We start from the raw sequence: 55,680 nt of genomic DNA, 5'->3' as shown, positions 1-55,680 counted from the left end.
GGTAACTACCTCGTGAAGCTGGTTGAGAGAATGCCAAGAGTGCAAAACTGTCATCAAGGCAAAGAGTGGCTATGAATAATCTCAAATAAAATATATTTTGAGTTGTTAAATGCTTTTTGGTTACTACATAATTCCCTATGTGTTTCATAGAATCAAAACTCTGTAGTAAAATGAAACCCTGGGATGAGTAGTTGTGTCCAAACTTTTGACTGGTACTGGTAAATATACTTTTTAAGTCAAATGGATGTAGCAACTACAGACTGCCCCTTTAAGTCTATCAGAGGTGAGTTTTAGCTTGTGTCCATTAGGCCAATGGATTATTTTATCAACATGATTTCGATTGAGCAATAAAGGCCCCACTTTTATTCCATAGGCTGGGATTTGCACTATGCAGCTGTTGTCATCCATCAAACCCATTTGGCGTGTCGTCATAGTGGTCTCTGATTGGTGGTCATGATTTGGTGTTCATCCTAGTGGTCTGTGATTGGTGGTCATTTGGTGTGTCATAGTGGTCTGTGATTGGTGGTCATTTGGTGTGTCATCATAGTGGTCTCTGATTGGTGGTCAGACTCGCTCAGGTGGAACAAACTTAAACCTGCGCCTTTTGTCAATACTGAATTGAATATCATTGAGAAAACAGAGGTGTCAAATATTTTCACAAACATCCTTTCTGAATTTAAATGTAATCATCTAGCTTTTCTAAACTAATCTGTAATCTGATTACAATATTTTTGCTGGTAATGTAATGGATTACAGTTAATGTTTTTTGTAGTCCCGTACATGTAACAGATTACATGCAATCCGTTACTCCCCAATCCTGCCCCTTGAGCATGTTTGGGATGCTCTGGATCTACGTGTACGACAGCGTGTTCCAGTTCCTGCCAATATCCAGTAACTTCACACAGCCATTGAAGAGGAGTGATGGGCCATTGTCAGATGGCAGCCAACTGGTGAAGGGCATAAGGGGGGAAAAAGTGACATCCTCAAACTTCTTATAACAAACTGCTTGTGATACTCAAATTCTAACGACTGCTATTTAGGAAAAGTCAAGGATGGGGGACATGACATTGATAATGGCAGAGCAGCATTACATATTCTTAGATTTATCTGGAGTCATTACACATTCTTAGATTTATCTGGAATCATTACACATTCTTAGATTTATCTGGAGTCATTACACATTCTTAGATTTATCTGGAGTCATTACATATTCTTAGATTTATCTGGAGTCATTACACATTCTTAGATTTATCTGGAATCATTACACATTCTTAGATTTATCTGGAGTCATTACACATTCTTAGACTTATCTGGAGTCATTACACATTCTTAGATTTATCTGGAATCATTACACATTCTTAGATTTATCTGGAGTCATTACACATTCTTAGACTTATCTGGAGTCATTACACATTCTTAGATTTATCTGGAATCATTACACATTCTTAGATTTATCTGGAGTCATTACACATTCTTAGACTTATCTGGAGTCATTACACATTCTTAGATTTATCTGGAATCATTACACATTCTTAGATTTATCTGGAATCATTACACATTCTTAGATTTATCTGGAATCATTACACATTCTTAGATTTATCTGGAATCATTACACATTCTTAGATGTATCTGGAATCATTAGACATTCTTAGATTTATCTGGATTCCTTACATATTCTTAGATGTATCTGGAGTCATTACACATTCTTAGATTTATCTGGAATCATTACACATTCTTAGATTTATCTGGAATCATTACACATTCTTATATTTATCTGGAATCATTAGACATTCTTAGATTTATCTGGAATCATTACACATTCTTAGATTTATCTGGAATCATTGCACATTCATAGATTTATCTGGATTCCTTACATATTCTTAGATGTATCTGGATTCCTTACATATTCTTAGATGTATCTGGATTCCTTGCACATTCTTAGATTTCTTTGGTTCGCGTCTAGAGTTTAAATTATTTAAGCTGACTGCCCCGACTCGGGTTGCTGGAGAAAATATTTCTGATGGCATTTATACTTTTTTGAACTATACCAATATTCAATGGGTAAAAACAGGCCAAAATATAGAAAATGTGTTTTAAGCAAATAACTCCAAACCAATGTTGATGTTCAGACGATCCCAAATTAGGTTGCTTGAGAATGTGATTGCGTTTTTTTTACTTTAAATGAGCTACAAATGCATTTGAATGGCAACAATGGTGCCATAGACATTGGGGACATTTTGAAATGCACATCCATGCAACACCATTTTCTTCAGGAAATTTACTTTTCTATACTAAACAAAAATATAAACGCAACATGTAACAATTTCATTGATTTTTACTGAGTTACAGATCATATAATGAAATCAGTCAATTGATATAAATGCATTAGGCCCTAATCTATGGATTTCACATGACTGAGAATACAGATTATGCATCTGTTGGTCACAGATACTGTACCTTCAAAAAATATTTTGTCACTATATTTTTGTGCAATCAAATTGCCATCGATAAAATTTAATTGTGTTTGTTGTCCGTATTTTATGTCTGCCCATACTGTCAACTCATTGTCATCACGGGGCACTCTGTTCACAGAGTTTACCTCAGCAAACAGCTTGCCTACATGACTTCATACACGTGGTCTGCGGTTGTGAGGCCGGTTGGATGTACTGCCAAATTCTCAAACACCACGTTGGAGGCGGCTTATGGTAGAGAAAGGAACATTAAATTATCTGGCAACAGCTCTGGTGGACATTCCTTCAGTAAACATGCCAATTGCGCGCTCCCTCAAAACTTGAGACATCTGTCGCATTGTGTTGTGTGGCAAAACTGCACATTTTAGTGGCATTTTATTGTCCCCAGCACAAGCACTGTGTATTGATCATGCTATTTAATGAGCTTCTTGATATGCAACACCTGTCAGGTGGATAGATTATCTTGTCAAAGGAGCAATGCTCACTAACATTTGAGAGAAGCTTTTTTGTGTGCATGGAAAATGTATGCAATCTTTTATTTCAACTCATGAAACATGGGACCAACATTTTACATGTTGCGTTTATATTTTTGTTCAGTGTAGTTTGTACTAGGAATGGTCGGCTGGACCTCTACTCTGATAGCCATGAGGCTCATAGAACGTCACACAACCATTAATCACAGCCCGATTAATGGTGACGTACTGACGTACTGACGTACTGTATATATTGTACAACCTGTCGTTTTCCATTCCGTGCAAGGTGTAACTTTCCAGGAGACTGTATTTTCCCACTTTGCTTGATCTTGACCTTGTATAATTATGACAGGACAAGAGCTTATCTTGTCTATATTATAACTACCCTTGCCATCATCACATTCCTGACTTATCCAACATGATACATATAGGTTATAAAATATCTCTAAGGAAAATATATTATTTTAAGATTATGTTATATAATTGTATTAAATATAATTCACTAATTTGTTCACAGTCAAATAACATCATTATTGTCCTTACACAAACTATGGTTAGTATATACAAATATAAATTATTGAATACAGCATTTAATAATATTATTTTGAATGATTTATTTTGTAAAATGAGAATATTGTGTTTTATTGTAATGAATATCCGCACAGAGGAAAAGACGAAGCAAGAGGGTTTACTCCGCCCAAAATCTGTTCACGAAAATAAAACCCTGAAGTGAGGAATTTTTATATGGAAGTCAATAAGCACGTTTCTATCCACAATTTTTATGCAGTAAAGTCATACAATAAATTTTTAAAAATCACGACAGCTGTGATTAGAAACAGGACGTTCCGGTACAATTGTACGAATGCCGACAGATAATTTATTTTCTTTATGCAGATTTTAGAATGAAAAAAAGTCGCCAATTGGATGGAAACCCAGCTAATGAAAACGTTTCGAATTTGGTCAACAACAAATTGCTAATTTTCTTATTGGCTAGAATGGTCCCGCCTGATCTCGCCTGCCTTCCATCTCTGAGGACATTGTCCTCAGAGACATATTTATAAATATCGGTCACTCGTCTATCTTGCCAATATTATAGAAGGTCTTTGTCTTAGGTAAGAAACTAGGTGAAAAGTCATCTCTCGACGGACATAACGTCATGTGACAGAACCCGCAGCGCTGATTGGATGAAACATGTATTTTTTCTGGTAGGACGAACGTGACTTGTGTACTCAAGGATTTTACGACACGGACGTCTGTAGTGCAACAATAACTATGCTTTTCAACAAGGTAAAATACAGCTAATAAACAAATAACTGACATGCTTTAACAGTTCATTAAGATGTCTTTAAGCTTTGTGTAGTTCCTAGTTGACAGGTTTCTCGAGAAATCGAGATATTTTCATATTTGACAGTTGTCTTACTAGCCGAGAAAAGGCAGCTAGCATTAAGTTAGCTATCTAGCTATAACGTTAATTAATGCCTAACGTTAGTGTGAAAAGCATTGGTTCCCTTCTGCGCCACATGTACATGCTAGCTTTCTTATAGATTGTAGCTTTGCCGTTTGTTGTGAAAACGTGTTGTAAACTAGCTAGTAGACGTGACGCGTCTAACCCCATATTCAAACCTTTTCAATCAACCTCTTGGTGTTGTCAATTGTTGACGTTTAAAGTTCTGACATTCTTGTACACCTTCTAACTACTGTAGACCAGAAGTAAAGATCCCTCTAAAATCCACTAGAAATAGTAACATTTGACGTACCTATAGTACTATGCATGTATTCATTAGCTAGTGGGATGAGGTCTCTTTTTGTGTCCCAAATGGCACCCTATTACCTATGGGCCCAGTAGTGCACTACATGGGGAATAAGGTGCCATTTGGCACGTAATCACTGTGTCGCCTTGGCCCTTGCACAGCCATAAGGTTCTAGTAGTTGTTGATTTGTTCTATGCCCTCGCCCCATCTCTCCTCAAGGCTCTGAGAGGGGGCGTGCAGTCTGTCCTGCGGCTCCAGAGTACCAATGCTGCAGCCGTGGCCGCTACCAGCTCTCAGAATGCTCCGTCAACAGGGTTCTGCTTTGGTGAGTACTGGCCAGGGCTCTCTGCGAGCAGCTGCTGGGACAGGGCTCTCTGCGAGCAGCTGCTGGGACAGGGCTCTCTGCGAACAGCTGCTGGGACAGGGCTCTCTGCGAGCAGCTGCTGGGACAGGGCTCTCTGCGAGCAGCTGCTGGGACAGGGCTCTCTGCGAGCAGCTGCTGGGACAGGGCTCTCTGCGAGCAGCTGCTGGGACAGTGTCAATGCATACCTGTGTATTTATAGACTTCCTGTCTCTCTCTCCCTCCCTCTGTCTGACTATCAACAGAGATGACAGACCAACAGAAAGAGTTTCAGGAGCTAGCCAGGAAGTTTTCCCGGGAGGAGATTGTCCCTGTTGCAGCAGCCTACGACAGGAGTGGAGAAGTGAGTAGAAGACATCAATCTGGTGCTCTGGTCTTTCCCAGCCTGTTTGTATACCAAGCAGTGGCATGCTATCATTGGAACAGAGTAGCTGTCAGTCCAGCCAGCAGCTGCTTCGTATTGGACCACATACCCTAACCCTTTTTATCCCACAGTATCCTTTCCCCATCATCAAGAGAGCATGGGAGCTGGGCCTGATGAACTCTCACATTCCAGAGGACTGTGGTGGAATGGGTCTGGGCATATTTGACTCCTGCCTCATCACAGAAGAGCTGGCCTATGGTTGCACAGGAGTTCAGACTGCTATCGAAGCCAATTCTCTCGGTGTAAGTTCACATTGTCATTGAGCTGTAAAACTATAAAGAGTTGAAAAACCTAAGATTTGAATCAAGGTTGATTTTTTTTTTGTTTAGTTTTTACATGTATAATGGATACATGGCTAATTATGTCTTAAAATAATCCTGCTGTGAAATGGAGGCTCATAGTGGCTGTTAGCGTGAAATACAGTCATCTTGTAACCCTGGTTCATTCAGAGCTCTTCTTAGGCTGGTAAAGGTCAGACTTTCCCCCAAATTCTCAGTTTTTTTCTAGAAATCCTGGTTGGAGGATTCCTAGATTCCCTTATTCTGGAAAACCATTGGAATTGTGAGGATGAAAAACAAAGTGACTGTATTTTTGCAACCCAATACAGGCTTAAAGAGCTCTTCTGTTTCATTCCTCACAGCAAATGCCAGTGATCATAGCCGGTAATGATTTCCAGAAGAAGAAGTACCTGGGCAGAATGACAGAGGAGCCTCTCATGTGTGTAAGTGTTCATATGAAATACAAGAAGGAATTAGGGACTCTGTTTGAGTCATGGTTAAGCATTGCAACTGTACTACTGTTACAGTACCTCGATACAATCTCGTGATGTTAGCATTTTACCAATTTTGTCATTTAACTTCTCAAAAGTATAGCCATACAGTACTTCACTGTTGTCGCTTTGCCTTCCTCTGCCATTTGTCCAACCGTTAATGTTCATAAGGAAGACGTAGTGGTGGAGAGTCGACTCCCGTTTCTGAGTGTCAAGATTTGATTCCACTAGAAATTGACTCCTAAGATTCGGTATTTTTGGAACGGAGGAAACTGATTGATTGCGGTTTTTACGAGAACACAAACGCTCACATATTGTATAGCGAGAGAGGGGCGGGACACCGTATAGTAGGGCCAGGGTATCGCCATACTCGTCAGTATCGTGGCAAGGATACAAAACACGAAGCGGATTGAACTTCTTTATGAAAACAGCCTTGATGCAGCAGAAAAGAGATGTGGTAATTTTGCTTAATGTTTAAACAGCCATTTTTTAAAATTGGTTTTCAGTTAAAACGATTCTAAAAAATTCTCATAAAATTCCACATGAATTTACAATGCAGAATAATTCTCCGATTAGGAATGTATGATCGCTAGGGACAGGCAATGAAGTTCTATCTACCAAATGTTATTTCACGTACTGAATACAACAGTTACTTACAAGCCCTTAATTATTTACAACAATACAGTTTTTTAATTAGAGTTAAGAAAACAAACTAAAGTAAAAAGTTGCACGATATTTTCCAGAGACAGACTACAGCTACAGTAACATGGCAAAAGCTACTTTTCAGACTATTTTAAAAAGTGCCGCATCTCTAGACGTACCTTTTCAGACATATCTTCTCCGGTGTAAAATGTTGTATTTGTTCCCTGACAACAATAAACATCGCTGATTAGTGTGTTGTTTCTGGTATTGTAGCTGGATGTTTTATTTCCTCTAAACGTCTTGGTAAATATTCAACAAACTTTTTAAAGTATTTTTTTTATTTATTAGGAGAGAGTAGTCTGCCGCAGCTAGGTCCATATTATTTTTTTATTTATTAGGAGAGAGTAGTCTGCCGCAGCTAGGTCCATATTATTTGATTGACTGTTCCGGTTGCCTAGTGATGGACGCTAAGTCCTGCTTCAGAAGCTGTTCATCTCTCCAGAGAAGAGTTTCGTGTCTGCATTTTAAAAAAAGCCGTAGTGTAGCCTACACTAACAGACAAACATGCCGAGGCGCTTTCAAGGCGCCACATTCCATTATGTCTCAAAATATAGTATGATAAGAAAATGCTGTGTGTTGACTGACAGGCGTACGGTGTGACGGAGCCTGGCGCGGGCTCTGACGTGGCGGGCCTGAAGACGCGGGCGGAGAAGAAAGGAGACGAGTACGTTGTTAACGGTCAGAAGATGTGGATCACCAACGGAGGCAAAGCCAACTGGTGAGAGGAGAAACACACACACACCACCATTTTAAAGTGATTTGTCAATAAAGACCATCTTCCGCCATGCTGAACACATTAATGCCCCTTTGTGGAATGAAATGTTTTCTCTATAAAAAGATTAAGTTTGTCTTTTAGTTTATTCCCAAGGCAGCATGTGGTGTGATAAGACAGTCTTCTTAATTCTCACAGGTATTTCCTGCTGGCCCGTACTGATGCTGACCCTAAGTGTCCAACCAGCAAGGCTTTCACAGGTTTCATCGTTGACGCGGATTCACCTGGAATACTAGTCGGCAGGAAGGTAAGGATCTAGTGTCTCAATGACCGATCAGTTATATCACTCTGTCACCACCATTCCTCGATCAACAATTCTACATAGTAGTGACTGGATCTATTTTTTTGTTTTTGCGTAGACATGCCCAATTATTTAGCTAGCTAGAACTTATGAAATTACTTGTGTATGCTGCAAACTGTAGAGGATCTGAGATTGGTGTCTGGACATGTTACTATAGTAACCTATAATATTGATGTGTGTGTGTAGGAGTTGAACATGTTGTATTTTATTTAACTAGGCAAGTCGGTTAAGAACAAATTCTTATTTACAATGACGGCCTAGGAACAGTGGGTTAACTGCCTTGTTCAGGGGCAGAACGACAGATTTTTACCTTGGCAGCTCGGGGATTCGATCTAGCAACCTTTCGGTTACTAGTCCAACGCCCTAACCACTAGGCTACCTGCCGCCCCAATATTATAGGTTACTATAGTAACCTATAGTATTGCTGTGTGTCTCTGTGTGTAGGAGTTGAACATGGGTCAGCGGTGTTCAGACACCAGAGGAATCACCTTTGAGGACGTCCGGATACCCAAGGAGAACGTTCTGATTGGAGAAGGAGCTGGCTTCAAGATTGCCATGGGAGCCTTCGACAAGACCAGACCACCAGTGAGTCATGGTTTCCTAGACAACATAGCGGGCTACATGTTTGACACCACTGCCGTCAGGTTTGTAAAATTTCTTGTAACCATCCCAAAGTTTTCCAGAAATCCTGGCTAAAGGATTGCAGGGTTTCGTGCTTATTCCCGACCTGAGTCCACAATATTTTCCCCGCTAAAAACCTGGGAATGGTGGGAAAGTTACCAGAATTTTACAAACATACCTGCTATATTATGAGTTAGTGACAAGACATCCTCCTGTGCATCCAGGTGGCAGCAGGCGCTACAGGTCTGGCTCAGAGAGCTCTGGATGAAGCCACTGGCTACGCTCTGGAGAGGAAGACCTTCGGGAAACTCATCGCTGAGGTTCATCACTTTGTTCCACATTAGAAATACATGAAGCCACGTCAGTATTAGGGTATTAGAATGTTGCCTTGGTGATAGTTTAAGAGATTCAGCCTCAGCATGAACTCATTGACAATTTTGAAAGTGCTTTGTAGTCCAGGAGTATTCTTCATCTTAATCTGGGGAAACTGACCCTAGTGCTCTAAGGTTTGACCTTTGACCTCATACCATTGATAATGCTACTGCAGTCTCCATTGAAAGTTCCTTTTTTGTCAAGAGTAGACTTCGTCTTAGTCTGGGGAAACTGGCAACAGGGCCATGTTCACTTCATAGCCGACATGATCCTTTATCCTACATATCAGAGGTTTATTCTCCATGGCATATCTGTCTGAAAGTTCCGCAACGTTGCGTCCTACTGAACACATCTCAATACTCTGAGGTTTGACAACAACCCCCCCCCCCCCCCCTCCCCCCCCCACCCACAGCACCAGGCGGTGTCGTTCCTGTTAGCTGAGATGGCCATGAAGGTGGAGCTGGCCAGGATGGGCTGGCAGAGGTCAGCGTGGGAGGTTGACAACGGGAGGAGGAACACCTACTACGCCTCCATCGCTAAGGCATTCGCCGGAGACATCGCCAACCAGGTGGCCAGCGACGCCGTGCAGGTGTTTGGAGGAAACGGCTTCAACTCTGAATACCCCGTAGAGAAACTGATGAGGGATGCCAAGATCTACCAGGTGAGGGGGCAGTTCTACCTCATCAACTGTTTTTAAAATTCTGTTAGAGTACCGAACGACCAATCAGTAGCCTGAACCCTTATGCATACAACAATAGTGGTAATCTGACCAGGGTATGTATGTAAAAAGCATCTGAGTGCTAGAACTCGTTTTCCCTTTTTAGCTCATAAGGAGTAAGACTATATGGATGGAAGGGACCTGATCCTAGATCAGCACTCCCACTTTTTGAGACGCTTTGTGAATTAGAGACCTGGATGAACTTGGGGTCCTTAGCTGTACACTACTTCCTGGGTTGTGTTCAGAGGTACATTACCACGTGAATGAACTTAACCAATCGTTTTTGGTTTCCGTTAGAAAATGTTTAGCCACGTTGTGCCTCACTGAACACTTCCCTAGTCCAGTCAACTGGTTAGGGAAAAACTCCTGGCTTTTAATGAAATGAAAACTGATATAAATGGGGGGGGGGGGACTGATAAGACTTCATTGGATACATTTTATGTCTGCTTGTTTAATTCCAGATCTATGAAGGCACAGCCCAGATCCAGAGGCTAATCATCTCCCGTGAACACTTCGGCAGGTTCAAGAAATGAGCTCCCAACACCTGTCAAGTCACTAGTCCCGTCCTCTCTGAATGAACACCTGTCGTCTTCCTTCTCGGTTCTGTTCTTACTACTTGTTGGGGTTTTTTAATAGTCATGATCAAAACGTGTTGGGTGGGCAGCATGGCTGCGGCACCCCCTGAAAAAATATATGAATTTAAAATTGGATTATTCGGGTGGTGCTATTGTCCCAAACATGCTAAATCATATGTATGTCAACATATTTTGGGTGAATCAGATATGGCACACTATGCTTTTTATATAGTTCCCTACTTTTGACCAGAGCCTCTGGTCTAAAGTAGTGCACTGCATAGGGAATGGGGTGCAATTTCAGACGCTTTGACTGAAGTGTGGAATGTAGAACAGAATGTGGCCTTCTGTCATCACAACACACCACATGCCTTGTTGCCCTTTGGGTTCAACGTTCAACTGTAGCTGGAGTGTTATTAAATGGCTTTGTGTGAAGAAGATTGTAACTTGTGAAAATATAACCGATCAAATGAGTTGGAAACATAACCCATGTAAAACCTCAACTTTATCAGCACTTTGTTGAACTGTAATAAACTATGTATACTGATTAACTTGTATTGTAATTATTACTTTAGTCATTGTACATGAGAAGACTGTAATGAACACCACACACTGACGTCACGCAGATGCGCGTAATTCTTGGTGGCAGAAAGAAAGCCACCGTCATCTGCACACATTCAACATATCTTAGATTTACGTTTTTATGTCTTCTAAATAAAATCGCTTGAACAGTTCCAGGCAGTAAGATGTCTTTGGCGAGCGTTCGTTACAGCTATATATCGAGCGTTCGTTACAGCTATATATCGAGCGTTCGTTACAGCTATATATCGAGAGTTCGTTACAGCTATATATCGAGCGTTCGTTACAGCTATATATCGAGCGTTCGTTACAGCTATATATCGAGAGTTCGTTACAGCTATATATCGAGCGTTCGTTACAGCTATATATCGAGCGTTCGTTACAGCTATATATCGAGCGTTCGTTACAGCTATATATCGAGCGTTCGTTACAGCTATATATCGAGCGTTCGTTACAGCTATATATCGAGCGTTCGTTACAGCTATATATCGAGCGTTCGTTACAGCTATATATCGAGCGTTCGTTACAGCTATATATCGAGCGTTCGTTACAGCTATATATCGAGAGTTCGTTACAGCTATATATCGAGCGTTCGTTACAGCTATATATCGAGCGTTCGTTACAGCTATATATCGAGCGTTCGTTACAGCTATATATCGAGCGTTCGTTACAGCTATATATCGAGCGTTCGTTACAGCTATATATCGAGCGTTCGTTACAGCTATATATCGAGCGTTCGTTACAGCTATATATCGAGAGTTCGTTACAGCTATATATCGAGCGTTCGTTACAGCTATATATCGAGCGTTCGTTACAGCTATATATCGAGCGTTCGTTACAGCTATATATCGAGCGTTCGTTACAGCTATATATCGAGCGTTCGTTACAGCTATATATCGAGCGTTCGTTACAGCTATATATCGAGCGTTCGTTACAGCTATATATCGAGCGTTCGTTACAGCTATATATCGAGCGTTCGTTACAGCTATATATCGAGCGTTCGTTACAGCTATATATCGAGCGTTCGTTACAGCTATATATCGAGCGTTCGTTACAGCTATATATCGAGCGTTCGTTACAGCTATATATCGAGCGTTCGTTACAGCTATATATCGAGCGTTCGTTACAGCTATATATCGAGAGTTCGTTACAGCTATATATCGAGCGTTCGTTACAGCTATATATCGAGCGTTCGTTACAGCTATATATCGAGCGTTCGTTACAGCTATATATCGAGCGTTCGTTACAGCTATATATCGAGCGTTCGTTACAGCTATATATCGAGCGTTCGTTACAGCTATATATCGAGCGTTCGTTACAGCTATATATCGAGAGTTCGTTACAGCTATATATCGAGCGTTCGTTACAGCTATATATCGAGCGTTCGTTACAGCTATATATCGAGCGTTCGTTACAGCTATATATCGAGCGTTCGTTACAGCTATATATCGAGCGTTCGTTACAGCTATATATCGAGAGTTCGTTACAGCTATATATCGAGCGTTCGTTACAGCTATATATCGAGCGTTCGTTACAGCTATATATCGAGCGTTCGTTACAGCTATATATCGAGCGTTCGTTACAGCTATATATCGAGCGTTAGCTAGCATGCTAACTGCTGCATCCAAAATAGTTATTTTGCAAAGATCACAACCAAATATAATTAATTCTAGCTAACGCTCGATATATTGCTGTAACAAACGCTAGCCTTACTGCTTGGAAGTGTTACGTATAATGCAGTTGATTTGCGATGACAAACATATTAAGACGTTCATACGGAATTTAAAATCCAATTATAATCCAAAAGCATTGTGACATGCACTCATGAGCAACATGTAAATTGATTTTTTTGCTGGCGTTCTGCAAGAACTCCATCGTTTTGCCACCAAATTGTGCGGCAATGTCTGCAAACACAGAAATTAGTCTTAGAATAAATAGTTTATCTATTGGGATTTGGAAAATCCTGTTAATGTTTTTCACCACTTTATGTTCACCCAGCGTTAATCTATTTACTCAAAGAACAAGTTTGACAGCACAGCAAACGCCCCCTGGTTGTCACTAGCTTCCATTTATTTAACTAGGCAAGTCAGTTAAGAACAAATGATTATTTACAATGACCGCCTACCACAAGGCCTCCTGCGGGGCCTGGGATAAAAAAAATATATGTATATAGGACAAAACACACATCACAACAAGAGATACCGAAGACAACATAAGGCTGCAACACATGACAAAATGGTACCAACATTATTGGAAAAAGTCAACAGCACAAAGGTCAAGAAGGTAGACAACAATACACCACACAAAACAGCCACAACTGTCAGTAAGAATCTCCATGATTGAGTCTTTGAATGAAGAGATGGAGATAAAACTGTTCAGTTTGAGTGTTTGTTGCAGCTCGTTCCAGTCGCCAGCTGCAGCGAACTGAAAAGAGGAGCGACCCATGGATGTTAGCCACAAAACCCATTTATACAATTTATCTTAAAATTAGATTTTAAACTCAACTTTAATCACACTGCTAATCTTATGCCTGACTGTAAACTTTAAGACCAAAATATATATATGTTTTGTCGACAATTTTGAGTGTGGCTGTGGAAACGTTTTATGTCCCACCCTGTCTGTCGCGTTGATGACGTGTACTTTTCATGAGGTAAACATTCTGCGCCGCCAGATGATACGAAGATATCAAGGATGGTAACTTGAATCGCGATTAAAATGACTATTCTTCTTCTTGTACTTTTCCATAAATTGGACACAGCTGATTCAGTTTGTTTCGTATTATCTGCTTGTACTTATAGAGTGAGAAATATATTCCCTGTCGATTAAAAAAACAAGTCTTAGCAAAAATGATGGCTAACTGTAGCGAGTAACGTTACTGTCATTGTTTTCATCCAGAGCAGAGGAAATGGCCCGCTAGAAAATCAAGCTATGTTGTAGCAGCTGCTCATCTCTATCCAACGGCTCTTACTAGAGAAGAAAAAAAACAATGATCTTCTCAATCTGAATGTTGTATTCTGAGCAGCAGTCAATGTATAATTTGCCAAACTGGTAGTTGCTAGCTAGCTCCGTAGTCAGTTTACTAGGCTAGCTAGCAGTATCTGTCTTGCTCGTCTTGTATCTGACAATGAAATAACCGTTAGCTACATTTTTGTTATTGTAGGGGACCCAAGTAAAAGATGTAGTGATCAAGTCTGATGCCCCCAGTGCTCTACTGTTGGACAAGCATGCAGACTATATTGCTGCCTACGGCTCCAAGAAGGATGACTATGTAAGTATTGGATGTTATGCTGACATCATTTCCCTGACTCCCGTCTGTGGCAGGTGAACAAGGATGTCTTTGATTAGACCAGTCATGGAAAGCATTAAAAAACTAAAAAACCTGCACCTCTCCAAGACATGTTTGAGAAACTCTGCTCTAACTACGTGGAGGTAGTTAGCTATCTATGTTTCAATTGTTATTTGATATCCTGTGTCATCCCTCCCTCCCTCCCTCCCCCCCCCCCCCCCCCCTCTCCCCTCTCCTCCCCCCCCCCCCCTCCCCCCTCTCCTCCCCTCCCTCCTTCCCCTCCTCCCCTCCCCCCTCCCTCCCCTCCCCTCCCTCCCCCTCCCTCCCTCCCCTCCATCAGGAGAACACGTTGTCAGAGTACATGAGGATGAGTGGATGTAGCTAGCTAGCTGTGTCATCCCCTCCTCCCCTTCCCTCACTCCCCCTCCCTCCCTTCCTCCCCTCCCCTTTCATTTGTTGATTGGTTGCCTGTATCATCCCTCTCCTCTGCCAGAAGTGGATGTAGCTATCTACTAGTTAACTGGTTTCAGTAATTGATATCCTCTGTTTTCCCACCACAGGAGTACACCCTGTCAGAGTATCTGCGGATGTCAGGTATCTACTGGGGCCTGACGGTGATGGACTTGATGGGTCAGCTGACCAGGATGAACCAACAGGAGATCTCTGACTTCATCAAGTCCTGTCAGCACGACTGTGGAGGCGTCAGCGCCAGCATTGGACACGACCCACACGTCCTCTACACGCTCAGTGCTGTACAGGTATAATACAACACCACCCACACCTGTTCTACACACTCAGTGCTGTACAGGTATAATATAACACCACCCACACCTGTTCTACACACTCAGTGCTGTACAGGTATAATACAACACCACCCACACCTGTTCTACACACTCAGTGCTGTACAGGTATAATATAACACCACCCACACCTGTTCTACACTCAGTGCTGTACAGGTATAATATAACACCACCCACACCTGTTCTACACTCAGTGCTGTACAGGTATAATACAACACCACCCACACCTGTTCTACACACTCAGTGCTGTACAGGTATAATATAACACCACCCACACCTGTTCTACACTCAGTGCTGTACAGGTATAATATAACACCACCCACACCTGTTCTACACACTCAGTGCTGTACAGGTATAATACAACACCACCCACACCTGTTCTACACACTCAGTGCTGTACAGGTATAATATAACACCACCCACACCTGTTCTACACACTCAGTGCTGTACAGGTATAATACAACACCACCCACACCTGTTCTACACTCAGTGCTGTACAGGTATAATATAACACCACCCACACCTGTTCTACACTCAGTGCTGTACAGGTATAATATAACACCACCCACACCTGTTCTACACTCAGTGCTGTACAGGTATAATATAACACCACCCACACCTGTTCTACACTCAGTGCTGTACAGGTATAATATAACACCACCCACACCTGTTCTACACTCAGTGCTGTACAGGTATAATACAACACCACCCACACCTGTTCTACACTCAGTGCTGTACAGGTATAATACAACACCACCCACACCTGTTCTACACTCAGTGCTGTACAGGTATAATACAACACCACCCACACCTGTTCTACACTCAGTGCTGTACAGGTATAATATAACACCACCCACACCTGTTCTACACTCAGTGCTGTACAGGTATAATATAACACCACCCACACCTGTTCTACACTCAGTGCTGTACAGGTATAATACAACACCACCCACACCTGTTCTACACTCAGTGCTGTACAGGTATAATATAACACCACCCACACCTGTTCTACACACTCAGTGCTGTACAGGTATAATACAACACCACCCACACCTGTTCTACACACTCAGTGCTGTACAGGTATAATACAACACCACCCACACCTGTTCTACACACTCAGTGCTGTACAGGTATAATATAACACCACCCACACCTGTTCTACACTCAGTGCTGTACAGGTATAATACAACACCACCCACACCTGTTCTACACTCAGTGCTGTACAGGTATAATACAACACCACCCACACCTGTTCTACACTCAGTGCTGTACAGGTATAATACAACACCACCCACACCTGTTCTACACTCAGTGCTGTACAGGTATAATATAACACCACCCACACCTGTTCTACACACTCAGTGCTGTACAGGTATAATATAACACCACCCACACCTGTTCTACACTCAGTGCTGTACAGGTATAATATAACACCACCCACACCTGTTCTACACTCAGTGCTGTACAGGTATAATATAACACCACCCACACCTGTTCTACACACTCAGTGCTGTACAGGTATAATATAACACCACCCACACCTGTTCTACACTCAGTGCTGTACAGGTATAATACAACACCACCCACACCTGTTCTACACTCAGTGCTGTACAGGTATAATATAACACCACCCACACCTGTTCTACACACTCAGTGCTGTACAGGTATAATATAACACCACCCACACCTGTTCTACACTCAGTGCTGTACAGGTATAATATAACACCACCCACACCTGTTCTACACTCAGTGCTGTACAGGTATAATATAACACCACCCACACCTGTTCTACACACTCAGTGCTGTACAGGTATAATATAACACCACCCACACCTGTTCTACACTCAGTGCTGTACAGGTATAATATAACACCACCCACACCTGTTCTACACACTCAGTGCTGTACAGGTATAATATAACACCACCCACACCTGTTCTACACTCAGTGCTGTACAGGTATAATATAACACCACCCACACCTGTTCTACACTCAGTGCTGTACAGGTATAATACAACACCACCCACACCTGTTCTACACACTCAGTGCTGTACAGGTATAATACAACACCACCCACACCTGTTCTACACTCAGTGCTGTACAGGTATAATACAACACCACCCACACCTGTTCTACACTCAGTGCTGTACAGGTATAATATAACACCACCCACACCTGTTCTACACTCAGTGCTGTACAGGTATAATACAACACCACCCACACCTGTTCTACACTCAGTGCTGTACAGGTATAATATAACACCACCCACACCTGTTCTACACACTCAGTGCTGTACAGGTATAATATAACACCACCCACACCTGTTCTACACACTCAGTGCTGTACAGGTATAATATAACACCACCCACACCTGTTCTACACACTCAGTGCTGTACAGGTATAATACAACACCACCCACACCTGTTCTACACACTCAGTGCTGTACAGGTATAATATAACACCACCCACACCTGTTCTACACTCAGTGCTGTACAGGTATAATACAACACCACCCACACCTGTTCTACACACTCAGTGCTGTACAGGTATAATACAACACCACCCACACCTGTTCTACACACTCAGTGCTGTACAGGTATAATATAACACCACCCACACCTGTTCTACACTCAGTGCTGTACAGGTATAATATAACACCACCCACACCTGTTCTACACACTCAGTGCTGTACAGGTATAATATAACACCACCCACACCTGTTCTACACTCAGTGCTGTACAGGTATAATATAACACCACCCACACCTGTTCTACACACTCAGTGCTGTACAGGTATAATATAACACCACCCACACCTGTTCTACACTCAGTGCTGTACAGGTATAATATAACACCACCCACACCTGTTCTACACTCAGTGCTGTACAGGTATAATATAACACCACCCACACCTGTTCTACACTCAGTGCTGTACAGGTATAATATAACACCACCCACACCTGTTCTACACTCAGTGCTGTACAGGTATAATATAACACCACCCACACCTGTTCTACACACTCAGTGCTGTACAGGTATAATACAACACCACCCACACCTGTTCTACACTCAGTGCTGTACAGGTATAATATAACACCACCCACACCTGTTCTACACACTCAGTGCTGTACAGGTATAATATAACACCACCCACACCTGTTCTACACACTCAGTGCTGTACAGGTATAATATAACACCACCCACACCTGTTCTACACACTCAGTGCTGTACAGGTATAATATAACACCACCCACACCTGTTCTACACTCAGTGCTGTACAGGTATAATATAACACCACCCACACCTGTTCTACACACTCAGTGCTGTACAGGTATAATACAACACCACCCACACCTGTTCTACACTCAGTGCTGTACAGGTATAATACAACACCACCCACACCTGTTCTACACTCAGTGCTGTACAGGTATAATACAACACCACCCACACCTGTTCTACACTCAGTGCTGTACAGGTATAATATAACACCACCCACACCTGTTCTACACTCAGTGCTGTACAGGTATAATATAACACCACCCACACCTGTTCTACACTCAGTGCTGTACAGGTATAATATAACACCACCCACACCTGTTCTACACTCAGTGCTGTACAGGTATAATACAACACCACCCACACCTGTTCTACACACTCAGTGCTGTACAGGTATAATATAACACCACCCACACCTGTTCTACACACTCAGTGCTGTACAGGTATAATACAACACCACCCACACCTGTTCTACACTCAGTGCTGTACAGGTATAATATAACACCACCCACACCTGTTCTACACTCAGTGCTGTACAGGTATAATACAACACCACCCACACCTGTTCTACACTCAGTGCTGTACAGGTATAATATAACACCACCCACACCTGTTCTACACTCAGTGCTGTACAGGTATAATACAACACCACCCACACCTGTTCTACACTCAGTGCTGTACAGGTATAATACAACACCACCCACACCTGTTCTACACTCAGTGCTGTACAGGTATAATATAACACCACCCACACCTGTTCTACACTCAGTGCTGTACAGGTATAATATAACACCACCCACACCTGTTCTACACTCAGTGCTGTACAGGTATAATATAACACCACCCACACCTGTTCTACACACTCAGTGCTGTACAGGTATAATATAACACCACCCACACCTGTTCTACACACTCAGTGCTGTACAGGTATAATATAACACCACCCACACCTGTTCTACACTCAGTGCTGTACAGGTATAATATAACACCACCCACACCTGTTCTACACTCAGTGCTGTACAGGTATAATATAACACCACCCACACCTGTTCTACACTCAGTGCTGTACAGGTATAATACAACACCACCCACACCTGTTCTACACTCAGTGCTGTACAGGTATAATACAACACCACCCACACCTGTTCTACACACTCAGTGCTGTACAGGTATAATATAACACCACCCACACCTGTTCTACACTCAGTGCTGTACAGGTATAATATAACACCACCCACACCTGTTCTACACACTCAGTGCTGTACAGGTATAATATAACACCACCCACACCTGTTCTACACTCAGTGCTGTACAGGTATAATACAACACCACCCACACCTGTTCTACACACTCAGTGCTGTACAGGTATAATATAACACCACCCACACCTGTTCTACACTCAGTGCTGTACAGGTATAATACAACACCACCCACACCTGTTCTACACTCAGTGCTGTACAGGTATAATACAACACCACCCACACCTGTTCTACACTCAGTGCTGTACAGGTATAATATAACACCACCCACACCTGTTCTACACTCAGTGCTGTACAGGTATAATATAACACCACCCACACCTGTTCTACACTCAGTGCTGTACAGGTATAATATAACACCACCCACACCTGTTCTACACACTCAGTGCTGTACAGGTATAATATAACACCACCCACACCTGTTCTACACTCAGTGCTGTACAGGTATAATACAACACCACCCACACCTGTTCTACACTCAGTGCTGTACAGGTATAATACAACACCACCCACACCTGTTCTACACTCAGTGCTGTACAGGTATAATACAACACCACCCACACCTGTTCTACACTCAGTGCTGTACAGGTATAATATAACACCACCCACACCTGTTCTACACTCAGTGCTGTACAGGTATAATACAACACCACCCACACCTGTTCTACACTCAGTGCTGTACAGGTATAATACAACACCACCCACACCTGTTCTACACACTCAGTGCTGTACAGGTATAATACAACACCACCCACACCTGTTCTACACTCAGTGCTGTACAGGTATAATATAACACCACCCACACCTGTTCTACACACTCAGTGCTGTACAGGTATAATACAACACCACCCACACCTGTTCTACACACTCAGTGCTGTACAGGTATAATATAACACCACCCACACCTGTTCTACACACTCAGTGCTGTACAGGTATAATACAACACCACCCACACCTGTTCTACACACTCAGTGCTGTACAGGTATAATATAACACCACCCACACCTGTTCTACACTCAGTGCTGTACAGGTATAATATAACACCACCCACACCTGTTCTACACTCAGTGCTGTACAGGTATAATATAACACCACCCACACCTGTTCTACACTCAGTGCTGTACAGGTATAATATAACACCACCCACACCTGTTCTACACTCAGTGCTGTACAGGTATAATATAACACCACCCACACCTGTTCTACACTCAGTGCTGTACAGGTATAATATAACACCACCCACACCTGTTCTACACACTCAGTGCTGTACAGGTATAATATAACACCACCCACACCTGTTCTACACACTCAGTGCTGTACAGGTATAATATAACACCACCCACACCTGTTCTACACACTCAGTGCTGTACAGGTATAATACAACACCACCCACACCTGTTCTACACACTCAGTGCTGTACAGGTATAATATAACACCACCCACACCTGTTCTACACTCAGTGCTGTACAGGTATAATACAACACCACCCACACCTGTTCTACACACTCAGTGCTGTACAGGTATAATATAACACCACCCACACCTGTTCTACACACTCAGTGCTGTACAGGTATAATATAACACCACCCACACCTGTTCTACACACTCAGTGCTGTACAGGTATAATACAACACCACCCACACCTGTTCTACACTCAGTGCTGTACAGGTATAATATAACACCACCCACACCTGTTCTACACTCAGTGCTGTACAGGTATAATACAACACCACCCACACCTGTTCTACACTCAGTGCTGTACAGGTATAATACAACACCACCCACACCTGTTCTACACACTCAGTGCTGTACAGGTATAATACAACACCACCCACACCTGTTCTACACTCAGTGCTGTACAGGTATAATACAACACCACCCACACCTGTTCTACACTCAGTGCTGTACAGGTATAATATAACACCACCCACACCTGTTCTACACACTCAGTGCTGTACAGGTATAATACAACACCACCCACACCTGTTCTACACTCAGTGCTGTACAGGTATAATATAACACCACCCACACCTGTTCTACACACTCAGTGCTGTACAGGTATAATATAACACCACCCACACCTGTTCTACACACTCAGTGCTGTACAGGTATAATATAACACCACCCACACCTGTTCTACACACTCAGCACTGTGAAGGTCAGACAGATGGGATACATAACATCATTAGTTTTTGGACACGTTCAGATAGTAACAATCTATTTCATGCCTAGAAAACACAACTGTAGACACATATAAACTCCATGCTGTCCGTCTCCCTCAGATCCTCTCGTTGTATGATAACGTGAACGTGCTGGACGTGGACAAGGTGGTGGAGTACGTCAGAGGACTGCAGCAGGAGGATGGCTCGTTCGCTGGAGACAAATGGGGTGAGTTTACTTTATGTCTGGGTTTCTGCACAATGTCGAGATGATAGTGGTGGATGCATTGAAGATCCTAGATACATTTTTATAACTTGAGATGAAGCTGAATTTATCTAACCAAATCATCCCTACTGCCTCTCAAGACCCTGACGGAGGACCCCATCTCTATGGAATCCCAATCCTTTCCCATTTTAATTATTTGGATAATTAACTCAGTTCCAGAGTAAAGGGTCTGAATACTGATGGAAATGTGATATTTCTGTAAAAAAAAATATATATATTATACATTTGCAATAAACTCTTTTTACTTTGTCATTATGGGGTATTGTGATGTCATTATGGGGTATTGTGATGTCATTATGGGGTATTGTGATGTCATTATGGGGTATTGTGTGTAGATTGAAAAGGGGGAAAAAACTATTAAATCCATTTTAGAATAAGGCTGTAACGTAACAACATGTGGAAAAAGTCAAGGGGTCTGAATACTTTCCGAAGGGGGGGAGGATGGGGACTGATGGGGGGGATGGGTTATCTTTGTATGCATTTCTTTGATTATTTTTACCTGTAACCCCCCCCCCCATCTGAAAAAACAAACAAAAGTAAATCAAAAGTTGGTCCAAGAGCTGATACTTGTGGCCCTGGCAGTCTGTTGTTGCTGATGTCTGTAAGCAGGAAGTCACCCCACTGCCTATCATGATGCCATATTGCTGAGTCTACCTTTTAAAACCTAACCTGTCTGTCTTCATCTACTGTCTCTACAGGGGAGATAGACACACGATTCTCTTTCTGTGCTGTCGCAACACTCGCATTGCTGGTACGGCTCAAATTAACTCTGTCATTTTGTCTTTGGTTACTAGCTAACACATTATATTCTTTACTTTTACACCAGAATGCATATGGTTTTTTTCCCCTGTATTATAATCATTTAGTTAACTTGTATAGTGCTTTTCATTACAGAAAATTAACTCAAAGTACATGAAAGGAAAAACAAACAACAAATTGGGATGGTGATTGCATGTCTTTGTTTTCGGATGAAAGGCTGAGAGTGGAGACAGTTAGGATGAAAGGCTGAGAGTGGAGACAGTTTGGATGAAAGGCTGAGAGTGGAGACAGTTTGAATGAAAGGCTGGGAGTGGAGACAGTTTGAATGAAAGGCTGAGAGTGGAGACAGTTAGGATGAAAGGCTGAGAGTGGAGACAGTTTGAATGAAAGGCTGGGAGTGGAGACAGTTTGAATGAAAGGCTGGGAGTGGAGACAGTTTGGATGAAAGGCTGGGAGTGGAGACAGTTTGGATGAAAGGCTGGGAGTGGAGACAGTTAGGATGAAAGGCTGAGAGTGGAGACAGTTAGGATGAAAGACTGGGAGTGGAGACAGTTAGGATGAAAGGCTGGGAGTGGAGACAGTTTGGATGAAAGGCTGAGAGTGGAGACAGTTAGGATGAACGGCTGAGAGTGGAGACAGTTAGGATGAAAGGCTGAGAGTGGAGACAGTTTGAATGAAAGGCTGAGAGTGGAGACAGTTTGAATGAAAGGCTGGGAGTGGAGACAGTTTGGATGAAAGGCTGGGAGTGGAGACAGTTAGGATGAAAGGCTGGGAGTGGAGACAGTTTGGATGAAAGGCTGGGAGTGGAGACAGTTTGGATGAATGGCTGGGAGTGGAGACAGTTTGGATGAAAGGCTGGGAGTGGAGACAGTTTGGATGAAAGGCTGGGAGTGGAGACAGTTAGGATGAAAGGCTGAGAGTGGAGACAGTTAGGATGAACGGCTGAGAGTGGAGACAGTTAGGATGAAAGGCTGAGAGTGGAGACAGTTTGAATGAAAGGCTGAGAGTGGAGACAGTTTGAATGAAAGGCTGGGAGTGGAGACAGTTTGGATGAAAGGCTGGGAGTGGAGACAGTTAGGATGAAAGGCTGGGAGTGGAGACAGTTTGGATGAAAGGCTGGGAGTGGAGACAGTTTGGATGAATGGCTGGGAGTGGAGACAGTTTGGATGAAAGGCTGGGAGTGGAGACAGTTAGGATGAATGGCTGGGAGTGGAGACAGTTTGGATGAAAGACTGAGAGTGGAGACAGTTAGGATGAAAGGCTGGGAGTGGAGACAGTTTGGATGAAAGGCTGGGAGTGGAGACAGTTAGGATGAAAGGCTGAGAGTGGAGACAGTTAGGATGAAAGGCTGGGAGTGGAGACAGTTAGGATGAAAGGCTGGGAGTGGAGACAGTTTGGATGAAAGGCTGAGAGTGGAGACAGTTAGGATGAATGGCTGAGAGTGGAGACAGTTAGGATGAAAGGCTGAGAGTGGAGACAGTTTGAATGAAAGGCTGAGAGTGGAGACAGTTTGAATGAAAGGCTGGGAGTGGAGACAGTTTGGATGAAAGGCTGGGAGTGGAGACAGTTAGGATGAAAGGCTGGGAGTGGAGACAGTTTGGATGAAAGGCTGGGAGTGGAGACAGTTAGGATGAAAGGCTGGGAGTGGAGACAGTTAGGATGAAAGGCTGGGAGTGGAGACAGTTTGGATGAATGGCTGGGAGTGGAGACAGTTTGGATGAAAGGCTGGGAGTGGAGACAGTTTGGATGAATGGCTGGGAGTGGAGACAGTTTGGATGAAAGGCTGGGAGTGGAGACAGTTAGGATGAAAGGCTGAGAGTGGAGACAGTTAGGATGAAAGGCTGGGAGTGGAGACAGTTAGGATGAAAGGCTGGGAGTGGAGACAGTTTGGATGAAAGGCTGGTAGTGGAGACAGTTAGGATGAAAGGCTGAGAGTGGAGACAGTTAGGATGAAAGGCTGGGAGTGGAGACAGTTAGGATGAAAGGCTGGGAGTGGAGACAGTTTGGATGAAAGGCTGGGAGTGGAGACAGTTAGGATGAAAGGCTGGGAGTAGAGACAGTTTGGATGAATGGCTGGGAGTGGAGACAGTTTGGATGAAAGGCTGAGAGTGGGAGACAGTTTGGATTGGAAATCAGTGTAGCGTCTGGAGGGAGGGGGCTTCGATGGTTCAGCCAGAGAGAAACAAATTACAGCACATTGCACATTGTTGTTTGTTTCCTCTATGTAACATTACAGCACATTGAAACAAATGTTTATTTTGTATATAAGACACCTCACAAGTCATTTTGGCTTTGTTTGCTAGAATAGGGCTTGTATTGTTGGAGGATAGATGTTGTTCTGTGTCTTGTATCATTAGTCTGTACACAACAGTAGTTAACTATTTGGTCTGTGTGTCTGCAGGGTAGGCTGGATGCCATTAACATGGACAAGGCTGTGGAGTTTGTTCTGTCCTGTATGAATTTTGATGGAGGGTTTGGCTGCAGACCAGGATCAGAGTCTCATGCCGGACAGGTATGCAGGGTTCAGCTATTGGTTCTTCTACTAAAAACTCAGCCCCCAAAAAAAGAAACGTCCTCTCACTGTCAACTGCGTTTATTTTCGGCAAACTTAACATGTGTAAATATTTGTATGAACATAACAAGATTCAACAACTGAGACATAAACTGAACAAGTTCCACAGACGTGACTAACAGAAATGGAATAATGTGTCCCTGAACAAAGGGGTCAAAATCAAAAGTAACAGTCAGTATCTGGTGTGGCCACCAGCTGCATTAAGTACTGCAGTGCATCTCCTCCTCATGGACTGCACCAGATGTGCCAGTTTTTGCTGTGTGATGTTACCCCACTCTTCCACCAAGGTACCTGCAAGTTCCCAGACATTTCTGGGGGGGAATGGTCCTGGGCCTCACCCTCCCATCCAACAGGTCCCAAACGTGCTCAATGGGATTGAGATCCGGGCTCTTCGTTGGCCATGGCAGAACACTGACATTCCTGTCTTGCAGGAAATCACGCACAGAAGGAGCAGTATGGCTGGTGGCATTGTCATGCTGGAGGGTCATGTCAGGATGAGCCTGCAGGAAGTGTACCGCATGAGGGAGGAGGATGTCTTCCCTGTAACGCACAGCGTTGAGATGGCCTGCAATGACAACAAGCTCAGTCCGATGATGCTGTGACACACCGCCCCAGACCATGACGGACCCTCCACCTCCAAATCGATCCCGCTCCAGAGTACAGGCCTCAGTGTAATGCTCATTCCTTCGACGATGAACGCGAATCCGACCATCACCCCTGGTGAGACAAAACCGTGACTCGTCAGTGAACAGCACCTTTTGCCAGTCCTATCCGGTCCAGCGACGGTGGGTTTGAGCCCGACGTTGTTGCCGGTGATGTCTGGTGAGGATCTGCTTTACAACAGGCCTACAAGCCCTCAGTCCAGCCTCTCTCAGCCTATTGTGGACAGTCTGAACATTGATGGAGGGATTGTGTGTTCCTGGTGTAACTCGGGCAGTTGTTGTTGCCATCCCGTACCTGTCCCGCAGGTGTGATGTTCGGATGTACCACTCCTGTGCAGGTGTTACACGTGGTCTGCCACTGCGAGGACGATCAGCTGTCCATCCTGTCTCCCTGTAGCACTGTCTTAGGCGTCTCACAGTACGGACATTGTAATTTATTGCCCTGGCCACATCTGCAGTCCTCATGCTTCCTTGAATCATGTCTAAGGCCCATTCACGCAGATGAGCAGGGACCCTGGGCATCTTTCTTTTGGTGTTTTTCAGAGTCAGTAGAAAGGCCTCTTTAGTGTCCTACGTTTTCATAACTGTGACCCTAATTGCCTTCCGTCTGTAAGCTGTTAGTGTCTTAATGACCGTTTTACAGGTGCATGTTCATTAATTGTTTATGGTTGATTGAACAAGCATGGGGAAACAGTGTTTAAACCCTTTACAATGAAGATCTGTGAAGTCATTTTGGATTTTTACTAATTATCTTTGAAAGACAGGGTTCTGAAAAAGGGATGTTTATTTTTTTGCTGAGTTTGTTACTGTCATGTATTTAGAAAAATCTATTTCAGCCATTATTCCATAGTTTAATAATTTTATTTCCTCCCTCCCATCTTTTCCTTGGCTTCTCCTCGCTCTCCTACCCTCCGCTCTCCTCCCCTCTGCTCTCCTACCCTTCCCTCTGCTCTCCTCCCCTCCCCTCTGCTCTCCTACCCTCCCCTCTGCTCTCCTACCCTCCCCTCTGCTCTCCTACCCTCCCCTCTGCTCTCCTACCCTCCCCTCTGCTCTCCTACCCTCCCCTCTGCTCTCCTACCCTCCCCTCTGCTCTCCTACCCTCTCCTCCCCTCCCCTCCCCTCCCCTCTGCTCTCCTACCCTCCCCTCCCCTCTGCTCTCCTACCCTCCCCTCTGCTCTCCTACCCTCCCCTCTGCTCTCCTCTCCTCCCCTCTCCTCTGCTCTCCTCCCCTCTCCTACCCTCCCCTCTCCTCTCCTCCCCTCCATCTCCTCCTCTCTTCTTAGATCTACTGTTGTACAGGGTTCCTGTCTATAGCAGGTCAGTTACACCAGGTGAATGCTGACCTGCTGGGCTGGTGGCTCTGTGAGAGACAGCTTCCCTCGGGAGGTCTCAACGGACGCCCTGAGAAAGTAGGAGCTTGGGGGTTTATTCGGTCATTAATATCATATAATTCACAGTTCTATTTCATTCTGTGGTTTGGGATTCAGCACAAGGCGTCTGGCTTACTGACAGAAGTTTAATGTGGTGAAACATACATATAGATTCCCTACCCTCATTGCTGGGCATTTCAAACGATTGACTGTGGCATAATTTGTTACCATGTCTCATTGTAACCTCTCTCGGCTAGCTGCCTGATGTATGTTACTCGTGGTGGGTGCTGGCCTCCCTGAAGATCATTGGTAGAATCCACTGGATAGACAAGTCCAAGCTGAGGTCCTTTATTTTGGCCTGTCAGGATGAGGAGACGGGGGGCTTTGCTGACCGACCAGGAGACATGGTGAGCTCATCATATCATCTCGGTTAACCCAGGATGTAGCAGGTAGGAGGGGATGTAGCAGGTAGGAGGGGATGTAGCAGGTAGGAGGGGATGTAGCAGGTAGGAGGGGATGTAGCAGGTAGGGGAGGGGATGTAGCAGGTAGCAACGGGGATGTAGCAGGTAGCAACGGGGATGGTAGCAGGTAGCAACGGGGATGGTAGCAGGTAGCAACGGGGATGGTAGCAGGTAGCAACGGGGATGGTAGCAGGTAGGAACGGGGATGTAGCAGGTAGGAACGGAGTTGTAGCAGGGAGGAACGGAGTTGTAGCAGGGAGGAACGGAGTTGTAGCAGGGAGGAACGGAGTTGTAGCAGGGAGGAACGGAGTTGTAGCAGGGAGGAACGGAGTTGTAGCAGGGAGGAACGGAGTTGTAGCAGGTAGGAACGGGGATGTAGCAGGTAGGAACGGGGATGTAGCATGTAGGAACTTGGGATGTAGCAGAACAGGGATGTAGCAGGTAGGGGATGTAGCAGGTAGGAACGGGGATGTAGCAGGTAGGAACGTGGATGTAAGCAGGTAGGAGGGAATGGTAGCAGGTAGGAACGGGGATGTAAGCAGGTAGGAATGGGGATGGTAGCAGGTAAGAATGGGGATGTAGCAGGTAGGGGATGTAGCAGGTAGGGGATGTAGCAACGGGGCTGTAGCAGGTAGGAACGGGGATGTAAGCAGGTAGGAACGGGGATGTAAGCAGGTAGGAACGGGGATGCTAGCAGGTAGGAACGGGGATGGTAGCAGGTAGGAACGGGGATGGTAGCAGGTAGGAACGGGGATGTAGCAACAGGGATGTAGCAGGTAGCAACAGGGATGTAGCAGGTAGCAACGGGATGTAGCAGGTAGCAATAGGGATGTAGCAGGTAGCAATAGGGATGTAGCAGGTAGCGGAGGGGATGTAGCAGGTAGCGGAGGGGATGTAGCAGGTAGGAGGGGATGTAGCAGGTAGCGGAGGTGATGTAGCAGGTAGCGGAGGGGATGTAGCAGGTAGGAGGGGATGTAGTAGGTAGCAGCAGGGATGTAGCAGGTAGCAATGGGGATGTAGCAGGATCGGGGATGGTAGCAGGTAGGAACGGGGATGTAGGAGGGGATGTAGCAGGTGGGGGTGAGTTTAGGAAGGGGGGAGTTTAGCAGGAAGGAGGGGGGTTAGCAGGTGGGGGAATTTAGCACGTAGGGGTGAGGGTTAGCGAATAGGAATGGGGATGGTAGCAGGTAAGAACGGGGATGGTAGCAGGTAAGAACGGGGATGGTAGCAGGTAGGAACGGGGATTGTAGCACGTAGGAACGGGGATGGTAGCAGGTAGCAACGGGGATGTAGCAGGTAGCAACGGGGATGTAGCAGGTAGGAGGGGATGTAGCAGGTAGGAACGGGGATGTAGCAGGTAGCAATGGGGATGTAGCAGGATCTGGGATGGTAGCAGGTAGGAATGGGGATGTAGGAGGGGATGTAGCAGGTGGGGGTGAGTTTAGCAGGAAGGAGGGGGGTTAGCAGGTGGGGGGAATTTAGCACGTAGGGGGGAGGGTTAGCAAATAGGAATAGGAACGGGGATGGTAGCAGGTAGGAACGGGGATGTAGCAGGTAGCAACGGGGATGGTAGCAGGTAGCAACGGGGATGGTAGCAGGTAGCAACGGGGATGGTAGCAGGTAGCAACGGGGATGGTAGCAGGTAGGAACGGGGATGGTAGCAGGTAGGAACGGGGATGTAGCAGGTAGGAACGGGGATGTAGCAGGTAGGAACGGGGATGTAGCAGGTAGGAACGGGGATGTAGCAGGTAGCAATGGGGATGTAGCAGGTAGCAACGGGGATGTAGCAGGTAGCAACGGGGATGTAGCAGGTAGCAACGGGATGTAGCAGGTAGCAACGGGGATGTAGCAGGTAGCGGAGGGGATGTAGCAGGTAGCGGAGGGGATGTAGCAGGTAGCGGAGGTGATGTAGCAGGTAGGAGGAGGGATGTAGCAGGTAGCAACGGGATGTAGCAGGTAGCAACGGGGATGTAGCAGGATGGAACGGGGATGGTAGCAGGATGGAACGGGGATGGTAGCAGGTAGGAACGGGGATGTTAGCAGGTAGGAACGGGGATGGTAGCAGGTAGGAACGGGGATGGTAGCAGGTAGGAACGGGGATGGTAGCAGGTAGGAACGGGGATGGTAGCAGGTAGCAACGGAGATGTAGCAGGTAGGAGGGGATGTAGCAGGTAGGAACGGGGATGTAGCAGGTAGCAATGGGGATGTAGCAGGATCTGGGATGGTAGCAGGTAGGAACGGGGATGTAGGAGGAGATTTAGCAGGTGGGGGGAATTTAGCACGTAGGGGGGAGGGTTAGCAAAAAAGAAGAGGAACGGGGATGGTAGCAGGTAGGAACGGGGATGGTAGCAGGTAGGAACGGGGATGGTAGCCGGTAGGAACGGGGATGGTAGCAGGTAGGAACGGTGATGGTAGCAGGTAGGAACGGGGATGTAGCAGGTAGGAACGGGGATGTAGCAGGTAGGAACGGGGATGTAGCAGGTAGCAACAGGGATGTAGCAGGTAGCAACGGGGATGTAGCAGGTAGCAACGGGGATGTAGCAGGTAGCAACGGGGATGTAGCAGGTAGCAACGGGGATGTAGCAGCTAGCGGAGGGGATGTAGCAGGTAGGAGGGGATGTAGCAGGTAGGAGGGGATGTAGCAGGTAGCAACGGGATGTAGGAGGGGATGTAGCAGGTAGGAGGGGATGTAGCAGGTAGCAGCTGGGATGTAGCAGGATCGGGGATGGTAGCAGGTAGGAACGGGGATGTAGGAGGGGATGTAGCAGGTGGTGGTGAGTTTAGGAGGAAGGAGGGGGGTTAGCAGGTGGGGGAATTTAGCACGTAGGGGTGAGGGTTAGCAAATAGGAATAGGAACGGGGATGGTAGCAGGTAGGAGCGGGGATGGTAGCAGGTAGGAACGGGGATGGTAGCAGGTAGGAACGGGGATGGTAGCAGGTAGGAACGGGGATGGTAGCAGGTAGGAACGGGGATGGTAGCAGGTAGGAACGGGGATGGTAGCAGGTAGCAACGGGGATGTAGCAGGTAGCAACGGGGATGTAGCAGGTAGGAGGGGATGTAGCAGGTAGCGGAGGGGATGTAGCAGGTAGGAACGGGGATGTAGCAGGTAGCAATGGGGATGTAGCAGGATCTGGGATGGTAGCAGGTTAGGAACGGGGATGTAGGAGGGGATGTAGCAGGTGGGGGTGAGTTTAGCAGGAAGGAGGGGGGTTAGCAGGTGGGGTGAATTTAGCACGTAGGGGGGAGGGTTAGCAAATAGGAATAGGAACGGGGATGGTAGCAGGTAGGAACGGGGATGGTAGCAGGTAGGAACGGGGATGGTAGCAGGTAGGAACGGGGATGGTAGCAGGTAGGAACGGGGATGGTAGAAGGTAGGAACAGGGATGTAGCAGGTAGGAACGGGGATGTAGCAGGTAGGAAGTGGGGGGGAGTTTAGCAGGTAGGAACGGGGGGGAGTTTAGCAGGTAGGAACGGGGGGGGTTTAGCAGGTAGGAACGGGGGGGGGGGGGAGTTTAGCAGGTAGGAACGGGGGGGGGGGGGGGGAGTTTAGCAGGTAGGAACAGGAGGGGGGGGGGAGTTTAGCAGGTAGGAACAGGGGGGGGGGGGAGTTTAGCAGGTAGGAACAGGGGGGGCGGAGTTTAGCAGGTAGGAACAGGGGGGGCGGAGTTTAGCAGGTAGGAACAGGGGGAGAGTTTAGCAGGTAGGAAGTGGGGGGGAGTTTAGCAGGTAGGAAGTGGGGGGGGGGGGTTTAGCAGGTGGGGGGAGGGTTTAGCAGGTAGGAAGGGGGATGTAGCAGGTAGGAACGGGGATGGTAGCAGGTAGGAACGGGGATGGTAGCAGGTAGGAGGGGATTTAGCAGGTAGCAACGGGGATGTAGCAGGTAGCAATGGGGATGTAGCAGGATCTGGGATGGTAGCAGGTTAGGAACGGGGATGTAGGAGGGGATGTAGCAGGTGGGGGTGAGTTTAGCAGGAAGGAGGGGGGTTAGCAGGTGGGGTGAATTTAGCACGTAGGGGGGAGGGTTAGCAAATAGGAATAGGAACGGGGATGGTAGCAGGTAGGAACGGGGATGGTAGCAGGTAGGAAGGGGGATGGTAGCAGGTAGGAAGGGGGATGGTAGCAGGTAGGAACGGGGATGGTAGCAGGTAGGAACGGGGATGTAGCAGGTAGGAACGGGGATGTAGCAGGTAGGAAGTGCGGGGGAGTTTAGCAGGTAGGAACGGGGGGGTTTAGCAGGTAGGAACAGGGGGAGAGTTTAGCAGGTAGGAACAGGGGGAGAGTTTAGCAGGTAGGAACAGGGGGAGAGTTTAGCGGGTAGGAACAGGGGGAGAGTTTAGCGGGTAGGAACGGGGGGGGGAGTTTAGCAGGTAGGAACGGGGGGGGGGGAAGTTTAGCAGGTAGGAACGGGGGGGGGGGAGTTTAGCAGGTAGGAACGGGGGGGGGGGAGTTTAGCAGGTAGGAACAGGGGGGGGGAGTTTAGCAGGTAGGAACAGGGGGGGCGGAGTTTAGCAGGTAGGAACAGGGGGAGAGTTTAGCAGGTAGGAAGTGGGGGGGGGGGTTTTAGCAGGTAGGAAGGGGGGGAGTTTAACAGGTAGGAATGGGGGGGGGGGGGGGGGGTTAGCAGGTAGGAAGGGAGGGGGATACCCTTACTTGATGTGTAAACCTTGGCTGACACCTGGAGGCTCATCTTAGTTCCCAGTGCTAATGGCTACATTTAGCTAGGTAGGTTCATGTCTCTGCCCTCTTCCTCATTCTGTCCCCTCTCTTCTTCAGGTGGACCCATTCCATACTCTGTTTGGCGTAGCAGGCCTGTCTCTGCTGGGAGAGGGTCAGATAAAGGACGTCAATCCTGTTCTCTGTATGCCTGAAGACGTGTTGGAGAGGCTAGGCTTGCACCCAGACCTCCTCAGCTAGCTCTTCACTCATCTACACACACCAGGGTCGACCTCTCCACCTCCCCACCCTGTACCCCTTCACCCCGCCACCTCCCCACCCTGCACCCCTCCACCCTGCACCCCTCCACCTCCCCGGGACACAGGGCTCAGGAGACGGGGTGGTTTAAGGGGGACAGACTAGTGTTGTGTATAGAGGAAGGCAGTAGTTCCTCCCAAGGACATTTTAAAGGCTTGATAGTTTGCTGTCCAGTAAATTGGTATGAAGCATCACATCCCTTCTCTCTCTTGGGTCCTGGTCCTCAGCTCTACACCTCTTGTCCCTGCAGCTATAGTCTTTAACAGGTCATCTAGCAGTATGTCATGACAACGTTTACACTGTCTAATATTGCACCCTATTCCCTAATATAGTGCACTCGTTCTGACCAGGGCCCATAGGGGAAAAGGGTGATATTTTTGGACACAACCCAGGAAGAACACATCACTGCTGGTTCTCCACTCCCCTGGTAGTTAATGTATTGATCGTTCACTCCCCTGGTAGTTAATGTATTGATCGTTCACTCCCCTGGTAGTTGATGTATTGATCGTTCACTCCCCTGGTAGTTGATGTATTGATCGTTCACTCCCCTGGTAGTTAATGTATTGATCGTTCACTCCCCTGGTAGTTAATGTATTGATCGTTCACTCCCCTGGTAGTTAATGTATTGATCGTTCACTCCCCTGGTAGTTAATGTATTGATCGTTCACTCCCCTGGTAGTTGATGTATTGATCGTTCACTCCCCTGGTAGTTGATGTATTGATTGTTCACTCCCCTGGTAGTTGATGTATTGATCGTTCACTCCCCTGGTAGTTAATGTATTGATCGTTCACTCCCCTGGTAGTTAATGTATTGATCGTTCACTCCCCTGGTAGTTAATGTATTGATCGTTCACTCCCCTGGTAGTTAATGTATTGATCGTTCACTCCCCTGGTAGTTAATGTATTGATCGTTCACTCCCCTGGTAGTTAATGTATTGATCGTTCACTCCCCTGGTAGTTAATGTATTGATCGTTCACTCCCCTGGTAGTTAATGTATTGATCGTTCACTCCCCTGGTTTAGAGGGGAACCAGCAGTGTTGTGGATCTTCTGCACTTCTTTACAAGACCAACCAATAATCCCTGTCTTTTGTGATGCTAGCAACTGGAGCTACTTACAGCTGGGAACCCACTGACCACAAACCTTGTGTTGGGTTGGATTGTTTTCTTAATATGCAGGTAGAACTGCCAAAATAAGGAAACGCTATACTTGAAGGCAGGTGCTTCCACACAGGTGTGGTTCCTGAGTTAATTAAGCAATTAACATCCCATCATGCTTAGGGTCATGTATAAAAATGTCCCAGTTGCCCATTATTTTGGCCACCATGTCTAGAAGAAAAGATGTCAGTGACTTAGAAAGAGGGGTCTGAAAGGAGCATAGGGGGTTTAAAGGCTGTGTGTGTCAGTCCACAGATGTCAGGCCGAGACACTGCGTTTTCTGCATCAACAAAACACCAAACGTTGTCATTTCTCGCGGAAGAATGGTGGCTCATTCCTCCAATAGAGTTCCAGACTCTAGTACAATCTCTGACGAGGTGCATTGAACCTGTTCTGATTGGTGGAGGCCCAACGCCCTATTAGGACACTTGATGTTGGTGTTTATACTTTATTTTGGCAGTTACCTGTATATTGTAATGAATTCAGGTGACTATGCAGCTGCGGGGTTATATAGGCCTGTGTAGGGTTGGTGATTTGGATCATCTAATCCTGTGTAGGGTTGGTGATTTGGATCATCTAATCCTGTGTGGGGTTGGTGATTTGGATCATCTAATCCTGTGTAGGGTTGGTGATTTGGATCATCTAATCCTGTGTGGGGTTAGTGATTTGGATCATCTAATCCTGTGTGGGGTTAGTGATTTGGATAATCTAATCCTGTGTAGGGTTGGTGATTTGGATCATCTAATCCTGTGTAGGGTTGGTGATTTGGATCATCTAATCCTGTGTAGGGTTAGTGATTTGGATCATCTAATCCTGTGTGGGGTTGGTGATTTGGATCATCTAATCCTGTGTAGGGTTGGTGATTTGGATCATCTAATCCTGTGTGGGGTTAGTGATTTGGATCATCTAATCCTGTGTGGGGTTAGTGATTTGGATAATCTAATCCTGTGTAGGGTTGGTGATTTGGATCATCTAATCCTGTGTAGGGTTGGTGATTTGGATAATCTAATCCTGTGTAGGGTTGGTGATTTGGATCATCTAATCCTGTGTAGGGTTGGTGATTTGGATCATCTAATCCTGTGTAGGGTTGGTGATTTGGATCATCTAATCCTGTGTAGGGTTGGTGATTTGAATCATCAATTCCTGTGTAGGGTTAGTGATTTGGATCATCAATTCCTGTGTAGGGTTAGTGATTTGGATCATCTAATCCTGTGTAGGGTTGGTGATTTGGATCATCTAATCCTGTGTAGGGTTGGTGATTTGGATCATCTAATCCTGTGTAGGGTTAGTGATTTGGATCATCAAATCCTGTGTAGGGTTGGTGATTTGGATCATCTAATCCTGTGTAGGGTTGGTGATTTGGATCATCTAATCCTGTGTAGGGTTGTTGATTTGGATCATCTAATCCTGTGTAGGGTTGGTGATTTGGATCATCTAATCCTGTGTAGGGTTGGTGATTTGGATCATCTAATCCTGTGTAGGGTTGGTGATTTGGATCATCTAATCCTGTGTAGGGTTGGTGATTTGGATCATCAAATCCTGTGTAGGGTTAGTGATTTGGATAATCTAGCATAGCATCCAACATTTTGGCGCTAAACATTTTATATATCCAAATCTCATCCTTCATGGAGAGTTACTGAATCGCACTGAGTCATTCACGTCATCTTAATCTGGGATCCTTAAATAGTTTTCCCCCCAGAGGGAGTCTGTGATTGTGTCCTAAACGGCAACCTATTCCCTATCTAGTGAACTCTTTTTGACAAGGGGCCGTAGGACTTTTTTGTCAAGAGTAGTGCGCTAAATAGGGAATAGGGTGCCATTTGAGAAGCACTCTGTATTATAGCGATAATCACTTTTAACATATGCATTTATTTCCGAGTTTTTCTTTTGTTTTCTGAGAACCATATTGAATTTGTTGTCAGTGTCATATGTGAAGTCAACTTGTTGTGCTGTTGTTACCTATAAATAAAAAGGCTTGGCGTCAATTCCATTTAAATTCAGTCAATTCAGGAAGTTGACTGAAATTCACTTTTTAAAAAAAAATGTATAATCGAGAATAGAATAATTTTGAGGAGAATTGGAATTTCAGTTTACCTCAAGAATTGACTGAATTGAAATGGAATTGACCCCCAACCCTGTACCTGAATGATATCCACCTGTCCAAATGTTGAGGACAATTAATACATATCTGTCTACTCACCTGTAACAACAGTGTTAACTCATCCTGTAGTAGGCAATAAATACATGGATTCAACGGGGAAGTTTGTGGTGTTCATATTGGGGGGGCCCGAACAGTAGTCTGGGGGGGGACATTTAAAACATGTTTCCTGCAATTCTACACAGTTTGCCATGACTTATGCCTCTTCTGAGGGCTATGCAGGGGTTTTCAGTGGGGTTTTCAGTGGGGTATTCGGAGGGGTATTCAGTGGAGTATATGGAGGGGTATTCGGAGGGGTATTCAGTGGAGTATATGGAGGGGTATTCGGAGGGGTATTCAGTGGAGTATATGGAGGGGTTTTCAGTGGAGTATATGGAGGGGTTTTCAGTGGAGTATATGGGGGGGTTTTCAGTGGGGTATTCGGAGGGGTATTCAGTGGAGTATATGGAGGGGTATTCGGAGGGGCATTCAGTGGGGTATTCGGAGGGGTATTCAGTGGGGTATATGGAGGGCTATTCAGTGGGGTATATGGAGGGCTATTCAGTGGGGTATATGGAGGGCTATTCACTGGGGTATGTGGAGGGCTATTCAGTGGGGTATATGGAGGGCTATTCACTGGGGTATGTGGAGGGCTATTCACTGGGGTATATGGAGGGATATTCAGTGGGGTATATGGAGGGCTATTCAGTGGGGTATATGGAGGGCTATTCAGTGGGGTATATGGAGGGCTATTCAGTGGGGTATATGGAGGGCTATTCAGTGGGGTATATGGAGGGCTATTCAGTGGGGTATATGGAGGGCTATTCAGTGGGGTATATGGAGGGCTATTCAGTGGGGTATATGGAGGGGTATTCACTGGGCTATATGGAGGGCTATTCAGTGGGGTATATGGAGGGCTATTCAGTGGGGTATATGGAGGGCTATTCAGTGGGGTATATGGAGGGCTATTCAGTGGGGTATATGGAGGGCTATTCAGTGGGGTATATGGAGGGGTATTCACTGGGGTATATGGAGGGGTATTCACTGGGGTATGTGGAGGGGTATTCACTGGGGTATGTGGAGGGGTATTCACTGGGGTATGTGGGGGGCTATTCAGCGGGGTATATGGAGGGGTATTCACTGGGGTATGTGGAGGGGTATATAGAGGGGTTTTCAGTGGGGTATGTGGAGGGGTATTCAGTGGGGTATGTGGAGGGGTATATAGAGGGGTTTTCAGTGGGGTATGTGGAGGGGTATTCAGTGGGGTATATGGAGGGGTATTCAGTGGGGTATATGGAGGGCTATTCACTGGGGTATGTGGAAGGGTTTTCAGTGGGGTATATGGAGGGGTATTCACTGGGGTATATGGAGGGGTTTTCAGTGGGGTATATGGCGGGGTATTCACTGGGGTATGTGGAGGGGTATATCGAGGGGTATTTACTGGGGTATATGGAGGGGTATACAGTGGGGTATATGGAGGGGTATTCACTGGGGTATATGGAGGGGTATACATTTTACAGGGTAAAAAGTCCCTGTTTTAGGTCAGTTAGGATCACCACTTTATTTTAAGAATGTGAAATGTCAGAATAATAGTAATGATTTATTTCAGCTTTTATTTCTTTCATCACATTCCCAGTGGGTCAGAAGTTTACATACACTCAATTAGTATTTGGTAGCATTGCCTTTAAATGGTTTAACTTGGGTCAAATGTTTTGGGTAGCCTTCCACAAGCTTCCCACAATAAGTCGGGTGAATTTTGGCACATTCCTCCTGACAGAGCTGGTGTAACTGAGTCAAGTTTGTTGGCCTCCTTGCTCGCACACGCTTTTTCAGTTCTGCCCACACATTTTCTATAGGATTGAGGTCCGGGCTTCGTGATAGCCACTCCAATACCTTGACTTTGTTGTCCTTAATCCATTTTGCCACAACTTTGGAGGTATGCTTGGGGTCATTGTCCATTTCCGACCAAGCTTTAACTTCCTGACTGATGTCTTGAGATGTTTCTTCAATATATCCACATAATTATCCCTCCTCATGATGCCATCTATTTTGTGAAGTGCACTAGTCCCTCCTGCAGCAAAGCACCTCCACAACATGATGCTCCCACCCCCGTGCTTCACGGTTGGGATGGTGTTCTTTGGCTTACAAGACTCCCCCTTTTTCCTCCAAACATCAGATCAGAGGACATTTCTCCAAAAAGTACAATCTTTGTCCCCATGTGCAGTTGCAAACTGTAGTCTGGCTTTTTTATGGTGGTTTTGGAGCAGTGGCTTCTTCCTTGCTGAGTGGCCTTTCAGGTTATGTCGATATAGGACTCGTTGTACTGTGGATATTGATACTTTTGTACCTGTTTCCGCCAGCATCTTCACAAGGTCCTTTGCTGTTGTTCTGGGATTGATTTGCACTTTTCGCACCAAAGTACGTTCATCTCTAGGAGACAGAATGCGTCTCCTTCCTGAGCGGTATGACGGCTGCGGGGTCCCATGGTGTTTATACTTGCACACTATTGTTTGTACAGATGAACGTGGTACCTTCAGGCGTTTGGAAATTGCTCCCAAGCATGAATCTGACTTATGGAGGTCTACAATTTTTTTTCTGAAGTCTTGGCTGATTTATTTTGGTTTTCCCATGATGTCAAGCAAAGAGGCACTGAGTTTGAAGGTAGGCCTTGAAATACATCCACAGGTACACCTCCAATTGACTCAAATGATGTCAATTAGCCTATCAGAAGCTTATAAGCCAAGCTGTTTAAAGGCACAGTCAACTTAGTGTATGTAAACTTCTGACCCACTGGAATTGTGATACAGTGAAATCATCTGTCTGTAAACAATTGTTGGAAAAATTATGTGTTATGTACAAAGTAGCTGTCCTAACCGACTTGCCAAAACTATAGTTTTGTTAACAAGAAATTTGAGGAGTGGTTGAACAACGAGTTTTGATGACTCCAACCTAAGTGCACGTGAACTTCCGAATTCAACTGTACGTATATGCCCTGTACTGTATTTATCTTCCTGTACATCTCTCCCTTTCTATCTGCCCTGTACAGTATTTATCTTCCTGTACATCTCTCTATCTGCCCTGTACAGTATTTATCTTCCTGTACATCTCTCTATCTGCCCTGTACAGTATTTATCTTCCTGTACATCTCTCTATCTGCCCTGTACAGTATTATCTTCCTGTACATCTCTCTATCTGCCCTGTACAGTATTTATCTTCCTGTACATCTCTCTATCTGCCCTGTACAGTATTTATCTTCCTGTACATCTCTCTATCTGCCCTGTACAGTATTTATCTTCCTGTGCATCTCTCTATCTGCCCTGTACAGTATTTATCTTCCTGTACATCTCTCTATCTGCCCTGTACAGTATTTATCTTCCTGTACATCTCTCTATCTGCCCTGTACAGTATTTATCTTCCTGTACATCTCTCTATCTGCCCTGTACAGTATTTATCTTACTGTGCATCTCTCTATCTGCCCTGTACAGTATTTATCTTCCTGTGCATTTCTCTATCTGCCATGTATAGTCTTTATCTTCCTGTACATCTTCCTGTACATCTCTCTCCCTTTCTATCTGCCCTGTACAGGAGGTTATCTCTCCTCTAAGCAGATTCTATTACAGTAAGCTACAAAAGGACTTCGCTTCACTGGGAACTTATACCCCTGGCATTGTCTGTTTGTCTGTCAGCGCATGTGTGTCACAGTGTGTGTGTGTGTGTAACTGTGTGTCACAGTGTGTCTCACCGTGTGTGTGTCTCACCGTGTGTGTGTGTGTGTCTCACTGTGTGTTTGTCTCACCGCGTGTGTGTCTCACCGTGTTTGTGTGTGTGTGTGTCTGTCATCACAGGAGGAGGGTTACAGACCAGAGGAGAGCCCATCACTCAGTCACCTTTAACACAGAGTCTCAGAGACCAAACCCTGGGAACAGCCACCTTTAACAGTCTCTAAGAGTCTCAGAGACCACCCGAGCCAGACAGAAATGGAGATCTGCATGAGCGTGTGGCTTTAACCACCCGGCTCCGTATAACATACAACGACACGAGAAAGGAATCCTAGACCCCCATAAGGCCATGGCCTTCGTAAAGGCCAACATTCTACCGAGGTCGGATGAAGCAAATGGTTGAATGTTGACCTATTTGGCGATTAGGGTAATGGATGAATGTGTCTTTAACACTGCAGACTCAGTCTCTCTTTTGTAGATACTGCATTGCGTTGCTGGTACCATCGATTGATGTTGTTATTAGGTAACGTTAGGTAACGTTAGTGAACGTTGCTGGTACCATTGGTTGATGTTATTAGGTAACGTTAGTGAACGTTGCTGGTACCATTGGTTGATGTTATTAGGTAACGTTAGTGAACGTTGCTGGTACCATTGGTTGATGTTATTAGGTAACGTTAGTGAACGTTGCTGGTACCATTGGTTAATGTTATTAGGTAACGTTAGTGAACGTTGCTGGTACCATTGGTTGATGTTATTAGGTAACGTTAGTGAACGTTGCTGGTACCATTGGTTGATGTTATTAGGTAACGTTAGTGAACGTTGCTGGTACCATTGGTTGATGTTATTAGGTAACGTTAGTGAACGTTGCTGGTACCATTGGTTGATGTTATTAGGTAACGTTAGTGAACGTTGCTGGTACCATTGGTTGATGTTATTAGGTAACGTTAGTGAACGTTGCTGGTACCATTGGTTGATGTTATTAGATAACGTTAGTGAACGTTGCTGGTACCATTGGTTGATGTTATTAGGTAACGTTAGTGAACGTTGCTGGTACCATTGGTTAATGTTATTAGGTAACGTTAGTGAACGTTGCTGGTACCATTGGTTGATGTTATTAGGTAACGTTAGTGAACTTTGCTGGTACCATTGGTTGATGTTATTAGGTAACGTTAGTGAACGTTGCTGGTACCATTGGTTGATGTTATTAGGTAACGTTAGTGAACGTTGCTGGTACCATTGGTTGATGTTATTAGGTAACGTTAGTGAACGTTGCTGGTACCATTGGTTGATGTTATTAGGTAACGTTAGTGAACGTTGCTGGTACCATTGGTTGATGTTATTAGGTAACGTTAGTGAACGTTGCTGGTACCATTGGTTGATGTTATTAGGTAACGTTAGTGAACGTTGCTGGTACCATTGCTTGATGTTATTAGGTAACGTTAGTGAACGTTGCTGGTACCATTGCTTGATGTTATTAGGTAACGTTAGTGAACGTTGCTGGTACCATTGGTTGATGTTGTTATTATTAGGTAACGTTGCTGGTACCATTGGTTGATGTTATTAGGTAACGTTAGTGAACGTTGCTGGTACCATTGGTTGATGTTATTAGGTAACGTTAGTGAACGTTGCTGGTACCATTGGTTGATGTTATTAGGTAACGTTAGTGAACGTTGCTGGTACCATTGGTTGATGTTGTTATTATTAGGTAACGTTGCTGGTACCATTGGTTGATGTTATTAGGTAACGTTAGTGAACGTTGCTGGTACCATTGGTTGATGTTGTTATTATTAGGTAACGTTGCTGGTACCATTGGTTGATGTTATTAGGTAACGTTAGTGAACGTTGCTGGTACCATTGGTTGATGTTATTAGGTAACGTTAGTGAACGTTGCTGGTACCATTGGTTGATGTTATTAGGTAACGTTAGTGAACGTTGCTGGTACCATTGGTTGATGTTATTAGGTAACGTTAGTGAACGTTGCTGGTACCATTGGTTGATGTTATTAGGTAATGTTAGTGAACGTTGCTGGTACCATTGGTTGTTGTTATTAGGTAACGTTAGTGAATGTTGCTGGTACCATTGGTTGATGTTATTAGGTAACGTTAGTGAACGTTGCTGGTACCATTGGTTGATGTTATTAGGTAACGTTAGTGAACGTTGCTGGTACCATTGGTTGATGTTATTAGGTAACGTTAGTGAACGTTGCTGGTACCATTGGTTGATGTTATTAGGTAACATTAGTGAACGTTGCTGGTACCATTGGTTGATGTTATTAGGTAACATTAGTGCCTTATCTCTGGTAATTAAATTCTCCTTTTGTTGTAAGTTTTATGTTATTACCATGAAGCTGCTCATTTCTATTTCTCGATGGTACCCATACCCAGGGTAGATAAAGCACAGCTCTATTATTAGGTTATATAATTTCTTTAAAGACGTTGCTGCCAGTGGTATTGCTGTGTAATGCAATTGATCAAATGTTTAATACTTTCTTTCAAAACAGCCTTGTTTTGGGTTGTAAATATATATTTGTTATTTATTTGTTATGCTCTACTTGTTTTAAATCCTTCACTATTTCAGCAGGGCTCTCGACTCGATAGGTTCACTGGTTATAGCCATGTTATTACCTTGTAACCCTGCACATTGACTTGGGCCCGGTAGTCCCAAGGTCCCATCAGTCAGCATTTCACTGTTAGTCCACACCTGTTGTTTACCAAGGTCCCGTCAGTCAGCATTTCACTGTTAGTCTACACCTGTTGTTTACCAAGGACCCATCAGTCAGCATTTCACTGTTAGTCTACACCTGTTGTTTACCAAGGACCCATCAGTCAGCATTTCACTGTTAGTCTACACCTGTTTACTATGCAAACACAATTTGATTTAAAGAAAATGTGATTTGATTACAGGTGATTACAGGTGATTACAGGTGATTACAGGTGATTACAGGTGATTACAGGTGATTACAGGTGGGTATAATTACAATAAAACCAGAAGGCTTTATAACTTTGACTGGGACTATAACTATAACTTTTCCAGTGATGAGTTTGTCACAATGACCTCCAGAGCAACAGGTAGCCTAGCAGTTAGAGAGATGGGACAGTAAGATAAAAGCTGCTCGCTTGTTCGAATACCCGAGCTGAAAAATGTGTCAATGTGCCCTTGAGCAAGGCACTCACAACAAAATGGAGAATAAGTCAAGGGTTATGAATACTTTCTGAAGGCACTTTAACCTAAATTGCTCCAGGGTCACCATCAGTAATGACAGACCCTGGCTGTGATCCTACTCTCTGAGAGTAATGGCAGACCCTGGCTGTGACCCTACTCTCTGAGAGTAATGGTAGACCCTGGCTGTGACCCTACTCTCTGAGGGTAATGGTAGACCCTGGCTGTGACCCTACTCTCTGAGAGTAATGGTAGACCCTGGCTGTGACCCTACTCTCTGTGGGAAATGGTAGACCCTGGCTGTGTCCCTACTCTCTGAGAGTAATGGCAGACCTTGGCTGTGACCCTACTCTCTGAGAGTAATGGCAGACCCTGGCTGTGACCCTACTCTCTGAGGGTAATGGTAGACCCTGGCTGTGACCCTACTCTCTGAGGGTAATGGCAGACCCTGGCTGTGACCCTACTCTCTGAGGGTAATGGCAGACCCTGGCTGTGACCCTACTCTCTGAGGGTAATGGCAGACCCTGGCTGTGACCCTACTCTCTGAGGGTAATGGTAGACCCTGGCTGTGTCCCTACTCTCTGAGAGTAATGGCAGACCTTGGCTGTGACCCTACTCTCTGAGAGTAATGGCAGACCCTGGCTGTGACCCTACTCTCTGAGGGTAATGGTAGACCCTGGCTGTGACCCTACTCTCTGAGGGTAATGGCAGACCCTGGCTGTGACCCTACTCTCTGAGGGTAATGGCAGACCCTGGCTGTGACCCTACTCTCTAAGAGTAATTGCAGACCCTGGCTGTGACCCTACTCTCTGAGGGTAATGGTAGACCCTGGCTGTGACCCTACTCTCTGAGGGTAATGGCAGACCCTGGCTGTGACCCTACTCTCTGAGGGTAATTGCAGACCCTGGCTGTGACCCTACTCTCTGAGGGTAATGGTAGACCCTGGCTGTGACCCTACTCTCTGAGAGTAATGGTAGACCCTGGCTGTGACCCTACTCTCTGAGGGTAATGGCAGACCCTGGCTGTGACCCTACTCTCTGAGAGTAATGGCAGACCCTGGCTGTGACCCTACTCTCTGAGAGTAATTGCAGACCCTGGCTGTGACCCTACTCTCTGAGAGTAATGGCAGACCCTGGCTGTGACCCTACTCTCTGAGGGTAATGGTAGACCCTGGCTGTGACCCTACTCTCTGAGAGTAATGGTAGACCCTGGCTGTGACCCTACTCTCTGAGGGTAATGGCAGACCCTGGCTGTGACCCTACTCTCTGAGAGTAATGGCAGACCCTGGCTGTGACCCTACTCTCTGAGAGTAATGGCAGACCCTGGCTGTGACCCTACTCCCTGAGAGTAATGGCAGACCCTGGCTGTGACCCTACTCTCTGAGAGTAATGGCAGACCCTGGCTGTGACCCTATTCTCTGAGGGTAATGGCAGACCCTGGCTGTGACCCTACTCTCTGAGGGTAATGGTAGACCCTGGCTGTGACCCTACTCTCTGAGAGTAATGGCAGACCCTGGCTGTGACCCTACTCTCTGAGAGTAATGGCAGACCCTGGCTGTGACCCTACTCTCTGAGAGTAATGGTAGACCCTGGCTGTGACCCTACTCTCTGAGGGTAATGGCAGACCCTGGCTGTGACCCTACTCTCTGAGAGTAATGGTAGACCCTGGCTGTGACCCTACTCTCTGAGAGTAATGGTAGACCCCGGCTGTGACCCTACTCTCTGAGAGTAATGGCAGACCCTGGCTGTGACCCTACTCTCTGAGAGTAATGGTAGACCCTGGCTGTGACCCTACTCTCTGAGGGTAATGGCAGACCCTGGCTGTGACCCTACTCTCTGAGGGTAATGGCAGACCCTGGCTGTGACCCTACTCTCTGAGAGTAATGGCAGACCCTGGCTGTGACCCTACTCTCTGAGGGTAATGGCAGACCCTGGCTGTGACCCTACTCTCTGAGAGTAATGGCAGACCCTGGCTGTGACCCTACTCTCTGAGAGTAATGGCAGACCCTGGCTGTGACCCTACCCTCTGAGAGTAATGGCAGACCCTGGCTGTGACCCTACTCTCTGAGAGTAATGGCAGACCCTGGCTGTGACCCTACTCTCTGAGAGTAATGGCAGACCCTGGCTGTGACCCTATTCTCTGAGGGTAATGGCAGACCCTGGCTGTGACCCTACTCTCTGAGGGTAATGGTAGACCCTGGCTGTGACCCTACTCTCTGAGAGTAATGGCAGACCCTGGCTGTGACCCTACTCTCTGAGAGTAATGGCAGACCCTGGCTGTGACCCTACTCTCTGGGAGTAATGGTAGACCCTGGCTGTGACCCTACTCTCTGAGGGTAATGGCAGACCCTGGCTGTGACCCTACTCTCTGAGAGTAATGGTAGACCCTGGCTGTGACCCTACTCTCTGAGAGTAATGGTAGACCCCGGCTGTGACCCTACTCTCTGAGAGTAATGGCAGACCCTGGCTGTGACCCTACTCTCTGAGAGTAATGGTAGACCCTGGCTGTGACCCTACTCTCTGAGGGTAATGGCAGACCCTGGCTGTGACCCTACTCTCTGAGGGTAATGGCAGACCCTGGCTGTGACCCTACTCTCTGAGAGTAATGGCAGACCCTGGCTGTGACCCTACTCTCTGAGGGTAATGGTAGACCCTGGCTGTGACCCTACTCTCTGAGAGTAATGGCAGACCCTGGCTGTGACCCTACTCTCTGAGAGTAATGGCAGACCCTGGCTGTGACCCTACTCTCTGAGAGTAATGGCAGACCCTGGCTGTGACCCTACTCTCTGAGACTAATGGCAGACCCTGGCTGTGACCCTACTCTCTGAGAGTAATGGCAGACCCTGGCTGTGACCCTACTCTCTGAGAGTAATGGCAGACCCTGGCTGTGACCCTACTCTCTGAGAGTAATGGCAGACCCTGGCTGTGACCCTACTCTCTGAGAGTAATGGCAGACCCTGGCTGTGACCCTACTCTCTCTCTGAGAGTAATGGCAGACCCTGGCTGTGACCCTATTCTCTGAGGGTAATGGCAGACCCTGGCTGTGACCCTACTCTCTGAGGGTAATGGTAGACCCTGGGTGTGACCCTACTCTCTGAGAGTAATGGCAGACCCTGGCTGTGACCCTACTCTCTGAGAGTAATGGCAGACCCTGGCTGTGACCCTACTCTCTGAGAGTAATGGTAGACCCTGGCTGTGACCCTACTCTCTGAGGGTAATGGCAGACCCTGGCTGTGACCCTACTCTCTGAGGGTAATGGCAGACCCTGGCTGTGACCCTACTCTCTGAGAGTAATGGCAGACCCTGGCTGTGACCCTACTCTCTGAGGGTAATGGCAGACCCTGGCTGTGACCCTACTCTCTGAGAGTAATGGCAGACCCTGGCTGTGACCCTACTCTCTGAGGGTAATGGTAGACCCTGGCTGTGACCCTACCCTCTGAGAGTAATGGCAGACCTGGCTGTGACCCTACTCTCTGAGGGTAATGGTAGACCCTGGCTGTGACCCTACTCTCTGAGAGTAATGGTAGACCCTGGCTGTGACCCTACTCTCTGAGAGTAATGGCAGACCCTGGCTGTGACCCTACTCTCTGAGGGTAATGGCAGACCCTGGCTGTGACCCTACTCTCTGAGGGTAATGGTAGACCCTGGCTGTGACCCTACTCTCTGAGAGTAATGGCAGACCCTGGCTGTGACCCTACTCTCTGAGAGTAATGGCAGACCCTGGCTGTGACCCTACTCTCTGAGAGTAATGGTAGACCCTGGCTGTGACCCTACTCTCTGAGGGTAATGGCAGACCCTGGCTGTGACCCTACTCTCTGAGGGTAATGGCAGACCCTGGCTGTGACCCTACTCTCTGAGAGTAATGGCAGACCCTGGCTGTGACCCTACTCTCTGAGGGTAATGGCAGACCCTGGCTGTGACCCTACTCTCTGAGAGTAATGGCAGACCCTGGCTGTGACCCTACTCTCTGAGGGTAATGGTAGACCCTGGCTGTGACCCTACCCTCTGAGAGTAATGGCAGACCTGGCTGTGACCCTACTCTCTGAGGGTAACGGTAGACCCTGGCAGTGACCCTACTCTCTGAGAGTAATGGCAGACCCTGGCTGTGACCCTACTCTCTGAGGGTAATGGCAGACCCTGGCTGTGACCCTACTCTCTGAGGGTAATGGTAGACCCTGGCTGTGACCCTACTCTCTGAGAGTAATGGCAGACCCTGGCTGTGACCCTACTCTCTGAGAGTAATGGTAGACCCTGGCTGTGACCCTACTCTCTGAGGGTAATGGCAGACCCTGGCTGTGACCCTACTCTCTGAGAGTAATGGTAGACCCTGGCTGTGACCCTACTCTCTGAGAGTAATGGTAGACCCCGGCTGTGACCCTACTCTCTGAGAGTAATGGCAGACCCTGGCTGTGACCCTACTCTCTGAGAGTAATGGTAGACCCTGGCTGTGACCCTACTCTCTGAGGGTAATGGCAGACCCTGGCTGTGACCCTACTCTCTGAGGGTAATGGCAGACCCTGGCTGTGACCCTACTCTCTGAGAGTAATGGCAGACCCTGGCTGTGACCCTACTCTCTGAGGGTAATGGTAGACCCTGGCTGTGACCCTACTCTCTGAGAGTAATGGCAGACCCTGGCTGTGACCCTACTCTCTGAGAGTAATGGCAGACCCTGGCTGTGACCCTACTCTCTGAGAGTAATGGTAGACCCTGGCTGTGACCCTACTCTCTGAGAGTCATGGTAGACCCTGGCTGTGACCCTACTCTCTGAGGGTAATGGTAGACCCTGGCTGTGACCCTACTCTCTGAGGGTAATGGTTGACCCTGGCTGTTTCCCTACTCTCTGAGGGTAATGGCAGACCCTGGCTGTGACCCTACTCTCTGAGAGTAATGGCAGACCCTGGCTGTGACCCTACTCTCTGAGGGTAATGGCAGACCCTGGCTGTGACCCTACTCTCTGAGAGTAATGGCAGACCCTGGCTGTGACCCTACTCTCTGAGGGTAATGGTAGACCCTGGCTGTGACCCTACTCTCTGAGAGTAATGGCAGACCCTGGCTGTGACCCTACTCTCTGAGAGTAATGGCAGACCCTGGCTGTGACCCTACTCTCTGAGAGTAATGGTAGACCCTGGCTGTGACCCTACTCTCTGAGAGTCATGGTAGACCCTGGCTGTGACCCTACTCTCTGAGGGTAATGGTAGACCCTGGCTGTGACCCTACTCTCTGAGGGTAATGGTTGACCCTGGCTGTTTCCCTACTCTCTGAGGGTAATGGCAGACCCTGGCTGTGACCCTACTCTCTGAGAGTAATGGCAGACCCTGGCTGTGACCCTACTCTCTGAGGGTAATGGTAGACCCTGGCTCTGACCCTACTCTCTGAGAGTAATGGTAGAACCTGGCTGTGACCCTACTCTCTGAGGGTAATGGCAGACCCTGGCTGTGACCCTACTCTCTGAGGGTAATGGTAGACCCTGGCTTTGACCCTACTCTCTGAGGGTAATGGTAGACCCTGGCTGTGACCCTACTCTCTGAGGGTAATGGTAGACCCTGGCTGTGACCCTACTCTCTGAGGGTAATGGCAGACCCTGGCTGTGACCCTACTCTCTGAGAGTAATGGTAGACCCTGGCTGTGACCCTACTCTCTGAGGGTAATGGTAGACGCTGACTGTGACCCTACTCTCTGAGGGTAATGGTAGACCCTGGCTGTGACCCTACTCTCTGAGAGTAATGGTAGACCCTGGCTGTGACCCTACTCTCTGAGGGTAATGGCAGACCCTGGCTTTGACCCTACTCTCTGAGAGTAATGGCAGACCCTGGCTGTGACCCTACTCTCTGAGAGTAATGGCAGACCCTGGCTGTGACCCTACTCTCTGAGAGTAATGGCAGACCCTGGCTGTGACCCTACTCTCTGAGGGTAATGGCAGACCCTGGCTGTGACCCTACTCTCTGAGGGTAATGCAGACCCTGGCTGTGACCCTACTCTCTGAGGGTAATGGTAGACCCTGGCTGTGACCCTACTCTCTGAGAGTAATGGTAGACCCTGGCTGTGACCCTACTCTCTGAGAGTAATGGCAGACCCTGGTTGTGACCCTACTCTCTGAGAGTAATGGTAGACCCTGGCTGTGACCCTACTCTCTGAGGGTAATGGCAGACCCTGGCTGTGACCCTACTCTCTGAGGGTAATGGCAGACCCTGGCTGTGACCCTACTCTCTGAGAGTAATGGCAGACCCTGGCTGTGACCCTACTCTCTGAGAGTAATGGCAGACCCTGGCTGTGACCCTACTCTCTGAGGGTAATGGTAGACCCTGGCTGTGACCCTACCCTCTGAGGGTAATGGCAGACCCTGGCTGTGACCCTACTCTCTGAGAGTAATGGTAGACCCTGGCTGTGACCCTACTCTCTGAGGGTAATGGTAGACGCTGACTGTGACCCTACTCTCTGAGGGTAATGGTAGACCCTGGCTGTGACCCTACTCTCTGAGGGTAATGGTAGACCCTGGCTTTGACCCTACTCTCTGAGGGTAATGGTAGACCCTGGCTGTGACCCTACTCTCTGAGGGTAATGGTAGACCCTGGCTGTGACCCTACTCTCTGAGGGTAATGGCAGACCCTGGCTGTGACCCTACTCTCTGAGAGTAATGGTAGACCCTGGCTGTGACCCTACTCTCTGAGGGTAATGGTAGACGCTGACTGTGACCCTACTCTCTGAGGGTAATGGTAGACCCTGGCTGTGACCCTACTCTCTGAGAGTAATGGTAGACCCTGGCTGTGACCCTACTCTCTGAGGGTAATGGCAGACCCTGGCTTTGACCCTACTCTCTGAGAGTAATGGCAGACCCTGGCTGTGACCCTACTCTCTGAGAGTAATGGCAGACCCTGGCTGTGACCCTACTCTCTGAGAGTAATGGCAGACCCTGGCTGTGACCCTACTCTCTGAGGGTAATGGCAGACCCTGGCTGTGACCCTACTCTCTGAGGGTAATGCAGACCCTGGCTGTGACCCTACTCTCTGAGGGTAATGGTAGACCCTGGCTGTGACCCTACTCTCTGAGAGTAATGGTAGACCCTGGCTGTGACCCTACTCTCTGAGAGTAATGGCAGACCCTGGTTGTGACCCTACTCTCTGAGAGTAATGGTAGACCCTGGCTGTGACCCTACTCTCTGAGGGTAATGGCAGACCCTGGCTGTGACCCTACTCTCTGAGGGTAATGGCAGACCCTGGCTGTGACCCTACTCTCTGAGAGTAATGGCAGACCCTGGCTGTGACCCTACTCTCTGAGAGTAATGGCAGACCCTGGCTGTGACCCTACTCTCTGAGGGTAATGGTAGACCCTGGCTGTGACCCTACCCTCTGAGGGTAATGGCAGACCCTGGCTGTGACCCTACTCTCTGAGAGTAATGGTAGACCCTGGCTGTGACCCTACTCTCTGAGGGTAATGGTAGACGCTGACTGTGACCCTACTCTCTGAGGGTAATGGTAGACCCTGGCTGTGACCCTACTCTCTGAGGGTAATGGCAGACCCTGGCTGTGACCCTACTCTCTGAGAGTAATGGCAGACCCTGGCTGTGACCCTACTCTCTGAGGGTAATGGTAGACCCTGGCTGTGACCCTACCCTCTGAGAGTAATGGCAGACCTGGCTGTGACCCTACTCTCTGAGGGTAACGGTAGACCCTGGCAGTGACCCTACTCTCTGAGAGTAATGGCAGACCCTGGCTGTGACCCTACTCTCTGAGGGTAATGGCAGACCCTGGCTGTGACCCTACTCTCTGAGGGTAATGGTAGACCCTGGCTGTGACCCTACTCTCTGAGAGTAATGGCAGACCCTGGCTGTGACCCTACTCTCTGAGAGTAATGGTAGACCCTGGCTGTGACCCTACTCTCTGAGGGTAATGGCAGACCCTGGCTGTGACCCTACTCTCTGAGAGTAATGGTAGACCCTGGCTGTGACCCTACTCTCTGAGAGTAATGGTAGACCCCGGCTGTGACCCTACTCTCTGAGAGTAATGGCAGACCCTGGCTGTGACCCTACTCTCTGAGAGTAATGGTAGACCCTGGCTGTGACCCTACTCTCTGAGGGTAATGGCAGACCCTGGCTGTGACCCTACTCTCTGAGGGTAATGGCAGACCCTGGCTGTGACCCTACTCTCTGAGAGTAATGGCAGACCCTGGCTGTGACCCTACTCTCTGAGGGTAATGGTAGACCCTGGCTGTGACCCTACTCTCTGAGAGTAATGGCAGACCCTGGCTGTGACCCTACTCTCTGAGAGTAATGGCAGACCCTGGCTGTGACCCTACTCTCTGAGAGTAATGGTAGACCCTGGCTGTGACCCTACTCTCTGAGAGTCATGGTAGACCCTGGCTGTGACCCTACTCTCTGAGGGTAATGGTAGACCCTGGCTGTGACCCTACTCTCTGAGGGTAATGGTTGACCCTGGCTGTTTCCCTACTCTCTGAGGGTAATGGCAGACCCTGGCTGTGACCCTACTCTCTGAGAGTAATGGCAGACCCTGGCTGTGACCCTACTCTCTGAGGGTAATGGCAGACCCTGGCTGTGACCCTACTCTCTGAGAGTAATGGCAGACCCTGGCTGTGACCCTACTCTCTGAGGGTAATGGTAGACCCTGGCTGTGACCCTACTCTCTGAGAGTAATGGCAGACCCTGGCTGTGACCCTACTCTCTGAGAGTAATGGCAGACCCTGGCTGTGACCCTACTCTCTGAGAGTAATGGTAGACCCTGGCTGTGACCCTACTCTCTGAGAGTCATGGTAGACCCTGGCTGTGACCCTACTCTCTGAGGGTAATGGTAGACCCTGGCTGTGACCCTACTCTCTGAGGGTAATGGTTGACCCTGGCTGTTTCCCTACTCTCTGAGGGTAATGGCAGACCCTGGCTGTGACCCTACTCTCTGAGAGTAATGGCAGACCCTGGCTGTGACCCTACTCTCTGAGGGTAATGGTAGACCCTGGCTCTGACCCTACTCTCTGAGAGTAATGGTAGAACCTGGCTGTGACCCTACTCTCTGAGGGTAATGGCAGACCCTGGCTGTGACCCTACTCTCTGAGGGTAATGGTAGACCCTGGCTTTGACCCTACTCTCTGAGGGTAATGGTAGACCCTGGCTGTGACCCTACTCTCTGAGGGTAATGGTAGACCCTGGCTGTGACCCTACTCTCTGAGGGTAATGGCAGACCCTGGCTGTGACCCTACTCTCTGAGAGTAATGGTAGACCCTGGCTGTGACCCTACTCTCTGAGGGTAATGGTAGACGCTGACTGTGACCCTACTCTCTGAGGGTAATGGTAGACCCTGGCTGTGACCCTACTCTCTGAGAGTAATGGTAGACCCTGGCTGTGACCCTACTCTCTGAGGGTAATGGCAGACCCTGGCTTTGACCCTACTCTCTGAGAGTAATGGCAGACCCTGGCTGTGACCCTACTCTCTGAGAGTAATGGCAGACCCTGGCTGTGACCCTACTCTCTGAGAGTAATGGCAGACCCTGGCTGTGACCCTACTCTCTGAGGGTAATGGCAGACCCTGGCTGTGACCCTACTCTCTGAGGGTAATGCAGACCCTGGCTGTGACCCTACTCTCTGAGGGTAATGGTAGACCCTGGCTGTGACCCTACTCTCTGAGAGTAATGGTAGACCCTGGCTGTGACCCTACTCTCTGAGAGTAATGGCAGACCCTGGTTGTGACCCTACTCTCTGAGAGTAATGGTAGACCCTGGCTGTGACCCTACTCTCTGAGGGTAATGGCAGACCCTGGCTGTGACCCTACTCTCTGAGGGTAATGGCAGACCCTGGCTGTGACCCTACTCTCTGAGAGTAATGGCAGACCCTGGCTGTGACCCTACTCTCTGAGAGTAATGGCAGACCCTGGCTGTGACCCTACTCTCTGAGGGTAATGGTAGACCCTGGCTGTGACCCTACCCTCTGAGGGTAATGGCAGACCCTGGCTGTGACCCTACTCTCTGAGAGTAATGGTAGACCCTGGCTGTGACCCTACTCTCTGAGGGTAATGGTAGACGCTGACTGTGACCCTACTCTCTGAGGGTAATGGTAGACCCTGGCTGTGACCCTACTCTCTGAGAGTAATGGTAGACCCTGGCTGTGACCCTACTCTCTGAGGGTAATGGCAGACCCTGGCTTTGACCCTACTCTCTGAGAGTAATGGCAGACCCTGGCTGTGACCCTACTCTCTGAGAGTAATGGCAGACCCTGGCTGTGACCCTACTCTCTGAGAGTAATGGCAGACCCTGGCTGTGACCCTACTCTCTGAGGGTAATGGCAGACCCTGGCTGTGACCCTACTCTCTGAGGGTAATGCAGACCCTGGCTGTGACCCTACTCTCTGAGGGTAATGGTAGACCCTGGCTGTGACCCTACTCTCTGAGAGTAATGGTAGACCCTGGCTGTGACCCTACTCTCTGAGAGTAATGGCAGACCCTGGTTGTGACCCTACTCTCTGAGAGTAATGGTAGACCCTGGCTGTGACCCTACTCTCTGAGGGTAATGGCAGACCCTGGCTGTGACCCTACTCTCTGAGGGTAATGGCAGACCCTGGCTGTGACCCTACTCTCTGAGAGTAATGGCAGACCCTTGCTGTGACCCTACTCTCTGAGAGTAATGGCAGACCCTGGCTGTGACCCTACTCTCAGAGGGTAATGTTAGACCCTGGCTGTGACCCTACTCTCTGAGAGTAATGGTAGACCCTGGCTGTGACCCTACTCTCTGAGAGTAATGGCAGACCCTGGCTGTGACCCTACTCTCTGAGAGTAATGGCAGACCCTGGCTGTGACCCTACTCTCTGAGGGTAATGGCAGACCCTGGCTGTGACCCTACTCTCTGAGGGTAATGGTAGACCCTGGCTGTGACCCTACCCTCTGAGGGTAATGGCAGACCCTGGCTGTGACCCTACTCTCTGAGAGTAATGGCAGACCCTGGCTGTGACCCTACTCTCTGAGAGTAATGGCAGACCCTGGCTGTGACCCTACTCTCTGAGAGTAATGGCAGACCCTGGCTGTGACCCTACTCTCTGAGAGTAATGGCAGACCCTGGCTGTGACCCTACTCTCAGAGGGTAATGTTAGACCCTGGCTGTGACCCTACTCTCTGAGAGTAATGGTAGACCCTGGCTGTGACCCTACTCTCTGAGGGTAATGGCAGACCCTGGCTGTGACCCTACTCTCTGAGAGTAATGGCAGACCCTGGCTGTGACCCTACTCTCTGAGAGTAATGGCAGACCCTGGCTGTGACCCTACTCTCTGAGGGTAATGGTAGACCGTGGCTGTGACCCTACTCTCTGAGGGTAATGGCAGACCCTGGCTGTGACCCTACTCTCTGAGAGTAATGGTAGACCCTGGCTGTGACCCTACTCTCTGAGGGTAATGGCAGACCCTGGCTGTGACCCTACTCTCTGAGGGTAATGGCAGACCCTGGCTGTGACCCTACTCTCTGAGAGTAATGGCAGACCCTGGCTGTGACACTACTCTCTGAGAGTAATGGCAGACCCTGGCTGTGACCCTACTCTCTGAGGGTAATGGCAGACCCTGGCTGTGACCCTACTCTCTGAGGGTAATGACAGACCCTGGCTGTGACCCTACTCTCTGAGGGTAATGGTAGACCCTGGATGTGACCCTACTCTCTGAGAGTAATGGCAGACCCTGGCTGTGACCCTACTCTCTGAGGGTAATGGCAGACCCTGGCTGTGACCCTACTCTCTGAGGGTAATGCAGACCCTGGCTGTGACCCTACTCTCTGAGGGTAATGGTAGACCCTGGCTGTGACCCTACTCTCTGAGAGTAATGGTAGACCCTGGCTGTGACCCTACTCTCTGAGAGTAATGGCAGACCCTGGTTGTGACCCTACTCTCTGAGAGTAATGGTAGACCCTGGCTGTGACCCTACTCTCTGAGGGTAATGGCAGACCCTGGCTGTGACCCTACTCTCTGAGGGTAATGGCAGACCCTGGCTGTGACCCTACTCTCTGAGAGTAATGGCAGACCCTGGCTGTGACCCTACTCTCTGAGAGTAATGGCAGACCCTGGCTGTGACCCTACTCTCTGAGGGTAATGGTAGACCCTGGCTGTGACCCTACCCTCTGAGGGTAATGGCAGACCCTGGCTGTGACCCTACTCTCTGAGAGTAATGGTAGACCCTGGCTGTGACCCTACTCTCTGAGGGTAATGGTAGACGCTGACTGTGACCCTACTCTCTGAGGGTAATGGTAGACCCTGGCTGTGACCCTACTCTCTGAGAGTAATGGTAGACCCTGGCTGTGACCCTACTCTCTGAGGGTAATGGCAGACCCTGGCTTTGACCCTACTCTCTGAGAGTAATGGCAGACCCTGGCTGTGACCCTACTCTCTGAGAGTAATGGCAGACCCTGGCTGTGACCCTACTCTCTGAGAGTAATGGCAGACCCTGGCTGTGACCCTACTCTCTGAGGGTAATGGCAGACCCTGGCTGTGACCCTACTCTCTGAGGGTAATGCAGACCCTGGCTGTGACCCTACTCTCTGAGGGTAATGGTAGACCCTGGCTGTGACCCTACTCTCTGAGAGTAATGGTAGACCCTGGCTGTGACCCTACTCTCTGAGAGTAATGGCAGACCCTGGTTGTGACCCTACTCTCTGAGAGTAATGGTAGACCCTGGCTGTGACCCTACTCTCTGAGGGTAATGGCAGACCCTGGCTGTGACCCTACTCTCTGAGGGTAATGGCAGACCCTGGCTGTGACCCTACTCTCTGAGAGTAATGGCAGACCCTGGCTGTG

General features: G+C 47.3%; 2 protein-coding genes across 3 annotated transcripts; both read left to right on the top strand.

The window, feature by feature from the left end:
• Positions 1–4,184: 4,184 nt before the first annotated feature.
• Positions 4,185–10,855, top strand: acadm (acyl-CoA dehydrogenase medium chain). The gene is made up of 11 exons (XM_036986757.2): positions 4,185–4,231; positions 4,915–5,020; positions 5,302–5,399; positions 5,552–5,722; positions 6,121–6,201; positions 7,539–7,669; positions 7,862–7,970; positions 8,469–8,609; positions 8,870–8,965; positions 9,430–9,678; positions 10,197–10,855. The coding sequence occupies exons 1-11, from the start codon at positions 4,217–4,219 to the stop codon at positions 10,266–10,268; spliced, it is 1,269 nt and encodes a 422-aa protein (XP_036842652.1). The 5' UTR covers positions 4,185–4,216; the 3' UTR covers positions 10,269–10,855.
• A 2,217-nt stretch (positions 10,856–13,072) lies between these two features.
• On the top strand, positions 13,073–36,155 carry rabggtb (Rab geranylgeranyltransferase subunit beta). 2 transcript variants are annotated; one of them, XM_036986759.2, is made up of 9 exons: positions 13,073–13,169; positions 14,047–14,154; positions 14,733–14,930; positions 21,787–21,892; positions 22,648–22,700; positions 25,110–25,220; positions 27,226–27,351; positions 27,570–27,719; positions 32,548–36,155. In XM_036986759.2, exons 1-9 carry the CDS (start codon positions 13,122–13,124, stop codon positions 32,686–32,688), a joined length of 1,041 nt encoding a protein of 346 aa, XP_036842654.1. In that variant the 5' UTR covers positions 13,073–13,121; the 3' UTR covers positions 32,689–36,155. The 2 variants fall into 2 exon arrangements, with proteins under 2 accessions (XP_036842654.1, XP_036842655.1); XM_036986760.2 differs by lacking the exon at positions 13,073–13,169 and adding an exon at positions 13,228–13,580.
• The last annotated feature ends 19,525 nt before the right edge of the window (positions 36,156–55,680 follow it).

Source organism: Oncorhynchus mykiss, chromosome 8 (assembly GCF_057628025.1).
Source record: "Oncorhynchus mykiss isolate SJ-2025 chromosome 8, ASM5762802v1, whole genome shotgun sequence".
Classification (NCBI taxonomy): Eukaryota; Metazoa; Chordata; class Actinopteri; order Salmoniformes; family Salmonidae; genus Oncorhynchus; species Oncorhynchus mykiss.
Note: the sequence above shows the minus strand (reverse complement) of the source record. Positions and strands in the feature narration are given on the sequence as shown.

Coding starts and splice junctions, on each gene's coding strand:
- rabggtb (XM_036986759.2), top strand. CDS start 13,122: ATGGTACCAACATTATTGGAAAAAGTCAACAGCACAAAGGTCAAGAAG. Junction 25,221..27,225: donor CAGAGTCTCATGCCGGACAG/GTATGCAGGGTT, acceptor CTCTCTTCTTAG/ATCTACTGTTGTACAGGGTT. Junction 27,352..27,569: donor TCAACGGACGCCCTGAGAAA/GTAGGAGCTTGG, acceptor TCTCTCGGCTAG/CTGCCTGATGTATGTTACTC.
- acadm (XM_036986757.2), top strand. Junction 5,723..6,120: donor TCGAAGCCAATTCTCTCGGT/GTAAGTTCACAT, acceptor CATTCCTCACAG/CAAATGCCAGTGATCATAGC. Junction 8,610..8,869: donor TCGACAAGACCAGACCACCA/GTGAGTCATGGT, acceptor CTGTGCATCCAG/GTGGCAGCAGGCGCTACAGG.